Source organism: Cajanus cajan, chromosome 2, assembly GCF_000230855.2.
Source record: "Cajanus cajan strain Asha chromosome 2, NIPB_CcT2T_4, whole genome shotgun sequence".
Lineage (NCBI taxonomy): Eukaryota > Viridiplantae > Streptophyta > Magnoliopsida > Fabales > Fabaceae > Cajanus > Cajanus cajan.
This window is the reverse complement of record NC_138518.1, coordinates 12,504,094-12,576,182: the sequence shown is the minus strand read 5'-3', so window position 1 is coordinate 12,576,182 and position 72,089 is coordinate 12,504,094. Positions and strand designations below refer to the sequence as shown.

Below are 72,089 nucleotides of genomic sequence, written 5' to 3'. Positions count from 1 at the left end.
ATATTATAATATAATTAGATAAGATTTTAAATTATATTTTATTAATGGTTGATAATTAGAAAATAAAACAAGAATAAATATATTTTTTGAATTTTATATCTTAAATTTAAGATGAATAAATATATTAATTTAATTAATTAATAATTTATTTAAAATGTTAAATTTTAATTTGTAAAAATAATATTTTAAAAGAGAAGGGTTATAATAACACCAGTGTAATAATAAGAGTTATTTACAATGTTAAAATTTAATTTATAAAAATAATATTTTAAATGTGAATTTTATAAATTCAACCGTTAGATTGAAAGTTTTTTACTCTTAGCTCATATATACAAAATTTTATATTAATTCAAGATTATCTGATACTTCATTATTGTAAAACAAAATTGACGTAATATATACATTTCAAAATATACTAAAATATGAACTCTTTGATTACCTTCAAGTTGTTGTTCAATTTTAACAAAATTTGATATAAACATATAAAGTGATATGAACTTTCGATCTAACGGTTAGATTTACAAAATTCATATTTAATATAAAGTTATTGAGCGGTGTAATACTTAGTAAAAATTACACCGGTGTTATTATAGCCCTTATCATTTTAAAATATATAAATTATTATTTAAACTTTTAAATTTATAATAAATAATTTAAATTCTATCATAATATTAATTTTAAATATAAATAAGTAGATTGTTAATTATACAAGTAAGTATATATATATATATATATATAAAGATTAATTAAATATAATATAATTATTATTATTGGTAATATAATTGTTATATATATTTTTATATTTTTATAGCAGTCTGGACATACCAAAATGAAAGGGATTCAAAAATAATATAAGTATGAGATTGTATAGTTGAGAATGACTTAAATGAATTAATTTGTACTACTTATACTGATAATATGCATTAGCTTTTCTATAGCCCATTTCATCAGAACTCCACAGTTAAGCGTGCTTGAGTTGGAGTAGTACAAGGATGGGTGACCTTCTGGGAAGTTTCCTAGAAAATGTGCAGTAAGGACAAAACACGTTAAAAAGTGAAGTGTCATGAAATAGCATCCTTGAGAGGTCAAATATGAAGGTTGTTACATTAATAAATTTATTAAAATTAAAAATAAAATAAAAAATCGTAGGTAACGTTACCTACGGAATTTTCTGTAGGTAACATTACCTACAGAAAATTTCGTAGGTAACATTACCTACAGAAAATTATGTAGGTAACGTTACCTATGGAATTTTCCGTAGGTAACGTTACCTACGGAATATTTTCGTAGGTAACTTTACCTACGAGCTTATTACATATGGATTTTTTTTCGTAGGTAATCCGTAGGTAATTAACAGTTACCTACGGATTTTCAGCATTATTTACGGATTTCTTCCGTAGATAATGCTGATTTTTCTTGTAGTGTTAGGGCCAAATTGTGTAAATTGAGTTTGCACTCCCTGTTGTCATTGTTCTCCCTACTTTCCCTATTCTCCATATCTTTTTGCTTGCACATCTACATACTCTCCCTGTGATCACTATTCTTCGTGTTCATTGTATCCCTACACATTTCATCATCTTCAACATTCGAATCATTGCTAACAACCATCCTTCACCTTCCTTTGTCTTTTTGCTCAACCTTCTTGCACACATCATTATAAATATTTTAAATGTTTTTATTTTTCATTTATTTGGTGCAATGTGTGATGATTCACTATGACATTGCAAATGAATATTTAGTTGTTTAGAGTTTACTTTGTTGTTGCTCATTGTTGATGAATATAGTCATGCATGTTAAGTGGTCAACTAATTGTCTAAAGCAATTTTTCGGTTGATTTTGTCTAAAGTGGGGCCTAGTTTAGGTCTAATTTAGCTTCAATGTTAACTTTCTTTGATGACTAGTTTACTTTGTACATTATTTGATTATTAATTGAGAGGTATTTTATATTATATAAGGTTGTATTGAACTGCCTAGAAATTGTTGAGTCCAAACCCTTTATATTTTAATTATGACGACAAACCTTGTGAACAAATGTCATAAGCCCTCTAAGTATTTATGCTACTAATAACTTTCCTTAGTGCATTCAGAACATCAATTAAAGTAAACTCAAGATTGATTTAGAAAGACTCTTGAAAGGTGGCTCAAAATCAATATGGCATAAATATCAAAATGTAGCTTTAGAATGTAGAACTCAAAAGAACTCATAATGGATGTCTCAACTATGCAGTAAAGTCCATACGTGTGATATCTTGAGTTCTAAGAATTTATTTGAGGAGATCTTGGTGGCTATGAAAAGTCTAAAGAAGTATCTACATTCTTCATGAAGAAGTCAAGAGCTTATATAGGGTATATCATATGCAAAACTACAAAAGAAGTTGCATATGATGTTGATCTTGACTACAGAACACAGCTACTATATTTTGCAAATAACTTGAGTTGTAGATATTATCATGAGACAAACTTTGTGGCTATGGAAAGCTAGAACAATCATATGAAGAATTCGTGCACTGGAAAAGCCTAGATCATGGACAAATATGGAAATCAATATGAAAACATCATTTTGAGTTGTAACACAAACATAGTGTAGTATTTTTAGCATATCTGGACTTGTAAACATGTGTTTGAGCCAAACTTTGTTGCTATGGAAAGATGGAATAATTGTCTACAACTTTGATGAAGAAGTCAAGAGATAATAAGGTCTTTATCATGGACAAATTATGTCTGCAATATGGAAACGTTGATTTGTCCATAACAACATGATGTTGTTGTAATGTTTTGGGAATAACTTATGCTATAGAAGTCCAAATAGCATGAAACCAACTCCTAATGATTATCTACAAGTTTTATGAAGAAATCCTTGTGACAACTTTAAAGAAGATTTGATATCGATTAGGCATTGTTAATTAGCACAAGAGACAATTTTTGTCCTAAGCAAGAAAATGAGCACACAATGACTACTAGTCAAAGGATTTCAAAATGAACATTTTATGTTAAGGAAAATGCCTTGAAGACTCAGGAGTCTAGTTCTTTAAATCATTCATCAAAAAGTTTCAGTTAAAACTCAGCTTCTCAAAAGACTGGTACTAAAGACTTTGCTCAAAAGGTTTGAAGAGAAGGTTACTCAAAAGTTAACTACTTATGAAGAAAAAGCTAATAGCACAAAAAAAAGTAAAAGTAAAGTGACTTCATCATCTACTTAAAAAACAAGCAAGTCACAACAAATCTATTTTTAAATGGCTATAAAAGGAAGACAAAGGTCTCATTTTCTGTAAAAGTTTTTCCTAACCAAATATGAGTTGTAGAGGTGTAGGAAAGAAGTAAAAAAAAGTATACTATGTGGTTAAAAGATCTATCATAGCAAGTGGCTATGAGGTTGGGTTACTCAACTAGTTGTTGGGGGAGAATTCTCAGTAGGTGGTTGAGTGGAAATCACTAACAGTAGGTGGTTCTATAGTGAGGAACCTGTATCAGTAGGTTTCTAAAGTTTTAAATTGAACAACAATGGTTGTGTTAGTGGAAAATTTCACAAGATTGTTTGAGGACTGAATGTTGCCTACTTTGGGGTGAACCAATATAAAAATTTGGTGTGAAATCACTCTAACTCTATCTCCTTAATTACTACATTTACTTTATTACCTTAAATATATTATTGCATAATCTGATATCAAAACTAAAATTCTTAAAAGGTAGTATTATAAGAAAATTAAGTTTTTGAACACTTAGAAGGTTTACTTTCTGAAGGACAAATTTGCATAAAAAAACATATTTTATAAAGGAACTTGTTCATTTAATGTTATTGCGTTCACTATTATATTGCTGCATAATTTGTTTTGCAAATAAGCTTGGAAACCATTCTTAGAAAAATATTTTAAGTTCCAACACTCAGAAGATCTACCTTCTAAAACTATTTTCAAAAAATATACTCAACTCCATTACTTAGAAGATATACCTTCTGAGTAACATATTTTTATAAATAATTAATTTTTAAATAGCATAACAATTCAACCCCCTTTCTTGTATGCTAACATTCACTTCAAAAATTGTATTTTTATATAAAAAACTTGAAAATTTTTAAAAATTAACAAAATATTTAAAAATAAATAAAAAGAACTTCACTTTTTATGATAGGTGTGACCTTATCCATCGTAGAAAGTGCACATTCTATGATAAGTGGGACATTACCTAACAAAGATCACACTCGTTATAAAATATGGCACATTCTATGATAGGTAAGATCACACCATCATAAAATGTGTACTTTCTATAACAGGTTTGACCTATCATAAAAAGTGGGTGTCAATGTGATTAAAACATCATATTTAATACGAGCGTTGACCACCTATCATAGAAAATAGATTTTCTATACCGAGTGTTACCCATCATAGAATGTGTGAATATTTTATGTCATCAAAATCTATGACAGGTCCAAGACCAACATAGAATATCCAAACCACCGACATAAAAAGTCTTTGGCATAGTAGTGGTGATATCAAAAGTTCATAGGTTTCAATATATTTTTAGTCCTTGTAAAGTGAATGAATTTTGATTTTTGTCTTTGTAAAAAAAATCTTTGTTTTTTATTCTTTTAAAATTTGTAAAACATTTTTTTTGTTCCTTTAAAATAAAATAAAAAATTGGCTTTAGTCCTCCTATAATATATTTTCTTTTATTTTCGTCCTCTAAAATTTCAAGTAACTATTTTTTATCTCGAATAACCATTTTAAGGTGTATATATATAACACTTATTTTAAAGGTTTATAAAATAATTTAAAACTATCACATGGAGATAAAATATCACAAATAGTTATGGATTTCACTTTGGATGGTTACGTAACCTTCTAATGAAAACATAAGTAGTTAAAAGGGGTTTCATAGTAGTAGGGAATAAAACTTTAATTTTGAATTTTAGAGTGATAAAAAATATTATAGGAATCTAAATCAAAACATGAAAATTTTGTAGGGACTAAAAACATATTTAAGTCAAATTTATATAAAGACTAAAGAATATTAAAATTAAAATAATAAAAAGATTATAAAGACCAAAATTATAATATATATATATATATATATATATATATATATATATATATATATATACGTTGTGACATAGTGAGTAGATTTTAGAGTTTAGTTGACTCTAGGGAGAAGAGTATATAAGGGTTTCTCTGAGAAGGGAACTTCATAAGTTCATTCTCAAGAAAACCTAGAGAGAAGTTTTAGAGAGAAGTGTGACACCCTCCATCCCAACATACATATAGAAAAACTGTAAAACATATTCTTGGGTTAAATAAAATCTTTAGAATTAAAACAATAGTTCCATTAACATAAGAGTAGAGAATTCACATTCGTAAACTTAAATCATAGTCAAATGCAGAATTTATAGCAAAAAGAAGCATGAGTCTTTCTAAAACAAATACAATAATGAAATCCTAAACTAAGCCTAGTTATGCCCCGATGTCACATATCTTATCAGAGCATGCCCAACTGAAGCTTAAGCCTCATCACCAACATCCTCATGTTGATGATCACCTGCAACACAATTTAAACACATACAAAGAACAACAAGGGAGTGAGAAACATCTCACTCGGTTCCAGATGTAGAAATAATAGTTAGGTAACACACACACAAATCATACAAGCATAGTCATCACTACTCGTTAATCAGATGCAAGTTCAATTTTTACATATAATACATACACAGTCATTCATCATGTAAGGATGTCATGGACTCGACTCATAGATGCATGCATGTGGCGCCAGTCACATGTCTCATAATCATACATCATAACTTGTTACATCATTAGTGACCCTAAGGTACACCTTGTTAGCTTGTTACATCACTGGTGACCCTAAGGTACACCTTGTTAGCTTGTTACATCACTAGTAACCCTAAGGTACACGTTGTTAGCTTGTTACATCATTGGTGACCATAAGGTACACCTTGTTAGCTCATATATGCACATGATGCATGTCACACGTTCACGAACTCATGGACTCATCACTTCACTTGTCATGAAATTTCATGTCTTATCACATTTCACATTCTCATAGTCATAGTGTTCACATTAGCACATTCTCATTCACATCATGTCTCATGTCATTTGTTCGTATTTCACATAGTCATACTCATAATTGTTCCTCATAGGGTTTCGCACAAAAACCCACAGAGCACTCTAATTTATATCAAAACATATCTAATTTTGAAATCAAATACATATTTACACTCTACATCACACAAAGAATGCAATAGAGCATTCAGAAAGCAAAACAGAAAATATTCATATTTTGCCTGTTTCTCATAGATAGGGATGGCAATGGGGCCCCATGGGGGCAGGTAATAGTAAACCAACCCCTGCCCCACTGAATGAAAATTGGCTCCATACCCACCTTATATCCGCGCGGACATTCATTAAGCGGGTATCCATGAATTTCTTGAATACCCACGGATATCCATGGATATTTATAAATTTTTTAAGAAATTAAAAAAAGTTATATTACAAATAATTTTAAGTTTATATTTAATGTCATTGAAATATTAAAAATAAAAATTCAATGTTAATTTTGAACTTGTATTTAACGTTAATTTTGTTGAAATAATAATAGAAATGCAAGATAATCAATAACTTAAAATAAACCAATCTCACAAATAAGTTAATGTCTCATCACAAAGTCACAATAATTCAATCTCATAATTCCAAACGAAAGTAAACAACTTAAAATACATGAAGTTTATTGGTCCAATCAAAGCTAGAAAATTAATCAAATTACATCCAACATAATTCTATAACATGCTTAACACATGTTGGTAACTTTATCAACCTCACTTTTGTAAGAAAATAATATGAGAGAGTGTAGTTTTAGGGTTATGTGGTACAAGGATAATTAGGATATTTAAGAAATATTATTAAACGGGTACCCGCGGGTTACCCTGTTTATAAACGGGTAAAAAATTATTCGTCCCCATTATCCGCGGGTACCCAATTAGCCTATCCATTTATTATCCGTAGCGGATTTTACCCGTAAATACCCGCGGGTGCGAGTATTTTTGCCATCCCTACTCATAGGTAGGGATGGCAATGGGCCCCATGGGGGCGAGTAATAGTAAACTCGGCCCCGCCCCGCCGGATGAAAATTGGCCACATACCCACCCCATATCCGCGCGAGTATCCATTAAACGGGTATCCATGAGTTTCTTAAATACCCACGGATATCCATGGATATTTATAAATCTTTTAAGAAATTAAAAAAATTATTATAAATAATTTTAAGTTTATATTTAATGTCATTAAAATATTAAAAATAAAAATTCAGTGTTAATTTTAAACTTATATTTAACATTAATTTTGTTGAAATAATAATAAAAAAGAAAGATAATTAATAACTTAAAATAAATCAATTTCACAAGTAAGTTAAAGTCTCATCACAAAGCTACAATAATTCAATCTCATAATTCTAAACGAAAGTAAATAACTTAAAATACATAAATCTTATTGGTCCAATCAAAGCTAGAAAATTAATCAAATTACATCCAACATAATTATATAACATGCTTAACACATGTTGGTAACTTCATCAACCTCACTTTTGTAAGAAAATAAGATGAGAGAGTATAGTTTTAGGATTATGTGGTACAAGGATAATTAGGATATTTAAGAAATATTATTAAACGGGTACCCATGGGTATGTATATCATCATACCCGCCCCCGCCCCATTTATAAACGGGTAAAAAATTATCCGTCCCCATTATTTGCAGGTACCCAATTAGGCTATCCATTTATTATCCGTAGTGGATTTTACCCGCAAATACCCGCGGGTGTGGGTATTTTTGCCATCCATACTCATAGGATTCTCTCAGGAACCCATAGAGCACTCTAATTCACATCAAAACATATTTATTCTCAAAATTAATTAAATATTCACACATTACATCTAACATGGAACACAATAGAACAATCAGAAGATAAAACAGAAAACATTCATATTTTGCATGTTCCTAGAAGCATGCATCAGGCAAGAGATTGGGGTTAATCCTACTACCCAACAATTATTCTCACTCCCCCGAGCGAGGTTTCTCACTTCCCCTTACCCGGATAAGCAGAAGATGAAGCTAAAACAGGATCTTGCTAGTCTCCTCCTCTGGGTTCCCCTTGGTCTTCACAGAGTGTAGAAGAAAAAGAAGTCAGAAGTGAAAAGTGTGTTTTTGGTCGTGCCAAAGTGTGCTATTTATAGACTTGAGAGGTGGCCAGAACGACCCGTTTCAAATTCGGAATGGCCCGTTATGGACTCATTCATCATGTGTAAAATTCACATCTAGAACGGTCCGTTCTCAAACCAGAACGGCCCGTTCTGGGTTGATTTTAACTCACAACGGCCATATTTGGAACGACCCGTTCTAAAACCAGAACAGTCCATTCTCAACTAGGGTTATAAGCCATTTTAGTAGTTTGGAACGGCCCGTTCCAATTTGGGAACAGCCCGTTCTGGGCTACTAAATATCAAAAAAAATTCTAAAATACTTTAATATAATTTGTGAAAAATGGGGTGTTACAAGAAGGACTCTGGTCCGTGAGCTCCTTTCTCTCCCAAATTTCTCTGTTTGATTCCTCTTTTCTTCTAGATCACTAACTTCTTCTATCTTCTCTTGAATTACAGACTAGAAAGCTTGCTTTTGGAGGATTGAAGTCCGCGAGCCAAGCTCCGAAGGAATTTCTTTGCTTCTTCTCAATTCTTGGCTATTCTAAGCCAATCTTTAGGTGAGGGAAGCTAAAAAATTTTTTGTTTGGTTGCATGTGAGTTTAGAAACTCAATTGATGCATGAATGTTGAGAATCCATGGTTGGATTAGAGAAATTGCTCATTTTCGGGGTTTGGGAAAAATGGGGTTTTTGGTGATTTTGATGCATCGGGTGGGTGCATGTTGAATCTGAGGTTGTTTTTGAGTTGTATGAAGCCTATGGGCTATGTTTTATGGATTGCATGTGGCTGGATTTCCTGATTTTCAGGTTTTGGACAAAATTTTGGAAGTTTTCAGGCTATTGTATGAATTTACGCCAAGCGCATATTATTGGCGCCGGGCTTGTATTCATCAGAAGTAGATTCTGAATGAATTCACGCCGGGTGCGAGCTGGCTGCGCCAGGAGTGAGTGTGCTTTCATAATTTGACTTTATGGTCTTCATGAAAGTTGTAGCCTTGAATCTTAGCTTTCCAACACTACTAGAATTTTTTCTATTACCTAAGGATTTTCCTAGGAATTTTTCATTAAAATTTGTAGGAAATAAGTTTTTTGCGAATTTTTCTACAAATTTATTTTCGCAGCTAATACCTCCGTGGATAATTGTTTCTTGCCAATTTCAAAATTCGCAAAAAAAATTCTTATGATTTTTGCTATAAAAAAAATTTATAGAAAACTTTCTTGCAAAAAAAAATGGCAGCAAACTTTCTTGTGGAAAAAAAATTCTTAAAAAATTTGCAAAAAATATTCTACAAATTTTAAAATCCACAAAATTTTTGCAAGAAATTTTCCACGAAAATTAAAATTTGCAAGTAAATTTCTTGCAAAATTAAAATTTCCCAAGTAAATTTTCTGCAAAATTAAAATTTTGTAGGTAAATTTTCTGCAAAATTTCAAATTCGCAAGTAAATTTTCTAAGAAAAATCAGAGGTAATTTTTTATAATTCTTTTTAATATTATGATGCCCTGCAAGTTCACAATTCTTATAACTTTCACTATTAACCTCATTCTTTATATTTACTAAAAAGAATATACACTCTTTCCTTTTATCGTTATGTATGTACCCGTGTCAGTTAAAAATCAAATCAGCTCGCAAACAATATTATACTACTCTCTTTTTTTTGGTCAAAAAAATAAATATACTGCTCGTGTGCAGTTCATTTGAGTCGTTCATACTTCACTCAACTTAGGGTAGCCAGTGGCCACTTTTAGTACTTGAACTGTTTGCTTATAATTGAATAAGTCGGATGACTTGAGCCCTAAATCAGGGAGTGAAGCAAAAATCTGAAAAGTTAAACTTGGGTTCATTGAATAAACAAGCCAAGATTATGAGCTCCACCTTGGCTTCGAGTGTATTTTATTGAACAGTTCATCGACAAGTAACTTGCAAATGAATTTGAGTCACCTGAGCCTCAAAAAAAGGTTCCAACGACAAAAAAGAAAAGTGCGTGCAGGAACAAGTATTGCATTTGGCATGATTGACTCATCCAGAAGTTATTTAAAAAGAAAAGCATATATAAACTCAATACCCATATCATAGAATGTAAAACATCGATGATGTACTTGATAATGTGTGTCATCACATTATTAACCAAAACCAAGTAAAGAAACTAAACAATGACAAGAAATTTCTCAAATTTGGATGACCAAAACTTTCCTGAACTCTTTAAGTTTAAACCTATTATCATCATAATCAAAACTAAGCAAAAAAAAATTGAGCAATGACAATAACCTTCTCAAAGCAAGATGGCTGAAACTCTTCCAGTCTAATTCCAGTCCATGTTAGTTCCTGATTTATAAACATAAAAGGTCAAGATCTCATTTAACATCATTATAACAATGTCATCATAAAAAACCACTAAATTAAATAACACTCACAGTTGGAAAAAAAAAATACTAAAGATTTAATCTATTACATTCAAGACACAAATCAAATATGTTAGGACAAGAAACTAAATAGAATATGAGGTAATACACCTTTTTCAAATATCACCCTCCTCATCACTATCTTCATCATCATCATCATTGTCAACATTTCCATAGCTACGTTCCAGTGATGGAGGTGGATGAGAAGAAGAGCCAACAAATCCTAAATGTGTTATTAAAGCTACTAAATGTTTCCTTGTCTCATTCAACTCTTGTCTTATTTCTAGCTTTTGATATATATATATATATATATATATATATATATATATATATATTTAAATCCTGGTTATCTTCGGATCAAGAATTAAAGATTAATTTCTCGAAGTGCTAAAATCCATTTAAGAGATTAACTTTGTTTCACAATATGTTCTTTTATATATATATGGGTCAAAGGATTGAACTCCTAACTACATATAAGTGATAGATAATGTGCCAACTATAACATACCATATTAGTTGTGACTTTTCTTTTAAATGTTCTAGCACATGCAACCTGACTCCACAAGTTTGACTGTTTTGCTTTTCAAAAAAGAGCAATGATCATAAAATTCATATCTGAACTGATCAGGAATATAAACAATAATCAAGGTTATTTAATAAGTATTTACTGAAAATCAAAAACTCTTACACACTGATCAATCTATGTTAACAGTTTCATTTCATGTACAGTATTCTGAAGAACACAGATCTTAATTTTTTGGGAAGTCCAAAAGAATAATGTGCACAATGCATTTATGAACTTAGGATTGAATCCTGATCCTTACTTACGTTGTCGGGGGAAAATAGAGTCTGTATTACTTGTATAAGAAGCAAAAATAAAGAAGCACATGAATGAAGGCCAATGTTGCATATTCTATTTCTGCCTATGGGAAACATATGAATACTAAGGATAATATAACCTCTTGCAATAAATTTTCCTTCCCATCCATCACAAAATTTCCAAACACCCACTACCAAGAATTATGTCTGCTACATATGATAACATTTGGGTTACTATTAATTTTGGTGCCACAACACCAAACTGGAACAGGTTTGACCATTTAACAATTTTTTCTATTCTACCTTTGACCCTTTTGTTTCCCTTTTACTCAAAGATTTATTGCATGTTCCATTAATCATTAAAAGCCTCATACTATCATTAGTAAACTGCCAAATTCACTTTATTTCTTTATTTTCATTCTTCCCTTGTTTTGTCAAAATCTTTTAGAGAAACATAGACATGTGCTTGTGCTACTTCAATCAATTTAATCTTCAACACCTAAATTCCAACTCAGTAATTTTGTAAATTCTGTAAATAAATTTTTAGTTTAATTGATTTCTGTCATGCAAGCTGTTATGGCAAATGTCATGTTTTAAGTATCAGCTGCATCTTACCACAATTTGCCCTAAACTCCCAGAACTCATCTACACTGGCTTATGTGTACCAATGTTTGTTAGAAGATAATTCTTAGTTTTTTTACTAATAAAAAACAATGAAGTATAGCATCCTAAAAATAAAGAATATTCCTTCTGGGAATTAGCTGCATTTTAAAATATGGTCTGAGGTAGAAAAAAAATGAACGTGTGCATACATATTTTCATAAATGAAATCATCACCTGTACTAGTTTCTATGATTTCTCCGTCTATTGATTATATGTTCCTTATTCAAATTCACGTTCTGCTTTTAGTTGGGGGCTACCGTGGCATTAGATCAGGGTCGGCCCTACAAGAGTTTAGACCTTGAGGGGATTTATGGCAATGCTGAAAGATCTAAAATAATTAAAAACAACGAGCTAATGTTAGAGATAGTAGAAACCAAGGAGAAAAATAGTGATCATGATGAACAGAACATTGCAACAGAATAAGTAATAGAAATAGAAACATGTGCTGAAGAAGTGCAAGAAAACATTGAGAAGATAATTTTGGTAGATGAAGGACAAAAGAAAGGAAGTAGCCTAGTTTTGAAAGAAGAGAAGGAGCTAGTTAGCTAACTAGCTATAATTTTTGGTTCACGGGAGAAAAAAGTAAAAGATGGGCATAGAAAGTATGAACATGCATAAAATTCTAAATGCGTGTATTATATAATAATCTATATTCAGCAGAAGAAAACAAGGATGTAATTTTATAAAATTAATTTTCTAATGCTCTTGTAGTTTGCTTATGCTAGTTTCGATTAATTACCTGAATGAAAGTTGGAGGATCAGATGTGCTCTCCAAATAGTTAATGATATTTGCCACTACCTGATAAAGAAAAAAATCATACAATGTAGTGAGTCAAATAACAGGATATATATATCTATCTAAGCTAAGAAACAATATACATAGAGCAGTAAATAGTGTGAAAGTAATTTGAAGCCAATTGTCTTACAACTCTACGAAGAACAGGTTCTAAACATGAGCAAAGCTTTTGCAAACTATCCACCTTTAGAGCTTTCACAATTACACTGCAAAATATATGTCTATGAATTATAGGAAACTAACAAAAAAAATATAAATTATAAACATGTAGCATATTGTTTATGACCAATAAGAAATAAAGTCTCATTTCTTCTGCTCTCATTATATTAGCAACTGAAAAAAACACCATATTCCTAATCATCCCCTCCATTGCTTGGGAAACAACCATAATTACACCTAACAAGACCTTTTACCATAGAAACCTGAGCTCCTAAGTTACCTAGTTCTATGATTTTCCAATTTATTCCAATTCAGCTTCGAGGTGTTAAATGCGCTGCGAGGATTGGAAGAATAGGAAAATCGGTTGTGATTGATTATATAAAGTATAACCCCTAATATCCGTGATATTCCTATGTTGATAGCGATTATTGAAAATCAGAGAATAAGATCTTCTCTGATTATTGATTATTGAACAACTATGATAGGAAACCTAAATGCTGCACCTGACTCTTGCTTCTTACTCCTGGAAGTCGAATAAGAAATAATGAGGAGCTCGTACCTTCCCGCTTCTATAGTTATACTCCGTCCCTGTTAGGGTAGGGAGTGGTCGAATCGCAGCATTAGGAAAGTGTGAATTCAATGAGCTAGTGCAGTACACCCTAATCGGTGAAAGAGGTAACGAGAGAGAGAGGAAGTGCGAATATGAATCGAAGAGAGGGAAAGTGTGCGAAAGTGATGAAAAAGTGTGAATGAGCATATGCGTTCTAAAAATTCTAAAAATCTGAATCTAAACAGAGGTTGGTAAATTTAAATTAATATAAATTATACTTAATATATATTTAAAAAACTATTCTTTAATTAAAATTTTTATTATTAATTTATTAAAAAAATTTAATGAGCAGGAAAATTTGTAGGAAAAATTTCCTATGATTTTTCCTATAATTCATCAAAATATTATCTATTCATTATATTTGCAACAAAACAAAACTTGTCAGAAAAAAAAATTTACAATTTTTTAAAGAATTTTTTATCTGCAAAAAATACTATTTATATTAAATGTGGTTGCAATAAAATTTGTAGATATTTTTTGCAAATTTATTTTCGCAAAAATTTTGGCAAGAATCTCCTGCAATTTTTAATTTGTAAAAATTTTCACAAAAATTTCATATAATATTTAATTTGTAAAAAAAATCGCAAATATTTCGCGAACAATTATTTTCATAGGAAAATCCGCAAAAAAAAAAAAAGCATATTTCTAGTAGTGCAATAGCGTTGGAACCACCTAAAAAGGAGGTCTAGAACTCTAGATATGGTTGTTTTAGTGAACAGGGGCCAAGTTGTCAGCATTAGTTATAGTTGTTGTGATTTTTGTAAGTTTTGACAAAGTAGATGATGGAATTAGGACTCAGTGTCTTAATAAGAGTTGTAGAGAATCCCCTTATATTTCTCTTGAGATAGGTTTGGGCTTATTTGGACGAGTATAACTCTTTAGATGTTATTTTCTTTGACAGTTATCGAAGGGAGATACATGTTGTTTTGATGTGTTAAGTTATTATCATGTCGATTAAAAAGTTTTTTGATACTATAATGTATAGATGATTCATATATAGATGATATATGATGTATAGTGGTGAATGATTCATATGTATGCTTGGTAATGATATGTATGAATGTTTGAACATGATATGACATGTGTATATGTTCATATGAGGATGATATTGATCATGATGGTGGATAAACCATGTATGATGTATGATGCATTATTGCATGTGATGCCTTATGGCATGTGTCTAGCCTAGGACTTGAGGAAAGGGAAATATTTTCGAACTGGAAGAGCTCAAATAGAGTCTCTTGAGAGTGGTGCTTGGATAGGCCACTAACTATGAGAGTGGTGCTCATGTAGGCCACTGGTTTTGGGTGAGAGTGGTGCTCACGTAGGCCACTGGTTTTGGGTGAGAGTGGTGCTTAGGTAGGTCACTGGTTTGGGTGATTCTCCTCTAAGTCCTTAGCTAGTGTTGGAGTGGAGTATGAGGTCAAGGGCTATTCCCTTAACCAAGTGTCGCAACCCGAAAATTTCTTATCTCGTGACTAATGGTTTAGACATCCTTTTGAAAGTCTCATCGATTAAGAAATGCCCAGACACCAGACTAATCCTTAACTAATGTTTTTGAAAAATGAGTTCATGGAGTCGCCACCAATGTTTTACTCAAAACATTGGAAAAAGAAAAGGTTTTTAAAAATTCAATAATGGCCTTGATAACCAGAATTGGGTTCCGGGGTCGATTACGTGTAGGGAAGGTATTAAGCACCCCTACAACGCCCTTAATTAGTACCCTATGATGAAGTTAGCGTTATAAACAATAATAATATAAATATTAAATCCCTTTTTATTAATAACTATTTACATGCTTGAAATTTAAATTATACAATTGACCCTAAAATGTCTACATATGATTGCTTTTATTATAAACAATATTTATCAAAAATAAGAAATAAAAGAGAGAGAAGAAAATTAGCTAAAATACCTCTTGAAGGAGCTCTATTAATCTTCAAATATGGAGATTTAGGTGCTTTGTGGCAACCTTTCACACTACAATCCCTCACAAAATCTCAAGAAATACAAAAGAGAGAAAGAGAGAGAAAAAGAGAGAAATTTTGAGCCCCTAAGGAGTCTGGACGAAATTTTTTGAGTCTGGACGAAATTTTTTGAGCCTTGAGAAATGAGCCTAAGCTGTCTATTTATAGACTTCAGAAAGGGTCCAGAATGGCCCGTTCCAAAATCGGAATGGTCCGTTCTGGATCTGAACGTTGTGTGTTAATTTTGTGACTAGAACGGCCCGTTCTGAAACTGGAACGACCCGTTTCAGAGGTGAAATTAGCACACAATTGGCTAGACTGGAACGGCCGTTCCAAAAGGGAGTTTTTAGGCCTTTTTCTTAACTTCGAACGGCCCGTTCCAGTAAAGGTTTTAACCCACTTTTTATAAGCTTGGAACGACCTGTTCCAATCTTGGAATGGCCCGTTCCAATCTTGGAACGGCCCGTTCCAATTTAGGGTTTTTGGCCCTTTTAGAAACTTGGATCGGTCCGTTCCAAATTGGGAATGGCCCATTCCGATTTTGGAACAGGCCGTTCCAGTCTTCTAAAATCAGCTTGTTTGGGCTTTTGGGCCTTTTAAAGTCCTGTCTTATTGTTTGCATGCTTCGGGAGCTCCTTCCCCCCATAACAGAGGTCCATTTTCTTGTTTGTATGCTCCCGGACGAAATTGGGTGTCTACAGCTGCCCCTCTTTACTTGTCCTTTGGAATAGTAATGTGTTGCATTAGATGGATCTGCTTGGGATTCCAGATCATTTTGCAATTGTTATAGCTGTTGTCTTCCTTGGAAGGAATTGGAATGTGAAGGCTATTTGATGAATTTATTATAATTTTATTTGTTATTGTAAATTTATTCCCACTGTCAATATAAATATTGTAATAGAAGTGAAAGAAAGAAATATTGTGTAAAATAATACATTATTGTAAATATTTTAGAACGATATATCATGTATTAAATTCACAAAATATTATTTTTCTCTATCTTTATCTTCATTAAAAAAAATATTGTTAATGATATAATTGCGAAAATATTATATAAGAAAATATATAATTATTATTATATAAATCGAGCGGGAGCAAGTTAGGACTAGCTTGGAGTTGAGGTGACCGCTGCGAGTAGTGGAGTTTGGTCCTAGTGTCAAAGTTACCTTCTTAGGTAGCTATTGTTTGTGCTTGACTGACACTAGGGTGATGTTATTTTGGATGACTATACATATATGATGTTATATTTTGTATATAGAAATTCCGTTATTTTACTTATATATATATATGAGTGAGTGTGTGTGTGTTTGTATGTATGAGTTCTCTAATTTTAATATTTCTCTTAGTTCATTAGTAGTAGTGCGATCCCACTAAATATAGAGACCATGACGGGTTGTTACATAAGTAACTTAAAAATACATTTAAGTCATTAAATTAAAACAATAATAATAATAATAAATAAATAAATAAAGTAAAATGAGTTCCCATAGATTTTCTCGATTGACGAGAATGGATTTGAGTTTAAATATTTTAAACTCAATTTCTTCAAACCACCATCAAACCCACCCACCCCTCCAATGACGGGGTTACAAATAGGAAAAGTCAAACTAACTCCTTTGTCTTTGTCCAGCTTCAATGGCATGCTTAACGTTGATTGAGAGCAAAATGAATACATTGTTATTGTGTTCCTTATATTAAAAAGTGAAAGTCTGATTAAGAAAAAGAACAAACCACTATTTTACTCTTAAAAGTATATAATGTTATATTAGTCTCTAAAACTGTGAAAATTCTAAATAAGTCCCCAAGTACAATTCATCAAACACAATAGTTCAAAATTCAAATAATTTGTGACTAAAGTGATAGCATTAACATATACTAAAAGACTAAAATAATAATAAAGAATTAAATTTATAGACTTAAATGAAACAACTGAAAATTTCTATATAAAAAATAATAATTTCCGGATCTAATGTAAGAACACATTAAACTTACTTTCACATACCAAAATAGTGGCTTGGCTAGATATATGTGTGATGAGAGATTGAAGGAAAAAGAAAACAAATGGAATCTTCCCCAATCAATCTTTTCAAGAAGGAAATTACATTAGATATCCTCAAGAATTATTATAACATCTCAACTATTGTAATTTTAGGTAAATATTAACATGTTTACTCTCATACAGGCTTTTGGTCTGACTTTGAACCATTCACATTAGACCGTTAATAAATGAGTTTGCAAGTTAATTAATCTGAGCCTAAATAAAATATGAAGAAAAAAAACTAAAATTATAATTAGAATATAAAAACATTAACCATTAAAAAGTAGCAAATAATCTCAAGTCTAAAGTAAATAACCATCAAATATCAAATATAAGTCTTGTCATTAGTTACTTTTCTTTTAAATGTAATGTGGGTTAAAATTAATAACGTTTAACCTAACAGTTAAATGGGTCAACCCTATAGGCTGCATTTATGGCTCATGATATATACACCTCTTTTTTTCTTAATAAGTACACCTCCTTTTAAAAAAAATTATAAAATATTATAATTTTTTTAAAAAAATTTAATTTTACACTTTCAACTTTCAATTTGCTACTTTCTTCTTCTTATTAACACACTTTTTTTTTCTTTCAATTTTCACATATTAACAAAATAGGTGGGGTGAAACAAAAATAAGGGGGTGCATGTAAAAATTAAAAAAAAAAAAAAAGAGGAAAGATATGTAAAAAAAAAGTATTAAATTAAATGTTGTGGATGTAAAATTAAAAATTTTAAAAAAAAATTAAGAATATTTTAAAATTTTAATTATTTTTTTTTAAAAGGAGGTATACTTATAGAAAAAAGGAGGATTATATATCACGAACCTGCATTTATATATGGATTAGTTTTCTGTTCTCATCAAGCTCAGGCCCATAAAATTTGCACGTAAAACAAAAATCAATAGACCATAAGGTCTAGTCCCTTGTTTAGCAATTAATTCTTAATCCAAAATTGATTTGAATTGAAGTAATTTTAAGTAACTTTTGTATTAGATAAATAATTTTGTACTCAATTTTTCTGCAAAATTACTTTTAGAATATAAACTTTCAAATATAAATCACTTCCCTTCAAAAATCAATTTTAATCACATGCTGCAATTTTATTTAAAATCAATTTTGTAAACACTCACCAAATATACCGTATAGATATTTATTTTTCTTCATTTAGAATTGAGCCACAGCTAAAAGAAATAAAGAAATCCATCCAATTTCATCTATTTGTACTGTTAAGTTGATGATTAGACTTAACCTTTTATTATCAATGTTTTTAGAGTATTTTTTATGTAATAATTTTATTAATTTGTATACGTTTGACACATTGAGAAAATAAAAATAAATTTTGATTTAGACTTAACCTATTATTAATAGGATAATATAAAATTTTTTACACTCTTGACTAATAAAAATCATTATTAACATAACTTTTAAAATAAATTCGTAAAATTCAATAAACTTGACATAAATGATGGTTATTAATTGAATAACTGTGTGAAACTGATTTACACCGTTAGTATAAAAAAAATATTCTTGTTATTTTTATTAATTTAGACAGTTTTATTTTATCATTTTAAAAATAATTAAGAAAAATATACGTGTCCACTAGCAGCACAGCACATAGGATTTAGCATGCGCCACCTTTTTTAAATGTATGTTGTTGAACCTTTAATTAATTAATTGTGTTCGTGATATCTGACTCAGCTTTTGTTGGACTGAAGTTCAAGTCTCTTAACTATACCAAAAACATAATAAAGTCAACAATATGTGAGAATCATGATTTCTTGTTTCTTCTTTTGGGTTGTTAATTATTACCTTCCTTTTTCAAGTTTTTTTTTTTTAATTTGTAATCGAAAATTTTAACAAATATAATTTTTTTTATTAAAATTTTTATTTAATTTTTATTCATTTTTATCTTTTGTTATGATTAATGTGATTAAAATTTACATTAAAGTAAGGATATAGTTGATAAAATAATAATTAATATTATTTTAAAATTTTAAATAAAATTTTTAAAAAAATTTTTTTAAAAAAGACATTATAGAAGTAATGTTTGTTTGTCGCTTAAAATTTAAATAAAAAATAATTTATCAAAAAAATATTATAGAAGTAATGTTTGGTTGTCATGGTTTTCTTAAAAGCCAAGATATATTCGACCAAAAATTAATTCTTCATAGTATTAATATTTTTTTTATTCATTATTATTAAGTCAAAAGACAATTTTGACTTCCTCAAGTTTTAATGATAAAAAAAAAATTTCAAACAAAATGAATTATCTATAAGATATTCTGTATCAGACAAAGTGTGAATAATATATATCATTTGTAAGATTTAAAAAAATTCAAATGAATCATATAATTTATCTCATTATGCATTAATTGTAATCTTTTAAATGAGACTAATAATAAATTTTATTAAATAATTTATTTCTTAATGGATCGAACAAAAAAAAAGTCTTAGAACTCTCAAAGTATGTTAAAGAAAAAAAAAAGTCAAATTATTTGTCAAAAGCAAAAAAGCAAAATCCTAGAAATCACAGATAAAGAAGAAAAAGGCCTTTCAAAGAACTACTCTATGCTAACTTTAATTATTTTGCACCGATATTACTTCTATCATGCTCATTTTGAAAGGAAATGATGATAAGTAACCTACTATCAAATAAGAAATACATGTTTTACTGAAAGGCATTTAATGCTCGCATTAAATGAAGCAACAGTAATTTCTAGGATCAATAGTGAAGACAAACGAAATAACTCATGAAACAATATTGTGAGTTCAACTTAATTAAATTACCGCAATGATCATCTTCTTTGGAGCCACTATAAAAGGATCAAACCTTCAAACAAAAAAAATAAGAGACATATTGTATAGAGAAACACATTGAAATACACAAAACAGAAAACTACAAAGAAACACTTATTGTAAATTTTGTATATAATTCTTTGTAAAATACTTGTGCTTTCATTGTTGATTGCTTCACATCTAGAAGAGACAAAACGATATTGTAATCATCCATTACCTTTGTTGTAAGGGTTGAGTCTGGAGAGACTTATTTAGAAGAATACTTAATATTGAGTTTGGAGAGACATGTTTGGAAGAATACTTAGTATTGAATCTGAAAAGGCTTGTCTAAAATAATACTTGGTGTTGAATTTGGAAAGGTTTGTTTGAAATAATATTTTGCGTTGAGCTTTGAAAGGCTTGTTGTTCAAAGAATACTTGAATAGTTACTTGAAGGGGCAAGTTGAAGACTACTTAGGATTGAGTCAGAAGTGGCTTGGAAAAAAAATACTTGTAACTTTGTTGAAAGTTAGTGAAACTCAATTAGACTAGATTGAGAACTAGACGTAATCTCAATGGTTAAGACGAACTAGTATAAAAATCTCAATATTTCATCTGACTCTTCTTCAGCATTTCGTTTGATAAGTTATTTTTTTTTCACCACACAGATGTGTGAGTTTTTTATATATATTATTCAACTCTCCCCTTCTAGTAAGTGTCTTTTCTTCACAATTATCAAGTAATATCTCTTGTCAATCATGAGAACTAATATCTTTTAGAGGTTTAATAGATATCAAATAGTTAACTAATCCTAAATTTAGCTTTTCTAAAATGAAAAAACGGCACTCTCTAAAGAATAAAGTGCAATGCTAATCATTAATTAAAAAAACAAGGATTAATTTTATAATTATTTTAGATTTTATTTTGCTATAATTTTATTTTATCATAAATCTTAATTGATTTTATAATTAATAATTATTTAAACACTCCCTTCACTTTAAAAGAGCTAAATCCAAATGATCTTTTTCAACTTGAAGTATTGAGATTTGTCTAAAGAACTAGCTTCACGTATTTCTTTATACATATGATCACATTCTTAAGAGATAAATTTATTTGTCAACCATACCATTATATTGATTTTTTTTCTTCTCAGATTTCATTTTTGAAAACAATATGTTAGCATTGAAAAAAAATAAAACATTCAACTATTAAAATAAAATAAAATAATATACCAAAAGTACAAAATAAAAATATTAATGAATGAAATGTTTTAAAATTCACAATAATAATTTAAATTGTAAAGCAATAAAATAAATATAAAAAATAAATATTAAATTAAATTAAAACTATTAATTTTAACAAAAATATTTATGAAGGTAAATATTTTATGTCTTTCAAGCTAAAATTAGTCATGATCATAGTATTATTAGAGATGGCAAATAAATATGTACTCGTGGGTAATATCTAAACCTGTCCCGACTTTGACAAAAAATATCCAGTTTGATCAGGTATAGGTACAAGGTAAAATCCGAAATATTAAACCGAGAACGGGTATATACTTACCTACCTCATCCTCATCACCATCCCTGATTTAATAACCATCCCCAATTTAATTGTTTTAAATAACTGTCCCTAATTTGAACCACGGGGATGAAAAGGGATATCATGAAACTTATATCTGACCCGTCCCGTCCCATCTCACCTTAATAATATAAAATTTTTTCACACACAATAAAAATATAACATGAGTTCCCACTAAATAGATTATTGTCACAACATATAAATGCAAGATGATTAATCTACGTTAACTCTTCGAGTTTTATGAAAATAAATATTATACTATTATAAGAATTTTATAATATTATAGTCATAAATATCTAGAATAACATTAAAAATAATTTAAAAATTATTCTACTATTTTATTTGTATTTATATGTAAGTAAAAACTACTTCAATTTTTTTTTGGATTAAAATATAAAAAAAAATAATCAAATCAATTTTATTTAATGTTTTTAATTAAAAATACTTCTAAATAATAACTGGAAATATTATTATTATATGGGCGCTTAAGAATATTTTAGAAAATGTAAGGCCTGTTTTTGATGGGCAAGATTTGATAATTATCTTATTATCTTACTATAATTTAATCTAATATTTTTTTTATTTTAAGAAAGTAATTGGGTTAAAAAAACAACAACAGGAAATAAGTTTCACTCTTTTCTTTCCATACATATATAAATGTCATATATTATATTATATTATATTATATTATATTATATTATATTATATTATATTATATTATATTATATTATATTATATTATATTATATTATATTATATTATATTATTTATATTATATTATATTATATTATATTATATTATATTATATTATATTATATTATATTATATTATATTATATTATATTATATTATATTATATTATATTATATTATATTATATTATATTATATTATATTATATTATATTATATTATATTATATTGTATTGTATTGTATTGTATTGTATTGCATTGCATTGCATTGCATTATATTGTAATATTATTATTATTATAAAGTTAATGTTTCTTTTAAACTGCAATAACTTTGATCTTATCATTTGACTTTTGTTATAACTAACGTTCATTTATAAAATAATTTAAACTAAAATACATTTTTTGCTGTTGTGTTATTTTAATATAAAATTTTAGTTTTTTATTTTAAAATAAAAATATTTAGTCTCTTAATTTTGAAAATTACAGAATTTTAATTTGAAAAAAAAATTTAATATATATTAATTATTAAATTTTAATTTTAGGCATGTATCTATGTTATATGATATTTAGAGATAAAATTTAAAAACTTATAAATGAGATCTAATAATAAAATAAAGATCAGTTATCTATTGACATAAATAGTTTAATACTCATACACTATAAATCAATCAAAGATCACCATTGCAATAACTTTTATTTATTTATTACTAAAGTTAATAACTTTGACATAGAAAAGAATCAATAACTTATCATAAATAGTAATTTGTGTAGTAAAATATCACCTTTATTGTATGCGCATTACTTGTTTTTTCTCTAAAATAAATACAAATAAATAATTTGTATATATATATATTTTTTATCTTTAAACGCCATGTCACTTAAGTAGTACTTTTGATATAAAAATAAAAGTAATATTTCATCTATTCTTTATTATAAGAAAAAAAAATACATATCTTAAGAAAATTAATTATCTACATTATATTTTATAAATTTTATAATATTCTTCTTAAACTATCGTTATTATAAATGTTTAAAGAAATAATACAATTGAAATATCGTGTATTAAAGAAAAAATATTTTAGAGAAAGCATGATTACAAAAATAATTAAAAAAATTTATATTTAATAACCAAAAATGTGTGTGTTCTTTTCTTATAATAAAGAAAAGAGAGAGTAATAGATTACGTGTTAATATTAAAATTTAAATGTTAATAAATATCAAATTAATGATAAGATAAAATATATATTTAAAATTAAAAAACCAAATATTACTAACTTAAAATAAAAGACATATGTCATCATCAAACAACTGACATTGTTATTAAAGGCGATTCAGAGAAATCCTCACCATCCATTCACTGAATGCACATTCATTGCCATTGACAAATATAAATAGAGAAAGACCCTTTTCCATTCTCTACTCCCTAGTGGGGATTTGTACTGCTCTATAAAAAAGAGGGTCAAAATAATTTCTCTCAAATTACTTTCACAAGGTTTGTTTCTCTTCCATTTGGATTCAAACATGTCCTTTTCTCTCCCTTCCTTCTTCTTATGTCTTTCATTTTATTTTATATTTTTTCACTTAAAAAACCATTTAGATACAAATCTAAATTCTATTCAAATACAAGTTCAAAAATCTTTTTGAGAGCATATCTACAAGGAAATGTTTTGTTTTTATTAAATAAACTCTTAAAAATACTTCAAAACTTATATTCAAACAAAAATTTCTATTGGTAGAATTTTTTTAAGTAAAAAAAAAAAAACCAAAAACTGATAAACATGTATTCAAACAAACTCTTATCAGAAAATTATTAACCCAAGATAATTTTCATTCATGGGCAGAATCAATCAAGAAGGATTGAAGGGAAGGAGAAAGAAAGGATGGGTATTGGAGGGTTGATGGTGAGTCTGAAATCCAAGATAAAGGGTTTGAAGATGAAGAAGGCTGATTATGACAAGGTGGAGAAGAGTGAGAGCATGAGAATGGAGATTAGAAGCAAGAAGGCCAGAAAGCTCATTGAAGAGACCCTCAAAGTGGCTGATTTACCCAAGTCAAGAAGGACCAGAGCTTGTTCATTCTGATGCTTCTTTTGTTCTTAAAGTGTTTCTCTTCAATTTATTTTGTTTCATGCATCTTATGTTGTTTCAATGAGGTGTTTGTTATCCTTTGTTTTTGTGACATGTCTCTGTCTCTGTCTCTGTTTCTGTTTCTTTCCATCAACCACATCCACCAGAATCTGGAATTTGGATATCATGGGAAGAACATGTGTAAACTTTTCTCGGATAAAAATGGAAACAGATTAGAAGAAAAAATCTGGAAAAATAATTTATTTCTTTATAAATGATATATGTCTTGTATAAAAAATAATCTTATTCAATTAAAATAAAAGTCGGACCACAGTTGCATACGGACAATTTTTCTCATTTAAGTGCTACAAAATTGTTTTTATTAAATTTCAGACCGCTTGATTAGGCACGCGTCTTTTATCTTGGTATCATCTAGATATTCAAAAAATTTAATCAGTTTTTTTTTCTTTTTTATTTTAATTTAATAATAAAATATAAGAAATTCATGAAATCAGTTTTTATAAAAAATAAAGTGATAATTTCAATCACAACTTTATATTTAAGCTGATAATCCAACTCTAATCCCTTGTTAAAAAACACCAGAATTTAATTATATATACTAACTTTGATAAATATTTTCTGTACAGGTAGGAGGGACGGCCACCACCCATTCGGCCACCGAATGGCGGAATCAGGTAGCCGAATGCCAATCGGCCACCTGGATCGGCCTATCGTCACTTGCTACCTTTAATCAAGTAATTAGGGGATAATTAGTCAGGTAGGGTGTATTACCTAATACGGTAAGTATGTTGTGAGGCCCATGGGGTCCAAGGCCCATAAATGACAGTATAAATAGCTCAAGACAAAAGGTAACGTCACTGTTCATTAATTATCCTAGAGATTCGAGCTTGTCCTGAATTGAGCGTAGGAGTGCCTTTTGCAGGTACCAACCCCCTCTTCAGCGTATCGGATTATTGGGTTGGGAGTCTCGTTCGGCCTTCGGACTACTAGAAGACTTAGTGTGCCCTTCAGACAGGTACATTTGGCGCCCACCGTGGGGCCGAACCGAGACGATCTTAGAAGATTAATCGAACAAGACAATGGCGATAACAAGGAGGACGAACACGGTAGATCAGCAACACGAAGAAGAACATGTCGAGGTGGTGGATGAAACCAACCTTTCTGAAATCGTCCGTCTATTGAAACAAGAGATGGAGGCTATGAAACAACAGCGAGAAAAAGATGCTAGGGAGCTTTCGGCCTTGAAAGCTAAGAATGAGGCACTAAGGAATCAAGACACCTCATGGAAACCTACTCAGGTCACCAATACGCAAACTCAAGGGTCGCACCAGTCCCATACGATCCATACATCGGTCCCTCGTGCCTCGGAAGTAGCTCCTGAAAAGCACCCTTCGGCCTTACCCACTGTCGGTCGGCCCGCAGATTTGACAACTATCGGCTCACACCGACACCCTTTCACCCCCTCCATAATGCAGCTCTCTCTTTTGGACAATTGGAAATCTTTACCATTGATAAATATGATGGTACCACTGATCCTGATGAACATCTTGATGTTTTTCTTACGCAGGTAACCTTGAGTACTACGGATGATGCTGCATTGTGTCGCATTTTCCCCACATCCCTTAAGGGTAGGGCGTTGAGCTGGTTCACTCGGCTACCCCCTAACTCGATCGACTCATTCAATACTCTGTCATCTCAATTCACAGTTCAGTTTGCAACAAGCCGTCCTCATAGCTTGACATCTTTGTCGTTGGTTAGCCTTCGGCAAGATAAGAAAGAATCGCTTCGAACTTTCATGGATCGGTTCAACAAGGCAGCCTTGGAAATCCGAGATCTTAACCCGGCGGTAGCACTTCATCACCTGACGACGGCTTTAAAACCAGGGCCATTCGTCAATAGCCTATGCAAGAAGCCTCCTTCAGATATAAATGATCTGCGCAGGAGGGCGGATAAATATATGCAAATGGAGGAGTTGGCCGAATTTCGAAATCAGGCCCGGGCTGACCACTCGGCCAAGCCCGAGAAGCCAATCGAACAGACATACAGGGGGCGAGGCAAAGAAATAGCTCTTCGGGACCGACCCGTGCGAGGTCCCAAATACTCCAATTACACCCCTCTTAATGCAAGCCGGGCCGCGATACTGGAGCAAGCTTTGGCAGCAGAAGTGTTGGCGGTTCCAAAGAGAGCTTCCACTCCGCCACGCGCCGATACCAGCAAAACTTGCAGGTATCACAGAAATCGCGGACACTCAACTGAAGAGTGTGCCGCCTTAAAAGATAAAATTGAAGATTTGATCAAGCAAGGCAAGTTGCACAATTTTGTGGATCGGCCAGCTTCATATCGTTCCCGCTCCTCGTCCCAGTATCGACACAATGACCGGCATGCGCAGGATCGGTCTGATAGACCTCGGCGCGAGCGAAGTAGGTCGCAAGAAAAGAGAGATGATTCGGCACCTTCACGTCGGAGGGTCATAAACACAATCGCAGGTGGATTTGCGGGTGGCGGCTCGACATCTTCTGCCCGAAAGAGACACCTTAGAGCTATTCGTTCAGTCAATAATGTGGATAGGCAACCTCCCCGACGATTACCAACAATAACTTTCACTGATGCTGATTTTCAAGGCATCGATCATGAGCAAGATGATCCAATGGTGATTAGCGTGGAAATTCACAACTGTATAGTAAAGAAAACGCTGGTAGATCAAGGCAGTTCGGCAGATATTTTGTATTGGAATACCTTTAAATAATTGGGTATTTCCGAAAGAGAATTGGTCCCATATGACAATCCTTTGGTCGGTTTTGCAGGGGAGAGGGTGAACACCAAAGGGTATATTAAGCTTTTCACTCGTTTTTGTTTTGACGAACAGGAAAGCAGGGAAATTCAAATAAAATACATCGTGGTAGACGCTCACACATCTTACAACATTCTCTTGGGACGACCATCGTTGAATATGCTAGGCGCTGTTGTGTCAACTCCGCACCTAGCAATGAAGTTCCCTTCTGACAAGGGGAAAATCATCACCATCCACGCCGACCAAAAAGCTGCTCGGGAATGTTATTTTGCTAGCTTGCAAGTAGCTCCAATAGAAAGAAAATCAAAGTCCAAAAGGGTTCATGTTGTCAACTCTTCGGCATCAGTTGAAGAACCCGTTTGGGATCTTGACCCAAGAATGAATGATGAGGAACGTGTAGAGCCGGTAGAGTCAAAAAGAGAGCTACAGATCGGCTCAAATTCGGCTCAAGTTACATACATTGGTGCCGACACATCTGAAGAAGACTGTTCTATTTTGCGCCGGGCGATAATGAAAAACAAAGACCTTTTTGCATGGACACCTTCTGACATGCCCGGCATAGACCCCAATATCATGTGTCATAAGTTATCAATTTGTGCCAAAGCGAAACCGGTTGCCCAGCGTAAAAGGAAAATAGGAACCGAACGGAAGCAAGTAGTGGAATCAGAGGTGTCCAAGTTGCTAGCAGCAGGATTCATTCGAGAAGTTCACTACACCACTTGGCTAGCAAATGTGGTAATGGTGAAAAAGCCAAACAGAAAATGGAGAATGTGTACTGATTACACTAATCTCAATAAAGCATGTCCCAAGGATGCTTACCCACTCCCGAACATAGATCGGTTAGTTGACGGTGCCTCCGGCCACAAAATCCTCACCTTTCTCGATGCTTATTCGGGATACAATCAAATCCCCATGCATCCCCACGACGAAGAAAAAACAGCTTTCATAACTGATTCGGCCAATTATTGCTATCAGGTCATGCCCTTCGGGTTAAAAAATGCAGGTGCAACTTATCAGAGATTGATGAATAAAGTCTTCCGACACCAAATCGGTCGAAGCATGGAGGTGTATGTTGACGACATGGTTGTTAAATCCCACGACATTGCCCGCCATGTAGTTGATCTTGCTGAAGTATTCCAACAATTGCGCCGGTATGATATGCGTTTGAACCCTGAAAAGTGCGTGTTTGGGGTAACAAGTGGAAAACCCTAAACCCTAAACCCTAAACATGGCAATCGTCAACATGGTAAGTCCCAAGAACCTTAAGGAAGTCCAGAAGTTAGCAGGACGCCTTACTGCGCTATCAAGATTCATCCCCTGTTTGGCCGAAGTAGCCAAACCCATTGTAGGATTGTTGAAGAAGATCAAGAAGTTCGAATGGTCTGAGAATTGTGAGGAGGCTTTCAAGACTTTGAAGGAGCGCCTCGGCTCGCCACCCATTCTTTCCAAACCGGATCCCGCGATACCAATGATGGTTTATTTGTGCGTATCAAACGACGCAATCAGCGCCGTTCTGATTCAGGAAAAGGAGGAGCAACAACCTATCTACTTCGTCAGCCGAATGTTACAGGAGGCCGAGACCAAGTATCAGCTTCTGGAGAAGATGGCACTTGGGCTCATTCATACCGCTCGGCGCCTCAGGCAATATTTTCAGAGCCATCGTGTCATTATCCGAACCGATTGCCCGATAGCTAAGGTGTTGCGAAAGCCAGAACTAGCAGGACGGATGATGGCGTGGTCTGTTGAGCTATCAGAGTTTGATATCAGCTTTGAGCCACGAGGTCCGGTTAAGTCTCAATACTTGGCTGATTTTGTTAATGAATTGCAACCGAAATGTCGTTTCGAGAATGACGTGTGGACCATGCACGTGGATGGCTCGTCAAACAGTCAAGGCAGTGGTGCAGGCATAATTCTTGAGGGACCGACAGGAGTGACCCTGGAACAGTCTTTACGATTTGCGCTTAAAGTGTCGAATAACCAGGCCGAATACGAGGCACTATTGGCAGGATTGAGACTCGCACAAGAAATCGGGGCTACACGATTGATATGTTGGATCGACTCGAAAGTCGTGTCAGAACAAGTGAACGCCAATTTCCAGGTGAAAGATTCAGGCCTACTGAAATATTACCACTTGTTTCACAGAATGCGCAGCACTTTTGAGGATGTCCAAGTGAAACACACGCCGAGAGAACATAACGAGAGGGCCGATCAGTTAGCTCGGTTAGCAAGTAGTAATCGAAAACCCGGACAGCTACGAACCACACTTCACCTTGATCTCGCTACTCCAAGTGTAACACCGATCGAATGTATGACGATCGAAGAGCCTACACACACCTGGACAACGGAAATAATAGACTACCTGGAGCTTGGCAAGGAACCATCTGACCATGCGGCTGCCAAAAAACTCCGAACTCAAGCAGCCAGGTATTCGGTTGTTGGGGGACAGTTGTATCGCAGGGGTTTCTCGGTGCCTCTTTTGAAATGTATCGATACGGCACAGGCGGATTATGTCTTGAGAGACGTTCACGAGGGCATATGTGGATCTCATTCGGGAGGGAGGACGCTAGCTATGAAAGTGCTTAGAGCAGGTTTTTACTGGCCAACTCTCAAAAGCGATTGCATGCGGTTCGTCAAGCTTTGTCTTTCATGTCAAAAACATGGCAATCTTATCCATGCCTCGGCTGAAGAACTACACAACATAAGCTCGCCATGGCCGTTTGCAATATGGGGAATGGATATACTCGGACCATTCCCGATAGCTAAAGGCCAATGCAAGTTTTTATTGGTTGCTATGGATTATTTCACGAAATGGGTCGAGGCCGAACCACTCGCCAGCATCACAGCCGCTAATGTTCAGAAGTTCTTATGGAAGAACATCATTACTCGTTTCGGCATTCCACATGCTCTCATAACCGACAATGGTTTGCAATTCACCGACCAAAAACTCAATCGATTTATCCAAGATCTCGGCATTCAACACCGATTTTCATCGGTCGAACATCCGCAGTCCAATGGACAAGCCGAAGCAGCTAATAAGGTGATACTTACTGAATTAAAGAAGCGATTGGGGGACGCTAAGGGAGCTTGGGCCGAAGAATTGTTAGAAGTCCTGTGGGCCTATCGGTGCACGCCTCAGTCCACAACTCAAGAAACACCTTTTAGGCTAATATATGGCACCGATGCCATGATCCCTGTTGAAGTCGGGGAACCTTCCTTTCGGCGGCAACATTTTGATGAGACAACCAATGAAGTATCTCTCCGAGCCGAAGTCGATATGATTGACGAAGTACGAACCAAAGCTCAAATCATAGCCGAAGCTTGCAAGCAACGAATGGCTCGTAGATTCAATTCAAATCTCACCAAGAGAAGCTTCAAGGAGGGAGACTTAGTCTGGAGAGTCCTGGGACCAGCAAGACGTAATCCACGGGAAGGCAAGTTGGCAGCAAATTGGGATGGCCCGTTTCGGGTCCGACATAGCCTTGATAACGGCGCCTACAAACTTGAAGAGCTTTCTGGCAAGATCATCCCCAGAACATGGAATTCATCTCACTTGAAGACATACTACAGCTAATCGTTGTAATCTGATCATAATGTACTTCCAAGTTGCACTCTTTTCCTTGATCGGTTTTTTCTCCCCTTGTAAAAAAGTGAAAAGGGGTTTTGGCCGACAAGGTTTTTAACGAGGCACATATCAATAAAGTACACTTTATCTCATTGTTTGTTTTTGCCCTCTCGGAAATTCGCGCAAAAGGCTTCCCTCCCGAGTTAATCAACTCGGCCAAGGATGTGCCTCGGAAAATCACGTTAAAGGCTTCCCTCCCGAGTTGATCAACTCGGCTAAGGATGTGCCTCGGAAAATCACGTTAAAGGCTTCCCTCCCGAGTTGATCAACTCGGCTAAGGATGTGCCTCGGAAAATCACGTTAAAGGCTTCCCTCCCGAGTTGATCAACTCGGCCAAGGATGTGCCTTGGAAAATCACGTTAAAGGCTTCCCTCCCGAGTTGATCAACTCGGCTAAGGATGTGCCTCGAAAAATCACGTTAAAGGCTTCCCTCCCGAGTTAATCAACTCGGCCAAGGATGTGCCTCGAAAAATCACGTTAAAGGCTTCCCTCCCGAGTTGATCAACTCGGCCAAGGATGTGCCTCGGAAAATCACGCAAAAGGCTTCCCTCCCGAGTTGATCAACTCGGCCAAGGATGTGCCTCGGAAAATCACGCAATTCCGAGTGAATTCACTCGGTCTTGCTCAAGAAAGCAAGCAATTCCGAGTGAATCCACTCGGTCTTGCTCAAAAAAGCAAGCAATTCCGAGTGAATCCACTCGGTCTTGCTCAAAAAACCAAGCAATTCCGAGTAAATCCACTCGGTCTTGCTCAAGAAAGCAAGCAATTCCGAGTGAATCCACTCGGTCTTGCTCAAGAAAGCAAGCAATTCCGAGTGAATCCACTCGGTCTTGCTCAAAAAAGCAAGCAATTCTGAGTGAATCCACTCGGTCTTGCTCAAGAAAGCACGCAATTCCGAGTAAATCCACTCGGTCTTGCTCAAGAAAGCAAGCAATTCCGAGTGAATCCACTCGGTCTTGCTCAAAAAAGCAAGCAATTCTGAGTGAATCCACTCGGTCTTGCTCAAAAAAGCAAGCAATTCCGAGTGAATCCACTCGGTCTTGCTCAAGAAAGCAAGCAATTTCGAGTAAATCCACTCGGTCTTGCTCATGAAAGCAAGCAATTCCGGGTGAATCCACTCGGTCTTGCTCAAAAAAGTAAGCAATTCCGAGTGAATCCACTCGGTCTTGCTCAAAAAAGCATTTCCATAATTTGTTCGGAATAAGCTTGTATTAAAAATATTAGCATAAAAACGACAAGTGTTAAAGCGAGAAAGATTATACGAATCAACAATAGATCAAAACGGCACAATATGGTGCAACATGCAAAATATCATTTCATTTAAAATGGAGACTCTATCGGCCCCTTGATACAAAAAGGAAATCCTAAGACTAATTTTCAGGGTTGTTCACTGGATCATCCTGAGCAGAAGACACAATCTCCCCCTCTGGTTCGGGATTTGTCGTTTCCTCCTCCTCTTCACCAGATGACGCATTAGTATCTCCATGCTGGGGGGCATTTTCTGTCTCGGCATCATCTAGGCTCTCCCCTTCGGGTATTTCATCGAACGGCATTAATGACCCTTGATAGAAATCTTGAGTCATGTCGAACTCGAAGTCCTCAGGGAATTGGCCGAAATGCTTGGCTTGCCGAACGACATGTTTAAACCCAGCCTCGTGCTGAGCAACGATCTGCTCTTTCGCCTGTTCCTTCAAGCGATTATACTCTTCTTGCGCAGCCTCTAGACGACGACGCTCTTCGTTTGCCGCCTTTTGCAGATTCAGCCAAAGAGTGTCATTTTCACGCCGAACTAAGTCCAAATCGGCAGCTAGTGCACGATTTTTCGCAGTAATCTCGGCATTCGTGGCAATAGCTTCGGCCGAAGTCTTCTCGGCCTCCTCTAAACTTTGTTTCAGCTGTGTCACCTCGTCGACAGATTCCATGGCTAGGTGATGCGCCATGGCAATGGAGCGAGTTTGCACTTCGCAAAATAATCTCCACTTAGTTCTTGCATCCAGAGTAGCCAAGAACTCTTGCCCGAAGGGAGATATAGCATCAGGCCGAATCATCTCCTCGGCCGACACGTCGTCACTAAGAAATGCCCGAGACATAAACGGAGGGGGCACCACAATCACAGTCCGATTGGGCGACGCCTCGGGCACGGACTTGGCCTTTTTGGCCTGCTCTGGACGATCCTCGGGGCTCTTTCTTTTGTGGCTAGCCTTTTTCCCTTTGTCCTTCTTTTTCTTACATTCCGGAGGAGGAGGAAGTCGGTCATCGGTATCCTTTCGGGGGGTGCGAGCAGGGTCCGAGGTGCCTACACCTCCAGCTTGTCGGACTTGCTTTGCCCGAGCCGCAAGAAGTTTCCGGATGTTCAACTCATCGGCACCGCTGGTCACCATGATTCCTGCAAGAATAATGAGGTAAAAAATCAATAGGAATTAAACACATTCCAAATAGGATAGATAGCATACCTATCAGGTCATTCCACCAACGGGAAGATTCAACAAGATTAATCAAAGCCCTAGTCGGCAAGCGCCGAGGAAGGCAAAGTAATAACTTCAGGTCACTTCGCTCTTCGGCCGTCAGCATCTTCTTCGGCACCACGTCGTAGGGCCGAGGGGCACGAGTCCAGTACAACGGGAACAGACTCTTGTCATCCTCCCCAAAGAAAAAGCGTCGTCCATTCGGCCTGATGGTCACCCGGAAAAATCCCGCTTTAAAATTCTTATATGATGAGGTGAAACTATCCAACAGTTGTCGATCGCCCACTCGGCTCAAGGAGAGCCACTTCGCCAATATAGTTGGTCGGGACGAGTAGAAATACATAAAGAGCAGCGGAGAAGGCTTGATGTGGATACACTTACACAAATGCTTAAAGCCTTGCAATTGCGCCCAGCTATTCGGGTGCAATTGAGTAGGAGCAACATTCAGCACCTTCAACACCCCCATGGTAAACTCATCAAACGGCAGCTTTACCTTCAGGTCCCTAATGAGGCAGTCGTACATATAAAAGGACTCCATCTTTGCGCCACTTTGATCTAAACAAACGATGTCTGGGTTCGGGAAGGCATTATTTCTGCACGACCGAATTCCGATCGGATACGGCTCCTCCTTAGCGTCAAAATTTAAGCATTTTGTATAGTCCAGCAGGTTCGTGATCATAGTGGTGTCTCGGTAGCGCGAGTAGTAGGAAGTTACCTCCCCATTGACCCACTCGAAACCGGGCACATCAGAGGGACCGTATCGCTGCCGATTCAAGACACGCTTCATCTTTTCCTGAACCTCTCCACTAGTGCTAGTAGAGGTTTCCCCCGAAGAAGAAGCACCCTCATTCGATCCATCGGCATCAATCGGCAACCGAACGGTACTTGGATGACTTGACTCACTGGACGATGTCCCCTCGGATGACGACGACCGGGAGCTGTCGGCCGAAGAGCTCGTAGAAGTATTAACCATGATTATAAAGCTTACCAATTTCTTTGCAGAACAATTCCTAGTCGGATCGGCTTCGGAGATCCTCGGCTACCCCAATTCGGTTGAGAGCAATACGTGTGAGTGGCCCTACCACTCCCCTATTTATAGGCTCATCAAGTGGGCGGGAAAATTCAACTTTTGAATAAATGTAACCGTTTGATCCACACGATCCAACGGTTCACCTTACCAGAACCACTATCTCTATTTTACCCTTAATGAAAGCTTCATCTTTCTTCAAGGCTGGGGGGCAGTGTACAGGTAGGAGGGACGGCCACCACCCATTCGGCCACCGAATGGCGGAATCAGGTAGCCGAATGCCAATCGGCCACCTGGATCGGCCTATCGTCACTTGCTACCTTTAATCAAGTAATTAGGGGATAATTAGTCAGGTAGGGTGTATTACCTATTACGGTAAGTATGTTGTGGGGTCCATGGGGTCCAGGACCCATAAATGACAGTATAAATAACTCAAGACAAAAGGTAACGTCACTGTTCATTAATTATCCTAGAGATTCGAGCTTGTCCTGAATTGAGCGTTGGAGTGCCGTTTGCAGGTACCAACCCCCTCTTCAGCGTATCGAATTACTGGGTTGGGAGTCTCGTTCGGCCTTCGGACTACTAGAAGACTTAGTGTACCCTTCAGACAGGTACATTTTCTTTTTAATTTGACCATATAAGAACAGATTAAATTTTGATATAAAAAAGGGTCATAAATAAAAAATTTAAATTCAATAAAATTTTCTCTTTTATTTACTTATTGATATTTATTGCGTTTTTTTTTGTTACAAATTATTTTGTAAGTCTAGATTAAAATAAAACATTGACTATTTTTAATATTTCATTCAAATCCCAGGTAAAGTGGCAGTGAGATATATATATTATACAGGCATAATTAGATAATTTTTTCTATAACTATAGCTAAGAGTACAAGAAAATAAGATATAAAAAAATAAAATAAATATCACTCAAAATTAAAATTAACTTATATATAAATTATTTTTCATCTTCTTTTTAATTGTTGATCATTTGGTAAAAAAACTATGTATATTTTTTGCTTTTAAAGTTTAAGACAACGTTTTACGTCTTAATTAATTTTTAATTTATTTACACATTAATGACTAATATATATTTATTACGGATTAAAAATGAAATAGACCATAATTGAAAACTTCAAAATCATTTTAAGACAAATAGAAAAAATTTATTACCATCTTTGGTTTGTATTAAGTTAAAAGATGATTTTGAATCTATCAAATTTTAATGATAACAAATAAAATATATTATTTTTAAGCAAAGTCAAATATCTACAAAGATATACTATATATCAGACGAAATGTAAAAAATATATATCATCTGTAAGATAAAGAAAATCAGACAAAACATATTATTTGTCTCATTGCATTAAACGTATACTTCTAAATGAAACTAACATTAAATTTCATTAAATGTGTTATTCCTTGACAAATCAAACAAGAAAGATTTCTCGAAACTCTTGAAATCTATTAAAGAGAAAAAAGAAAATATTTGTTAGAAACAAAAAGTAAAATCTCGGATATCACAAAAAAGGCTCTATAAAAGATTGTTCTGCATTGACTTCAACTATTCTGCATTGACATAACTACTACCATGTTCAGTTTAAAAAAATAATGATAAGTAACTTGTTAGATCAAATAAGAGATACACGCATTGCTAAAAGGCATTTAATGCTCACATTAAATGCATTAACAGTAATCTCTAGGATCAGCAAAGAAGACAAATGAAGCAACTCATGAAATATATTGTAAGTTCAACTCAAAGTTATTGTAACCTCATCTTCTCTGAAGCATATTGTAAAATGTTGTACATATTTCTTTGTAAATTACTCATGCTTTCATTGTTGATTACATCAAATCTATAAGAAGTGAAACAATTCTGTAATCATTCACTACTTTGTTGTAAGGGTTGAGCCTGAAGACACTTGTGTGAAAGAATACTTAGTGTTTGAGCTTGTAAAGGCTTGGTTGAAATAATACTTAGTGTTTGAGTTTGGAGAGACTTGGTTAAAAGAATACTTAGTATTAAGCCTGATTGTTCAAAGAATACTTGGATAATTACTTGGAGAGGTAGGTTAAAGACTACTTAAGATTGAGCTAAAAGTGGCTAGGTAAAAAAAATACTTGTAACATTATGAAAATTAGTGGAACTTAATCTGATTGCATTGAGAACTAGACATAGTCTTAGTGATTAAAACGAACTAGTATAAAAATCTCTAATGCTTTATTTGACTCTTCTTCAATGCTTCGTTTGATAAGCTATTTTATTTTCACTGCATAAACGTTTGAATTTTTATATATACTATTCAACATCTCTTCTAGTGTGTCTTTTCTCCCCAATTTGTATATAACAATATCAAACTACCATTAGATAGGAAAAAAAAAAGGAATTTGTAGATGTTCACCCATATTTATAATTTATCTAAAATATGTTTTTGAAGGATGTTAACAACATTTTTTATGATACTGTTTTTATTATTGGTTAAAATTTATTAAAAAATTATAAATTTTAGTAGGTCTCATATTTTATTCTATCTCATTTAATGAGTATTTGATTTAGTGATAAACTCACAAAAATTTATGATTTTCAATAATTTTTTATCAATAACAAAAAAAATTGTTAAAAATAGTGTTGTCAACGTTATATGTTTTTTAATTTATGTATAAATTAACTTTAATAAAAAAAAAATTTGTTTAAATTTCAGTCTTATATATTTTTTATCCTGTGTATAAATTAATTTTAACTTGTACATAAAATTATTTCATTTATTTTTATTTTTCTTGAAAATATTTTTGAAAAAATTTATCCTTGCAAATTCATTTAAAAATGACTCTTCTCAAATATGTATACAATATGACTATAACATTAATTTATTTTTTACAATACCTTTCGAACTAAACCACCAAATCCTCATAAAGTAACAAATTCGTTACATGTAATGTTTAGAATAAATTTTACTTTTCATAGTTTTTCTTCTTATCTACTATAAATATTTTATGTAATAATTAAAGATTAATTTCTTTTGAACTTAAAGAAAATATCATTAAAAAAATTCTTAATGGAATGTTTATGTCTATAATATTATTATGTAAAAAAATATTATTTTTTCATACAGAGTTAAATAAGCAAAGTCTTATTATAATTTGATAAATTCAAAAAAAAAAAAATATATATATATATATATATATGTGAATTTTGATATAAAAGATAATATTTAATAAGTATATGTATAAAATTTTATAATATAAATTAATCAAATATAATGATTATAATTATTATAAAAGTCTAACAAATTTATCATGATTGATGATTTATGATTAGATGAAACTTTAAAACCAGTGCATATACTGTTTTTTCTATGGAAAAAAAAGTTATCAAAAATTTATTTCTTAATGAATTGCCAAATTATAAGATCATTGAAAATAGACAAAGAGTAACTAACAAATAAATAATTTATGAATAATAAATACATATTTACTTTCTCTTGCATTTATTATTATTTGTACATGTAGGGGCATTCGGCCACCTCTCTATCGGCCAATGAAGGGCAGAGTCAGGTGGCCGATCGCCAATCGGTCACCTGAATAAGTCCATCACTTAATCTATGCTTAAGGGATAATTACTTAATTAAGGTGTATTACCTAATATGGTAAGTACATCATATGGCCCATAAGGTCCAAGGCCCATAAATGTCAGTATAAATAGCTCAGGTCAAGAGGTAACGTCACTGTTCATTAATTATCCTAGAGATTCGAGCTTGTCCTGACTTGAGCGTTGGAGTGCCTTTTGCAGGTACCAACCCCCTCTTCGGCGTACCGGATTATTGGATCGGGAATCTCGTTCGGCCTTCCAACTACAAGAAGACTTGGTGTGCCCTTCAGACAGGTACATTTGGCGCCCACCGTGGGGCCGAACCGAGACGATCTTAGAAGATTAATCGAGCAAAACAATGGCGATAACAAGGAGGACAAACACGGTAGATCAACAACACGAAGAAGAACATGTCGAGGTGGTGGATGAAACCAACCTTTCTGAAACCGTCCGTCTATTGAAACAAGAGATGGAGGCTATGAAACAACAGCGAGAAAAAGACGCTAAGGAGCTTTCGGCCTTGAAAGCTGAGAATGAGGCACTAAGGAATCAAGATACCTCATGGAAACCTACTCAGGTCACCAATACGCAAACACAAGGGTCGCACCAGTCCCATACGATCCATACATCGGTCCCTCGTGCCTCGGCAGTAGCACCAGAAAAGCACCCCTCGGCCTTACCCACTGTCGGTCGGCCTGCAGATTTGACAACCATCGGCTCACACCGACACCCTTTCACCCCCTCCATAATGCAACTCTCTCTTCTGGACAATTGGAAATCTTTACCCATTGATAAATATGATGGTACCACTGATCCTGATGAACATCTTGATGTTTTTCTTACGCAGGTAACCCTGAGTACCACGGATGATGCTGCATTGTGTCGCATTTTCCCCACATCCCTTAAGGGTAGGGCGTTGAGCTGGTTCACTCGGCTACCCCCTAACTCGATCGACTCATTCAATACTTTGTCATCTCAATTCACAGTTCAGTTTGCAACCAGCCGTCCTCATAGCCTGACATCTTTGTCGTTGGTCAGCCTTCGGCAAGATAAGAAAGAATCACTGCGGACGTTCATGGATCGGTTCAACAAGGCAGCCTTGGAAATCCGAGATCTTAACCCGGCGGTAGCACTTCATCACCTGACGACGGCTTTAAAACCAGGGCCGTTCGTCAATAGCCTGTGCAAGAAACCTCCTTCTGATATGAATGATCTGCGCAGAAGAGCGGATAAATATATGCAAATGGAGGAGTTGGCCGAGTTTCGAAGTCAAGCTCGGGCTGACCAGTCGGCCAAACCTGAGAAGCCAATTGAACAGACATACAGGGGGCGAGGCAAAGAAATAGCTCTTCGGGACCGGCCCGTGCGAGGTCCCAAATACTCCAATTACACCCCTCTTAACGCAAGCCGGGCAGCGATACTGGAGCAGGCTTTGGCAGCAGAAGTGTTGGCGGTTCCAAAGAGAGCTTCCACTCCGCCACGCGCCGATACCAGCAAAACCTGCAGGTATCACCGAAATCGCGGACACTCAACAGAAGAGTGTGCTGCCTTAAAAGATAAAATTGAAGATTTGGTCAAGCAAGGCAAGTTGCACAATTTTGTGGATCGGCCAGCTTCATATCGTCCCCGCTCCTCGTCCCAGTATCAACGCAGCGATCGGCATGCGCAGGATCGGTCTGATAGACCTCGGCGCGAGCGGAGTAGGTCGCAAGAAAAGAGAGATGATCCGGCACCATCACGTCGGAGGGTCATAAACACAATCGCAGGTGGATTTGCGGGTGGCGGCTCAACATCTTCTGCCCGAAAGAGACACCTTAGAGCTATTCGTTCGGTCAATAATGTGGATAGGCAATCTCCCCGACGATTACCAACAATAACTTTCACTGATGCTGATTTTCAAGGCATCGATCCTGAGCAGGATGATCCAATGGTGATTAGCGTCGAAATCCACAACTGTATAGTAAAGAAAACGCTGGTGGATCAAGGCAGTTCGACAGATATTCTGTATTGGAATACCTTTAAGCAGTTGGGTATTTCTGAAAGAGAGTTGGTCCCATATGACGACCCTTTGGTCGGTTTTGCAGGGGAGAGGGTGAACACTAAAGGGTATATTAAGCTTTTCACTCGTTTTTGTGTTGACGAACAGGAAAGCAGGGAAATTCAGATAAAATACATCGTGGTAGACGCTCACACATCTTACAACATCCTCTTGGGACGACCATCGCTGAATATGCTAGGCGCTATCGTGTCAACTCCGCACCTAGCAATGAAGTTCCCTTCCGATAAAGGGAAAATCATCACCATCCACGCCGACCAAAAAGCTGCTCGGGAATGTTATTTTGCTAGCTTGCAAGTAACTCCCATCGAAAGAAAATCAAAGTCCAAAAGGGTTCATGTCGTCAATTCTTCGGCATCAGTTGAAGAACCAGTTTGGGATCTTGATCCAAGAATGAATGATGAAGAACGTGTAGAGCCGGTAGAATCAAAAAGAGAGCTACAGATCGGCTCAAATTCGGCACAAGTCACATACATCGGTGCCGACACATCCGAAGAAGACTGTTCTATCTTGCGCCGGGCGATAATGAAAAACAAAGATCTTTTTGCATGGACACCTTCCGACATGCCCGGCATAGACCCCAATATCATGTGTCATAAATTATCAATTTGTGCCGAAGCGAGACCGGTTGCCCAGCGTAAAAGGAAAATGGGAACCGAACGGAAGCAAGCAGTAGAGGCAGAGGTGTCCAAGTTACTAGCGGCAAGATTCATTCGGGAAGTTCACTACACCACTTGGTTAGCAAATGTGGTCATGGTGAAAAAGCCGAACGGAAAATGGAGAATGTGTACTGATTACACTAACCTCAATAAAGCATGTCCCAAGGATGCTTACCCACTCCCGAACATAGATCGGTTAGTTGACGGTGCCTCCGGACACAGAATCCTCACCTTTCTTGATGCTTATTCGGGATACAATCAAATCCCCATGCATCCCCGTGACGAAGAAAAAACGGCTTTCATAACTGATTCGGCCAATTATTGCTATCAGGTTATGCCCTTCGGGTTAAAAAATGCAGGTGCAACTTATCAGAGATTGATGAACAAAGTCTTCCGGCACCAAATCGGTCGAAGCATGGAGGTATATGTTGACGACATGGTTGTTAAATCCCACGACATGGCTCGCCATGTAGTTGATCTTGCTGAAGTATTTCAACAATTGCGCCGGTATGACATGCGTTTGAACCCTGAAAAGTGTGTGTTTGGGGTATCAAGTGGTAAATTCCTCGGTTTTATGTTGTCGGCAAGGGGTATAGAAGCCAACCCTGATAAATGCATGGCAATCGTCAACATGGTAAGTCCCAAAAACCTTAAGGAAGTCCAAAAGTTAGCAGGACGCCTTACTGCGCTATCAAGATTCATCCCCTGTTTGGCCGAAGCAGCCAAACCCATTGTAGGATTGTTGAAGAAGATCAAGAAGTTTGAATGGTCTGAGAATTGTGAGGAGGCTTTCAAGACTTTGAAGGAGCGTCTCGGCTCGCCACCTATTCTTTCCAAGCCCGATCCCGCGATACCAATGGTGGTGTATTTGTGCGTATCAAACGACGCAATCAGCGCCGTTTTAATTCAGGAAAAGGTGGAGCAACAACCTATCTACTTTGTCAGCCGTATGTTACAGGAGGCCGAGACCAGATATCAGCTTCTGGAGAAGATGGCGCTTGGGCTCATTCATACCGCTCGGCGCCTCAGACCATATTTTCAGAGCCATCGTGTCATTATCCGAACTGATTGCCCGATAGCCAAGGTGTTGCGAAAGCCAGAACTAGCAGGACGGATGATGGCATGGTCTGTTGAGCTATCAGAGTTTGATATCAGCTTTGAACCACGAGGTCCGGTCAAGTCTCAATACTTGGCTGATTTTGTTAATGAATTGCAACCGAAAGGCCGTTTCGAAGATGACGTGTGGACCATACACGTGGATGGCTGGTCAAACAGTCAAGGCAGTGGTGCAGGTATAATTCTGGAGGGACCGACAGGAGTAACCCTGGAACAGTCTCTACGATTCGCGTTTAAAGCGTCAAATAACCAGGCCGAATACGAGGCACTATTGGCAGGATTGAGACTCGCACAAGAAATCGGGGCTACACGATTGATATGTTGGACCGACTCGAAAGTCGTATCAGAACAAGTGAACAACAATTTCCAGGTGAAAGATTCAGGACTGCTAAAATATTACCACTTGTTTCACAGAATGCGCAACACTTTTGAGGATGTCCAAGTGAAACACACGCCGAGAGAACATAACGAAAGGGCCGATCAGTTAGCTCGGTTGGCAAGTAGTAATCGGAAGCCCGGTCAGCTACGAACCACGCTTCACCTTAATCTGGCCACTCCAAGTGTAACACCGATCGAATGTATGGCGAGCGAAGAGCCTACGCACACTTGGACATCGGAAATAATAGACTACCTGGAGCTCGGCAAAGAACCATCTGACCAGGCAGCTGCCAAAAAACTCCGAGCTCAGGCGGCCAGGTATTCGGTTGTTGGGGGACAGTTGTATCGCAGGGGTTTCTCGGTGCCTCTTTTGAAATGCATCAATACGGCACAGGCAGATTATGTCTTGAGAGAAGTCCACGAGGGCATATGTGGATCTCATTCGGGAGGGAGGACGCTAGCTATGAAAGTGCTTAGAGCAGGTTTTTACTGGCCAACCCTCAAAAGTGATTGCATGCAGTTCGTCAAGCGTTGTCTTTCATGCCAAAAACATGGCAATCTTATCCATGCTTCGGCCGAAGAATTACACAGCATAAGCTCGCCATGGCCGTTTGCAATATGGGGAATGGATATACTCGGACCATTCCCGATAGCTAAAGGCCAATGCAAGTTTTTATTGGTTGCCGTGGATTATTTCACGAAATGGGTCGAGGCCGAACCACTCGCCAGCATCACAGCCGCTAATGTTCAGAAATTCTTTTGGAAAAACATCATTACTCGCTTCGGCATTCCTCATGCTCTCATAACCGACAATGGCTTGCAATTCACAGACCAGAAACTCAATCGATTTGTCCAAGATCTTGGCATTCAACACAGATTTATATCGGTCGAACATCCGCAGTCCAATGGACAAGCCGAAGCAGCTAATAAGGTGATACTCACTGAATTAAAGAAACGATTGGGGGACGCTAAGGGAGCTTGGGCCGAAGAATTGTTAGAAGTCCTGTGGGCCTATCGGTGCACGCCTCAGTCCACAACTCGAGAAACACCTTTTAGGCTAACATATGGCACCGATGCCATGATCCCTGTTGAGGTCGGGGAACCTTCCTTTCGGCGGCAACATTTTGATGAGACAACCAATGAAGCATCGCTCCGAGCCGAAGTCGATATGATTGACGAAGTGCGAGCCAAAGCTCAGATCATAGCCGAAGCTTGCAAGCAACGAATGGCTCGCAGATTTAATTCCAATCTCACCAAGCGAAGCTTCAAGGAGGGAGACTTAGTCTGGAGAGTTCTAGGACCGGCAAGACGTAATCCACGGGAAGGCAAGTTGGCAGCAAATTGGGATGGCCCGTTTCGGATCCGACATAGCCTTGATAACGGTGCCTACAAACTTGAAGAGCTTTCTGGCAAGATCATCCCCAGAACATGGAATTCATCTCACTTGAAGACATACTACAGCTAATCGTTGTAATCTAATCATAATGTAATTCCAAGTTGCACTCTTTTCCTTGATCGGTCTTTTCTCCCCTTATAAAAAAGTGAAAAGGGGTTTTGGCCGACAAGGTTTTTAACGAGGCACACATCAATAAAGAACGCTTTATCTCATTGTTTGTTTCTGCCCTCTCGGAAATTCGCGCAAAAGGCTTCCCTCCCGAGTTGATCAACTCGGCCAAGGATGTGCCTCAATCACGCAAAAGGCTTCCCTCCCGAGTTGTTCAACTCGGCTAAGGATGTGCCTCAATCACGCAAAAGGCTTCCCTCCCGAGTTGTTCAACTCGGCTAAGGATGTGCCTTAAAAAATCCCGCAACAGGCTTCCCTCCCGAGTTGTTCAACTCGGCTAAGGATGTGCCTTAAAAAACCCCGCAACAGGCTTCCCTCCCGAGTTGTTCAACTCGGCTAAGGATGTGCCTTAAAAAATCTCGCAACAAGCAATTCCGAACGTACCCGTTCGGTTTTCCTCAAAAAGCAAGCAATTCCGAACGTACCCGTTCGGTTTTGCTCAAAAAGCAAGCAATTCCGAACGTACCCGTTCGGTTTTCCTCAAAAAGCAAGCAATTCCGAACGTACCCGTTCGGTTTTGCTCAAAAAGCAAGCAATTCCGAACGTACCCGTTCGGTTTTGCTCAAAAAGCAAGCAATTCCGAACGTACCCGTTCGGTTTTCCTCAAAAAGCAAGCAATTCCGAACGTACCCGTTCGGTTTTCCTCAAAAAGCAAGCAATTCCGAACGTACCCGTTCGGTTTTCCTCAAAAAGCAAGCAATTCCGAACGTACCCGTTCGGTTTTGCTCAAAAAGCAAGCAATTCCGAACGTACCCGTTCGGTTTTGCTCAAAAAGCAAGCAATTCCGAACGTACCCGTTCGGTTTTGCTCAAAAAGCAAGCAATTCCGAGTGAATCCGTTCGATTTTGCTCACAAAACAAGCAATTCCGAATGAACCCGTTCGGAATTGCTCAAAAAGCAAGCAATTCCGAACGTACCCGTTCGGAATTACTCAAAAAGCAAGCAGTACCGAATGAAACCGTTCGGTATTGCTAAAAAAAGAAATCAATTCCGAATGAACCCGTTCGGAATTACTCACAAAACAAGCAATTCCGAATGAACCCGTTCGGAATTGCTCAAAAAACAAGCAATTCCGAATGAACCCGTTCGGAATTACTCAAAAAGCAAGCAGTTCCGAATGAACCCGTTCGGCATTGCTCAAAAATCAAGCAATTCCGAATGAACCCGTTCGGAATTACTCAAAAATCAAGCAATTCCGAATGAACCCGTTCGGCATTGCTCAAAAAACAAACAATTCCGAAGGAATTCACCCGCTCTTTAAAGATAAGCAAATAAAGTTCACAAGTGTTATCGTAATTTGTGCAAGTTAAGTTTTACTAATGGTACAGCCTATCGGTATCTTAAAAATATTCATCGGATCGGTAAAATTAAACATCCAGGCAGTTTGTTCCAAGATGACATTTTCAAATCTGAAAATAAACCTTCATTTAAAAAGAAACACAAGTGGAGGCTCTATCGGCCCCCTTGCTACAAAATTATAGTTCTAATACTACTCATCGGGGTTGCTCGTTGGATCATCCTGAGCCGGGGCCTCCGTTTCCGCCTCGGGACGGGGATCGGCAACCTCTTCATTCTCATCAGATGAAGTATGAACATCTGTGGCTTGGGGGGCATTCAACGGCTCCTCGTCATCCGGATTCACCCCTTCGGGCATATCAGCAAACGACATGAGAGACCCTTGATAAAAATCTTGAGTCATGTCGAACTCAAAATCCTCCGGAAATTGGCCGAAGTGCTTGGCCTGCCGAATGGCATGCTTAAACCCAGCCTCATGTTGAGCAACAATCTTCTCTTTTGCTTGCTCTTTAAGATTGTCATAGGCAGCTTGAGTTTCCTCCATTCGGCGACGCTCCTCGTTAGCTGCTTTCTGGAGGTCCAGACGCAGAGTATCGATCGTGCGCCGAGAAACATCCAGTTCAGCCGCCAGTTCCCGGTTTTTAGCTAATATTTGTTCATTAGCCGCCAACGCCTCGGCCGAGATCTTCTCGGCCTCCTCCACACTTCGCTTCAAATGCTCCACCTCACCGACAGGCTCCATGGCAAGATGGTGCGCTAAAGCCAACGAGCGAGATTGTACCTCGCAGAAAAGCCTCCACTTGGTCTTCGTGTCCAGAGTGGCCAAAAACTCCTGCCCGAATGGAGACACCATATCAGGCCGAATCACTGTCTCGGCTGGAGCATCATCACTTAAAAAGGCTCGAGACATCAGCTGTGGCGGCACCACAATCACGGTTCGGTTTGGCGAGGCTGTAGTCGTTGATTTGGCCTTTTTAGCTTGGTCATGACGTTCCTCGGAGTTCTTTCTCTTTGAATGCTCCCGACCGGAATCTTTCCCTTTCTTTTCTTTCTTCTTCTTGCGTTCCGGAGGAGGAGGTAGTCGGTCATCATTTGATGGTCGAGGGGAGTGTGCAACGGAAGTTCCCACCCCCCCGGATTGCCGAACTTGTTTCACCCGGGCAGCAAGCAGATTACGAATGTTTAGCTCGTCCGCACCACTGGTAACCATGATTCCTGCAAAACGGATTATGTAAAATATCAATAGGAATTAAGTTTACAGGTTAATTCGGACAAATAACATACCTATCAAGTCATTCCACCAACGAGGGGATTCAACCAAGTTGATCAAAGACCTAGTCGGCAAACGCCGGGGTAGAAGAAGCAATAACTTAAGATCTGTTCGCTCTTCGGTTGTCAGCATTTTCTTCGGAACGACGTCATAAGGCCGAGGGGTACGCGTCCAGTACAACGGAAATAAAGGCTTTTCGTCCTTATCAAAGAAAAATCGTCTCCCATTCGGCCTGATGGTTACTCGGAAAAAATCCGGCCTTGAAATTTTTGTATGAAGAAGTGAAGCTATCCAATAATAAGCGATCACTCACTCGGCTCAGAGAGTGCCACTTCGCTAATATGGTAGGCCGAGACGAATAGAAATACAGAAAAAGCATTGGAGAAAGCTTAATACCGGCACACTTACACAAGTGTTTGAAACCTTGTAACTGTGCCCAACTGTTCGGATGCAACTGCGTCGGTGCAACATTCAATATCCTCAATACTCCCATGGTAAACTCGTCAAACGGCAGTTTTACTTTAAGATCCCGAAGAAGGCAGTCATACATGTAAAATGACTCCATTCTAGCACCGCTTTGATCAAGGCAAACCAGGTCGGGGTTCGGGGACGCATTGTTCCGACAAGACCGAATGCCAATTGGGTAGGGGTTCTCAGTAGCATCAAAGTTCAGACAGTTGGTGTAGTCCAATAGTCTCGTAATCATATCTGTATCTCGGTATCGGGAGTAGTAGGAAGTAACCTCCCCGTTTACCCATTCGTATCCAGCTAGTTCGGAGGGACCGTATCGCTGGCGATTCGATACTCGCTTTGGTTTTTTCTCAATCTCTTCACTCCCACTGGTAGATGCCTCTCCCGAAGCAGAACCACTCCGATTTGGCCTTTCGGCATTCACAGGAGACGACGACGATGCTTTGGAACTCGAATCACTGGACGACGACCCCCCGGATGACGACGACCGAGAGCTGTTTGCCGAAGAGGATAAAGAAGTAGTAACCATGACTACAGAAAACTTACCAATTTGCTCGGAATAACACAATCGTTTGTTGGATCGGCTTAGGAAATCTTTAGCTATCACAATTCGGCAGAGAGCAACGCGTGTGACTGGCCCTACCACACCACCTATTTATAAGCTCAAGAAGGCGGGAAAATTCGAAGTTTTAAATTATATGTAACCGTTAGATCCTTCAAATCCAACGGTTACGGTGTATATGTAACCGTTAGATCCAACGGTTACAGTGGTGCACCCGTTCACATTCCTACAACACTTGTCTTTTGCTACCCTCAAAGGAAGCCTCACCTTCCATTAAGGCTGGGGGGTAGTGTACAGGTAGGGGCATTCGGCCACCTCTCTATCGGCCAATGAAGGGCAGAGTCAGGTGGCCGATCGCCAATCGGTCACCTGAATAAGTCCATCACTTAATCTATGCTTAAGGGATAATTACTTAATTAAGGTGTATTACCTAATATGGTAAGTACATCATATGGCCCATAAGGTCCAAGGCCCATAAATGTCAGTATAAATAGCTCAGGTCAAGAGGTAACGTCACTGTTCATTAATTATCCTAGAGATTCGAGCTTGTCCTGACTTGAGCGTTGGAGTGCCTTTTGCAGGTACCAACCCCCTCTTCGGCGTACCGGATTATTGGATCGGGAATCTCGTTCGGCCTTCCAACTACAAGAAGACTTGGTGTGCCCTTCAGACAGGTACATTATTATTTTTAATATAAATAAAAAAAATTATGTTACATTTATTATATTTTTATTTTTGCTTAAGTATGTTTTTAAATCTTACAAATTTTGATTTTGGTTCTTTGTAATTTTTTATTTTATTTTTCATCCCTCAAAATTGAAATTATTGTTTTTAATTTCTATTTACTAAGTCATTATTTTTAACAAATTTTTATTTATTAAAATGTTAAGTGATTATCCTTGAGGTTATTCACAATAATTAGCATATTATGTCAATGTTTGACACCTCTAAATTTTTTGTATAAATCCTTAAAATAGATGTTATTTATCTACTTAAGATTATTGTTAAAAACTTAAAATAGTGATTTTAAAGGGATAAACATCAAAAAAAAAATATTTTACAGGATCAAAGTCAAAATCTATTCAATTCACATGGATTTAAAACAATGTTTACAAATTTTAGATGCATGAAGAATTAAAAAAAATCATTTATAAGAACCAAAATCAAAACTTATTTATTTAACAATAATTAAAAACATATCTAAGCCTTTTATTTTTATCTTTCTCTTTCTATCACAAAAATTAATTAATAAAAATGAAAAAAATAAGTTAAATTTTGATAATTATCATAATCTTAAATAAGTCTTTTAAATTTAAATTTTGTGTTTATTTCCGATCCCCACTAAATAAAAACGAGGTAAATAATTATTTTTTATCTATTAAATTTATAATAACTAATAAAATTTAAATATAAAATTTATGTATATTATTTTAAGTCCTTACCAAATATAATTTAATAATTTTTAGATAAATAATGCATGAGCTAACTGCACGTTTTTTCCCCCCGAAAATTTTAAGATGAAAAAAGTGATGATTATTTAGTAAACATTAAATAAAATTGGCCGGAAACCGAATCCAATGCATTTATGAAAAGAATAAAAGATAGTGCATTTATATGTAACGGCTATAGTAACTCATTTAATTTCATATCTTATCTATTAATAATAAGGGGGAAAATTATCTTTCTCTTATCTATTAATTAATAGTATAAACTTCTAAAATTCTCAATTCTCTTCTTTCCAAAATTTTTTTCAACAAAACTATATACATATGCAATTATATAAATATTTTTTATAAAAATAAAATAAACTAATACTAAAAATAATAAATTTATCCAAAAACATATAAAATCAATATTATTAACTATTATAACGTAGTAAGTTGATTCAAGGTTAAGTGGATGTTACAGAAAAGAGTATATAAGGCTTTCTCTGATAACAGAGCCTCATAAGCTCGTTCCCAAAGGAATTCTAAAGAGAAATTTTAGAGAGAAGGGCTCTGGATCTGTGAACTCTTTTCTCTCCCAAATTTCTCTATTTGATTCTTCTTCTCCTTTAGATCACTAATTTCTTCTTTCTTTTCTTGAAATTTAGGCTAGGAAGCTTGTTTGGGGGATTGAAGTCCACGGGTTGAGCTTCGGGGGAAATCTTCTTCTTCTTCATCTTCTTGGTTGTTCTGAGCCAATCTTCAAGGTGAGGAAAGCTAGAATGTAGGTTGATTGGTTGTATGTGAGTTTGGGAACTCGATTGGTGCATGAATTTTGAGAATCAATGGTTGAATGGAAGGACTTCTCATTTTCGAGGTTTTGGGAAAAAATGGGGTTTTGGTGATTTTGATGCATCGGATGGGTGCATGTTGAATCTGAGATTGTTTTTGAATAGTATGAAGTCTAGGTATTGCTTTCATGGATTTGCATGTGATTGGATCTCCTGATTTTCAGGTTTTGATGGAATTCTTGAAGTTTTCGGGGGCTACTATTTGAATTTGCATCGGGGCGCATGCTTTTGGAGTCGAGCGTGTATTCATCAGAGACAACCATTGCCTAATCACGTTGGGTGCAAGGTTAGTCGCGCCGGGCGCATTTTGAAATGAGAGTCTCTGGATGAGTCACGTCGGGTGTGAGGAGAACCACGTCGGGCGCGATATCAGATACTAGCCATGTATGGCATGTTACTGGTATGGCGTCGGGCTCAAGGTGGGTGCGTCAGGCATGGAGACTCTTGTGAGCCTCTTCCTACAAGGACGCCGAGCGTGATAATTCTACGCCGGGCGTGGGAGAGTCTTAAAGCTCTCGGGTTGGGTTCAGGCCGGGCGCGAACTGACTTGCTCCAGGTGTGAGCATGTTTGGTTTTATGATTGAAAAATGATGAATGTTGTAGTAGGATGAGACAACACAGTTGTGAGTTGAGAGTTGCGTGCTAAACCTTGTTGTATAGTTGTGTAGAGATGTTATATGTATGAGTTGACTTTGTTGTTCAAGTTGAAAGTTGATTGAGATGATGAGTTGAAATCTATGTTGACTGTGCTATGATGATGAGTGGTTGATCACTAGGACTAGAGGAGAAGTTTTTGAAGTTGTTCATCCCATTGTGCAGATTGAGATAGTTGTGGTGCTTTAAGAGCCCAATTTATTGAAAAACCCTCCTCAAGAAGTTGTCCTTTAGAGTGGATGTTGTGGTTTTCTCCTCTAGGACTTAGTTGGTCCCGTGTGTGGGCAAGGTGATGGAGGACGATCCTTAGAGCTTCATGTGGGACCTATCACTAGGTCCATGACTAGGAGATTGGAAGAGGATAGCGGAGCTAACACCCCTAGAGACATGCTTCCTTTGGCTAAGGAATATCAGTCTTTCTCCTAAACCTTGTTAGCATGGAATCTATTTTTATGCCTATTTTACCCTTGTCTTTAATTTTCATTTTTACGCTTCTATTTTGGGTATCTTAGACATGGGATTTATTTTACTTGTATTTACCATTTTATCCTTGTATTTTGGGGTGCCTTAGTCATAGAATTTATTTATACTTGTATTTCTCATTTTACCCTTGTATTATGGGATGCCTTAGATTATAAGATTTTATTTTATAGCTAGGGTATTTTATTAGGGTTAAAAAAAAAGGCCTAGACGTATTTTTTGGTAGCATTGGATTTGTTTTTGGAATTGGCAAGGCTTAGGCCCAAGTGGGGTGCAACTAGGATGCATGGTCTTATCATGCACCTAGATGTAGCTTAACCAAATCGAAAGATTCCATCCTTGGCCACCAAGTAGCATCTAGGGTTAATTTAGGTTTCATTTGAAGTGCATTTGGCTTGCATTTTTCGGGCAAGCATTCTCAAATGCAACCCTAAATGTTTCCTTCCCCTATAAATATCCTAGACCTTGCACCTTGTAAATACTTTGGAATATATGAATTTGAGTGAGCATTTTTGCCTCAAATTCTCTCCTTAGTCACCTAGGTCATCACGGGCTAGACCTCCCTTCTCCTCCCTTGAGTGAGTTTAGGGTTTATTGAGTGGCCTTCATCTCCACTTGGTGAAGTGAGCCAACCTAAAACCACCTAGACACCTTCCTCCTCCATTTTCTCATATTCACCCATCCTAAACACCATACGCCTATTCTCATTTTCCTCCACCCTTGAAGGAAAGTCCAGCCCCTAAAGCCATCATCATGGTCGTGGCAAGGAGTCTCTCTCCCACCTTGGACGTCTTGGTCTCTCCCACGGTGGAAGGAGCCCATCACAAGGTCAGGGAACACATGTATGAAGCGACCACGATATAGGGGCCAGGTCGAGCTATACCGATTACAAGTGATCATTTCAAGTAAAGTACAAAGTCGGAAACTTAGTTCCTAACCGAGTATCGGAGGGTTGTAGTATTTAGAGGATAGTCAGTAGGCTAATCCCATAGGTGGCTTAATTGAGCTAGCTGATGCCATGGTAGGCCTAAAACTAGTTGTCCTATCCTGACATAATACTATACTTCCTTGTTTAAGTGGCAAAGTTTGAGAAACCGTTATCATGTTGTGGAATTTTATCCAAAATTGTTGTTTACCTAGCAAACCCAAAAAGGTTTTGTGTTGTCGGTTTGGTATGACCTAGCCACAGACTGCTCACCCTGTGTTGTAGGAGATTTCCGAGTTGAAATGCGTGATGACGCATATAGGTTGATGTGTTGATACAATATTGATATGTGTTGAAATGTTGAAGTGTTGTTAAGATGTGTAACATATGTGTTGGTTGTTACTTGCGTACCATGTGGAATATGAATTATGTGTTGATGTGTTGCATACTTAATTATATGAGTTGTTTATTTTACCTAGCTTAACCTTACATGTTTCCATATGATTTGAACTGCGATGATCATACGTTGTATGGGAGCAGAGCAAGGATAGGTTGGAGAGTAGCACTGGAGCCACAAATGGTGCTTGGAGTTGGATTTTATTTTGTAGACTACCAGTTGTGGGTAGATACTTTTGTATAAATATTTGTATATAGTTGCTGGACAAGCAACATAGTTGTACATATTCATGAGATGTAGATGTGCTTATATTATATTACTGCTTCAATATATGTATATGCATAGTTAGTTGTGTGTTGCATAGTGTGACAGTCATGGCGAGTCGTTACAACACTATTACATTGTGTACATATTATATCAAATATAATTTTTCATATTAATTTTTATGTAATTGCATCATCTTTTAAAATGATATAAAATATAAAACAAATTATTTTACTAGATAAAATTAATTTATTATTGATAAAAAAATTTATAATATATATAAAAGAAATAACCCTCCAAAACTCTTTCTAATAATTCCCTTCTCTCCAATAATTCTCTTAAATATTTTTATATATAAATATTATTATAAAATAAACTGTTATATAAATAATATAAAAAGAACAGCTTCTACAGTATATTTTTTACTCCAAAATATTTATTTATATATAAATGTTATATAAGATAAGTTATACTGAATAATTATTAAAACTAAACAAATATCTGAAAATATAAAACCTAGCAAATGAGCCAAACAAATTAATAAAACATATTAATTAATAGCTACTAAATTTAAAATTCAAATAAAGTAATAGTAAGAATTAGTAATAACTACTACATCTAAGTTTCATTAATTAATAGTTATTGATACTGATAATATTAATTACTAATAATATTATATTTAAAATTTAAATAAAAATTTTGTCAAAAAATTTAAATAAAAATATATTATAAAAATTAATAAAATTACACTTCATGAAATATTATCTACAATGACATACAAAAGTATTATTATAGATATAATACATGTAAGTATAAATCAATTTGACATATAGCTCCACACAATTTTAATATTAATTTTGAATGAGATTTAATAACATATATTGTGTCTTTTTAACAATATATCAACATACATTGTATTTATAGTGTATATAAAAGTAATTTTTAGTGACAAGTATTATATTAATATAGAGTGTGTCTACAAAACAATTTTTTGGTACTATTTTATTAAGAAGATACTTAATATATTAACAAAGTATATTAATATATTGACAAAATTAATAGTCAAATAAATATATTATTTTTTATTATAAATTTTATAATCTAACAATGATTTTAGCATCTTCAAGTCCTTTATTTGACCAGACTCAATTATACGATATATATATATATATATATATATATATATATATATATATATATATATATATATATTATTTCTTCTAATACTATACAGTAGAAACTCTTTAAATTAATAATATCAGGATCGGAGAAACTTATTAATTTAGAGAGTTATTAATTTATCAATAAATTAATAATTATTAATTTAAAGAGTTTTTAAGTAATTATACTGTACATACCAAACAAAAAGGAAAATTAGTCTATGCCTCTTAGAATTATGTTGCAGCGAACCTTGGGACTCAACGTAAATTAGTAACTTTTGAAATACATATGCATTGAAAATCAATACGTAATGACTTTTGAAGTACATATGCATTGGAAATCAATAATGAATTTTGAAGTACAGTAAATGTAAACAAGAGGAACAAATGTGTTCAATGTATTCTTAAGCAAGTTTGGCATATATAAATTACATGAATGTGTTAGAGTATTCAAACCATATCTCACAAGATGGCTTCTCATCTAAAAGGTGTTGCAAAATCAACTATGTCAGGTCAAATACGTAAGGAGTTGTGTGAGTATAAGAGAGATAATCCTGCAAGCACACAAAAAGACTTGCAGAGATGGCTTGAGGGAAAATTTCATTTGAAAGTTAGTCAAGGAACAATATCAAACACACTTAAGCAGTCAGATGACTATCTCTCTGCTGAAATAGAAAAGGGAAGAGCAGAGATCAAAAGTCACAAACCAGCAAAATATCCTGACATGGAGAAGGTTGTTTATGAGTGATTTCTCCAGCATCAAGAACGTGTGAATATCACAGGAGAATTAATTTTGCAGAAGGCAAGAGATACAATGAAACTCGTGTACCCTCATGATGATTCAAATTTTAACTTCTCTATAGGATGGCTTGGGAAATTCAAGCACCGACATGGCATAAAGTCATTTCGTCGTTTTGGCGAGAGTGGGTCAGTTGATATACAAGACATGGAGCAGAAATTGGTATCGATTCGAGAGAAATGTGATCAATTCCCTATGAAAGATGTTTTCAATATGGATGAAACTGGGTTGTTTTATAGGCTACAAGCTGATCATTCACTGGCAACAAAACAACTTGAAGGAAGAAAACAAGATAAAGAAAGGCTGACGGTAGTTATTTGTTGCAATGAAGATGGCTCTGAAAAAATCCCTCTATGGATTATTGGGAAATATGCAAAGCCTTGTTGCTTCAAGAATGTCAACATGAATAGCTTGAATTGTTAGTATCGAGTTAATAAAAAAGCATGGATGACTAGTGTGCTTTTTGATGAATATGTTCGTTCATTTGACCAAATGATGCATGGTAGAAGAGTTGTACTTGTGGTGGATAATTGTCCAGCACATCCAAGAAATATTGAAGGGCTAAGAAGTGTTGATTTGTTCTTCTTACCACCCAACATGACATCAAAGATTCAACCTTGCGATGCTAGGATAATAAGAGCTTTCAAGATGAATTACCGTAGAAGGTTTTACCGCAAAATATTGGAAGGTTACGAGGTGGGACAATCTGATCCAGGGAAGATAAATGTCCTTGATGCTATCAATTTGGCAATCCCAGCTTAGACAATAGATGTTCGAAAAGAAACAATAGCGAATTGCTTCCGACACTGTAAAATTTGTTCAACTAGTGACGTTGCAAGAAATTTGGATGAATCCACTTTTGATGAAGAAACTCAAGACCTCGAGACTATGATCAATCAATGTGGCTATCATAATAAGATGGATATCGACAATCTAATGAACTACCTAGGTGAAAATGAAGCATGTTCGAAGGTTCAGAGTTTAGAAGATATTGAGGGTACTATCATTGAGAACAATGCAGAGGATGCAGCGAAGATGATACAGTGTCTTTGGAGCCTGTTACGCGAAAGGAAGCACTTATGGCAGCGAACACTCTTCACAACTTTATGATATAATACAAAAATACAACACCTAAGCTATTGGATACAATAAGAAAAGTTAGAGATGAGCTCCAAATAGACTTGAACTTTAAAGGAAAACAAACAACTATTGAATCATATTTCAATAGAGTGTAATATATTTTTTTTCAGTTTCTATGAATTATTAATTTATGATTTTCTTAGGACCGAAAATTATAAAAGGATCTCCCAAAAAATTATTATCTTATTATTTTATCGAGTTTTTCAATTTTTTACATTGGCCCAAGTCGGGACCGGAAAAATTTATTATTTTAGAGAGTTTATTAATTTACCAAGTATTAATTTAAAGAGTTTATACTGTATGTATATATTTTTATTTATAGAATATTCATATTCCTTCATTTTTGACTTTTATTTTATTTTATGATGGTTGCCTCTTTTGTCTTTTATCCATGTAAACAAAAGTAAGTATTCTTCTATTTTCAGACTACAACAATTCTAACAATTGTTTTATTGAGATGTTACTTTTTCATGTAAAAACTTTTGAATGTAGCATAAGAATAAGAAAAGTTATTTTTTTTATGTGATGATGGAATAATTAATTAAAATTATTTAAATGTTTATTTATTTAGTCTCCGCTATATATATCACTTGGTTCAACTTTAATCTATTGGAATGATTTTACCAAAACTTTATGTGGCACCTTCTACCCTGCATTACCATAACATAAATAATATTGAATTAAAATACCTCATAAATAAAATAACTCAAAATCTATTAAGGTATAAGGAGTCACATTAGTAACATAAACTAACTTAATGGAAATAACAATTTATAAAAGAATCAAAATCAAACTACTCAAATAACATGAATCAAATCCTAATTAGTCCTAACTAATCTCTGATGTCATGTATCCTATTAGAGCAAAACCCAACGTTAAGGACTAAGTCTCATCACCAACATCCTCAGGATCATGTTGATGATTACCAATAGAAACCACAAGAAAACAATACAAAAGAAAAGGAAGTGAAAAATATCCCACTCTATCTCATGGTGTAGGAATGCAAACCAAGTAGTCAAACGCAAACAATTCATACAATAAAATATAGCATACGCAAATACGCACTATCATCATACATGGTTCATTCATAGCATAATAAACAACAATAGATACATTATGATGCAATATGTAATGGACATGAACTACATGTTAACATGCATCTGACGCTGGTAAAAATATTACACTTGTGCATTGCTGCTAGCAATACACTAGAGTAATATAGGAGTACATGTTGAGTCACATCATCTACACACTCTCATTAGAAGGACATACTACTAGGGTCTGGTCGGGATAATTAAGCAATGCAAGATGCATTCTATGATCACGAAGACAAGGCTGGACTTCCAAATTGAGTTATTCCCATGGTTGATTCCCAAACTTTTACATAAGGAACCTTCCCTAACAGCGTATTCCACACATCATACCCTTACAAAAACATTTTTATGCATGTGATGCATGTCAAACAAACCCAATGCATTACATTCACGTGACTCCATACTTTCACGCATCACATGTTCCTGATGTCACTTTACTCAACATTCATATTTATACATTCATATATAGACATCAATTCATATCACATCAACACCATAGTACAAAATTATAGCATGGAATTTAACAAAAAAATAGTAGAGGATTCTGAGGTAGGACGATGCTCAATGGCACATGCCTCATGCTTGACGTGATACCTCTAGAGGACTACATTGATCTTTATCTTACAAGTAGACTTAAATGACAGACTTAGGTTTTGTAATCTTCATGAAAGTTGTAGGCCTATATGTTAGATTTCAAGTTCTGTTGGAATCACTTAAAAAAGAGGTCTAAAACTCGAGTTATGATTAAATTAATAAACAAAGATAAGGTTGTCAGATTTAGGTTGAAACATTGCAGTTTTGTATCTCTTAAAATTATTAGATGGAAAAATTAGTTATTAAGGTCAACATAGAAGTTGTAGAAAATTATCTTATCTTTCTAATAAAATTAATATCTATTTAATATCTCATGTGTAGCTCTAGATAAGGTGTTTGGACGACACGATGCCTTAGAAGATTATGTTATGAAGGCATAGTTTGTAAATGATGATAATGAATAGTTTTACCCTTTAGGCGTTTGATCTTATGAATGGTTTGAGGTACATATAATAATATTTATGAAAGAGAAATCATAAGAGATAATATTTGTGAATAAGTTATAATATGAGTTGATTATTAATGACTTGAGCTGTATCAAGTTAAAGTGTGTAAATGCATGTTTGAAATGTGAACATGTGACTCTTGAGTGAAACAATGTGTTGTGTGTTGGTTATCTTGTCCAAGAAATGATTCTCACACTAATTGATAGGTATGATTGAATATGAAATTGTGAAGATTTTAGAATTGAATGTTGTAAATGAAATGTGTATGACAAATCGTTAAAAATGGTAAATTATTTGAGTATGTACATTGATATCTTGATAAAGTGAATGAGGTTTTGCCTTATATATTGATAAGACTATTGTGACAAGTAAATTGACATGCATTTATGATGTGTATTGTTATAATATGATAATGCATTGTCCTATTTGACATGCATCATACACATAACTGAGATTTAGCCTTCAAGCGGTGGCCTTCAGGCAACAATTGATACTTCTGAGCCTTCAATCGATGGCCTTCAGGCAACAATTGAAAGTTATGAGCCTTCGGGCAACAATTCAAATTTGAGAACCTACGGGAGGTGACCTTTGGGAAATAGTTGAAAATTGTGAGCCTTCAGGCAGTGGCCTTTGGGCAATAGTTGACAATTGATTTTACTAGTGCCATATGTATATGCACTTTGAGGTCTGTGTCCAATGCATCATATGTATATTATACAAGTAAATTTATGTGATGACTTGTATTAGTTATATGATTTATGCATTACTAGTTGAATTGTATTTTGTTGTATCAATATATTTGTTAGTAGTCTATTATGATTTATATTTTTGTCTTTTTGCTTGTGTTTGGCTATCCGACAATATTCTATGTTATGAGTCAAAGTGACATGTTTTTCACTCCCCTTGTCTTGTGTTTGTCTCTATTGTATGTTCTTGCAAGTGATTTACATCATGAGGTTGATGATGTTGTTAGTGAGGCCTAGTCCTTGCAGTTGGATTTATGCTTCGATAGGATTTGACATCAGGGTTTAGCTAGGATTTTTTAAGTTATTTTTTTGGGAAATTATTATTTTATGGTATTAGATTTCATTTAGTTTCATTTTGTTAAAATGTGATACTCTTTATATTGAATATTTAGAATTAATTTTAATAGATTTTTCTATTTAGTTTTATTTATTCACATATTATAGTACATAAGGTAGAGGGTGTCACAAAAACCTCTCATATATGAACAAACATACATAGGATTGGAGGTTAGTTTCACTACCAAACATACAAACTCACACATAGAGTGAGGTTTCACAGTCTCCCTTACTTACATAAGCATTAGACATCAAGTACACAACTCTAGGATGATTCTCTTTTTGCTCTTGTTCTTTGAGTCTTGAAGCACGAACGCATGCATGAAAAATAAGAGAACATAAAAACTAATCAGAAACCCTTCTTTTTAACACCTTAACCTCCTTTTAATCTCATAGTTAATAGATTTAACTATAATTACAAATTATCTTCCCCTCAATTAATTTAAATAAATATTTAATTAAAACCTTTTAATAAAACACTTTATACTATATTGTAAAATATATTAAATAATTAAATAAATATTTGACTGTCCCTATTAATAAAATAAAAATATCAAAATTATTAATAAAATATTTATATTATATTTTATGAAAAATAGCATGTTACATTTTATATAATACGGATTATCAAAATAATCCATGCATCGCATGGGTACTTATCTAGTTAATCATAAAGGGAAAGATAATGTTCTTCCCTCCAAAATTCCATCTAAAAATTTTCTATATAAATGTTATATTTATAAAAAAAAATAAAAATAAACTAATAAACTAATACAAAAATTAGTTAATTTACAAAAAAAAAGTATAAAATTAATATTAATAACTACAATGTAACAACCTAGATTTTCTAAAAAAATATTAAAAGGATATTTTAATTAATTAAATATATTTTATAATTATATTAAAGATATTTTAAATAATTATGAGTGTTGCTATTAATTAAAGAAAGATTTGTAAAATATTCGATATTTTCTTTAATAGATATATAAATATATTTTATTTATTTTAACGTATTTTGATTAGATATTATAACTTTGGTTATTTTATAGATTTTATAGATAAATATTATAATTACAGTTGTTCAGATATAGCATATAAAATAATAAAAGATAATTATAATACATTATGTAATGAACATTGATTACATGTTATCATGCATGTGACGCTAGTAAAAATATTACATTTGTGCATTGTCACTAACAATTAACTAAAGTGGTCTACGAGTATATATGTCAAGTCACACTTTCTACGCACTCTCACTAGTAGAACATACTAGGAGTACATGCCTCAAACTTAGCACGAGTCCTCTAACGAACCATATTAGTCTCTATTTGAACTTCGCCCGGTGTGATCAAGCCTATGCCCAACAAAAACACCATCGAGAGCTACCTAGAGCATCCACGCCCAACTTGAGTCAACTCACACTTGGAGGAAAGTATCATAGGAAACCTTTGAAGCTTTTACGCCTAGTGAGGGTTATCCCACGTCTAACGTGAGAGACCTCGAAAGCAAAGTTTTCTTTCGACCTCGACGGCGTCCAAGATGTCCCAAATGGTGCCCAACGACGTATCAAAAACCACAAGTAATTAGAAGTAACAATTCAATTTACCAAAACACATAATTCAATCAGTAATTTATTTATAGTATTAATTTTTATAATGTTTAGGGTTTAGGATTTTAAGCCATGCACTCGTCTTTTCATTTGCAGGCAAAGCTATCTTATTGCAGGCAAAGTTGTCTTAATGCATCTCTTCAGTTCGGGAACGTGAAGATTCTCTTCTTCACTTTAAAAGAAGTTGAGGTTGAGGGGAAGAGCCATTGCTGAGGGAGAGCGATGAGAATGAAGAGCAAAGAAGGAAGAAGAAAAGAAAATAACAAAAGAGAAAAGAAAGAGAAGAAGAAAGAAGAAGGTAATTTATTTATAGTATTAATTTTTATAATGTTTATTTCATTTTTATTTATTTTTAGTATTAATTTTTATAATGTTTATGTTGTTAAACTTTTATGCATGTGAAAATAATTGTGTTGTTAATTAAAATGAAGAATTCATATTATTGTTTGTATGATTTTAATTATATAATAATGATTTAGTAATATAAGTGTAACGACCCAGCTGGTCACTACACACTACACCGTACACCTGAAACCGGACAGAAAGGAACAAGTGTATACATATAGTGTCTAGAATATACATATATACATGTCCAAGTCTGACTAGATTCAAAATGTACAAAAATACATCCAAAGCTACTACACCAAGTAGCTGAAACAACAAAACATCAACAAGGATCAGCTCCGCCTGTCAGCTGCAGACTCACCCCTAGCCACCAACCTATCCCTGCTCTGCTCCCATACATAGTATGATCATCGCAGTCCAAATCACATGGAAACAACAAAGGGTAAGCTAGTGAAAGGAAACAACATACCTATATAAATATGTGAATAGAAAACAGCTACAGTTATCAGCACATCAACCAGCTTAACAACATCAACTTAAAATACCACAACATTCGGCAATAACAGCAGACATCTCACATCATCAGCATACAACTCATCAGCCATACAGCATAACAGCAATAAAACACACAACGCGTCGTCACACATATAAGTTAGTATTGGTCGCTTGTAATCGGTATAGCTCGACCTGCCCCCTATACCGTGGTCGCTTTGTACACGTGTGCCTCGACCTTGCCCACACACGGGACCACTAAGACTTACAGGAGAACAGCAAGTTACCACTCCAAGGGTCAGCTTCCCAGGGAGGGTTTTCAACAAATTGGGCTCCAAGAGAACCACAGCCACTCAATCCACACAATGGGATGAGGAAATTTCGAAAACAACTCCTCTAGTCTTAGTGATCAACAACTCAGCCTTGCGGCCTACAACACCTCAGCCTTTCGGCCTACAACACCTCAGCCTTTCGGCCTACAACACCTTAGCCTTTCGGCCTACAACACCTCAGCCTTTCGGTCTACAACATCCAAAATCAACACACAGTACAACACAACATATCAAATTACAACAATATACAACTGATACAACTCAACATAATCAACTTACAACAGTACACAACTGATACAGCTCAACATATCAACTCACAACAGTACACAACTGATACAGCTCAACATAATCAACTTACAACAGTACACAACTGATACAACTCAACATATTCAACACATAATATGGCTCATCCACCTTATTTACAACTCATCTATCTCGTCAAATTACCCACCCAAACAACACCAATCAACCTAGCACCTAAAATAACTTTCAACTTGACCAAATCACTAAATGTGAAATGGCAACCTTCACAGAAAATAGCGCATCAGTATTTATACTACTCCTACCATGCTCATCCTTATCTCATATGAAAGATAAGAAGATTTCCTACAACTATCATGAAGACACCAAGTCCTAATTCCTTCCTCTACCTTGTTAAAAATTCTAAAAACCGCAACAGCTATAAGTAATGCTAGCAGCTTGACCCCTCTTCACTAAAACAGCCATATCTGGAGTTCTAAAACTCTTTTTTGGGTGATTCCAGTGCCATTGGAAAGCTAAGATCCAAGGCTACAACTTTCATGAAGACTACAAAGTCCAATTCTGAAAGCACAAAAGCGCTCAGCGCCTCCAAAGCGCTCAGCGCTTTACCTCCAGGGACTATCCTCTGGCTCTCTGCCTCAAAAGCGCTCAGCGCCTTAAAACGGCTCAGCCGTTTGGTTCCAGAAACTCTCCCCTGTCACGAAACTCCCAAAGGGCTCAGCCGTTCAAAACGGCTCAGCCGTTTGTGACAGCAAACAATCCCTCCTCCATTTATGAACAACAACCTGCAACAATCCAACAGCCCAAACACATGCAATCAACACTAAAACCCCTTCTTTTTCAACATGCAACCACGAATCATCAAAACCCCAAAATTTCGAAAACTCGAAAACGAAAATTTCATCAATCAACACTAAAACCCCTTCTTTTTCAACATGCAACCACGAATCATCAAAACCCCAAAATTTCGAAAACTCGAAAACGAAAATTTCATCAAAACAGCTCGTCAATCATCCAAAATCAAACAACTTAAGAGTTTTTCAACTCATTCTCAACCTAAACCAGCAAAACCTAGCTTCCCTTACCTCGGTACGAAGAATCTGAGCTCCGGGAAGAATAAGAAGCTTAAACGAAGAAGAGGGCTCAACGGAGAAGATAATGGAGAAGGAATTCATCTTCTGGCTAGCTCCACACGGCTTGCATTTGAGAGTTTGAATCTCTAGGAGTCCACAACTTCAGCTATAGAGAGGAATGAAGTTTGAGAGTGTAAGGGTAAAGAGAGAAAACCAAGTGAGGGAGATGAGAGAATGAAAGAAAGGCAGCGAATCTGATCACAACCTCTCCAACAACAAGAGTTTTCATCCCCGAAAATAGACTTACTTGGGAAAAGAAAAAGGGTACCGCTCCCTGCACTGTTGTTCCACTTCCCAAGTAGCCTCACCAGTAGCTGCATCCCACAACACCTTCACCAGAGCAATAATCTTGCTCCTCAACTCCTTTAGCTCTTGATCAACCACAGCTACCGGCAACTTCTCAAACGTCAAATTCTCCTTCACCCGCACATCATCCAGCTCCACCACCTGACCAGGGTCATGGACATACATCTTCAACTGGGACACGTGAAATACATCGTGTAGGTTTGAAAAAGACGGGGGCAAAGCCAACCGATAAGCAACCGGACCCACACGCTGTATGATCTGATAGGGACCAACAAACCTCGGTGTCAACTTCCTTGCCTTCAACGCTCTACCCACACCAGAAGTCAGGGTCATCTTCAGAAACACATGCTCCCCTTCAGCAAACTCCAAAGGCTTGCGCCTTTTATCAGCACAGGAATTCTGCCTACTCTGAGCAGTCTTCATCCTCTCCTAAATCAGCTTCACCTTCTCAGTAGTCTGTAGGATCAACTCCGGTCCCACAACCACTGACTCACCATCTTGATACCAGCACAGAGGAGTCCTACCTCTTCTGCCATACAGGGCTTCGAACGACACCATCCCAATACTAGCATGAAAGCTATTATTGTACGTGAACTCAACCAGCGGTAGGACCTCCTCCCAGCTCAAGACCAACAGCCTTCTCAGTTCCCAGCAAACCAAGAAGTTTCACCATCTCAACATCCTGCAACTGCTTCTGTTCAACCTGCCTCAAGGACTCACTAGTTATAGTAATCATCCCACAACTAATGTGATTCTGAGATAACTCCACACAGAGGTTCAGATCTCTGAACTCTTCTACCAGCTCCAGCTCCCTCACCCTCATACTAAATATGTGGATGGATTTCCTACTCAGCGCGTCCGCCACAACATTGGCCTTACCAGGATGATGCATCAACTGGAAGTCATAATCATTTAGAAACTCCATCCACCGCCTCTGTTTCATGTTCAACTCCTTATGATTAAACAAGTACTTCAGACTTTTGTGATTACTGAAGACACTGAACCGAGCACCATACAAATAATGCCTCCAGATCTTCAAGGCAAACACAACCACTGCCAACTCCAAGTCATGAGTGGGATAATTCCTTTCATGATTCTTCAGTTGCCTTGAAGCATATGCCACCACTCTCCTGTAATAAGATAATGCATAATTGGGCAAGACACTATAAAATAGCCTTATTTCAATTTTATGCAAAATATTTTTTATTTTTTTATATAATTATAAATTTATATTAAATTGTAAGGTATGACTTATATAAAACTAGTTCATTTCATATAAGTTCGCATGAAAATAGTTGTATAAATTAAATTAATTAAATTCAATTTTTCTCGTTCGATCTAAAAAGGATCGATTATTATGTATCGATTGAATCAATGACTATTCACGATTCCATATAATTGAATCAATTACATACTGGACCCAAGCTAAATGAATGTTATGGTAAAACTTCGTTTAAAACAATGTGGTAAAAAGCAACGTGCGATTTTTTTACCAAGTTCCATATTAATAAGATTAGTTAAAATCAGTTATATTTTTCTTGCGACACGATAATCTTTTGCTTTTAATTATAAGATTAAATTATTTTTACTTTTCTAATAATTGTTAGCTATAACTTAATATTAAAAATTTTGATGATTAATATTTAATTTAATAATATCCATTTTCATTGAAGTTAGCTATTTTCAAATTTCATTCTCTTGTAATAATTAATTATAAATCTGATTAGCAAATGTCTTTAAGAAAACTTATTAAAGAACTAAATAAAAATTATTAAAATTTGTAATAAAAAGACATAATCAGTAATAAACATGATGCAGCTTATAAAGAAATTACCTTACAATTTCTTAGAAGTTATTCAGACACGAGCTAACATATCAAAGGTTATACTTTTCTTTATTAAAAAAAGAGAAAAACAAGGGTTAAAATTCTTGAATATAAAGGAACATATATATATATAATTATAGGTTGAGCAGAGTAATTGCAGTGGATAGCGTAGTCAGTGAGTGGCAGAATAAAGTAGCACGATGCTGATATGGCAATTGGCTGCACGTGAAAGTATAGACATGGGGTTGACGAAAGAGGACAAAGGAGGACAAAGCATGAAATGAATTGTTTGCATATGAAAATGAAACATCAAAGTGGGCACAAAGATACTTCTGAACCTAAAACGACTTTGCACCATTGTTTCCTTCAAAAACCAAGTCCACATTCGTACACTCCCCCACATCTTATTAACACCTTAAATTGTCCAACACAACAAATCTTCAGATTGATCCTTATATTTGGAGGATTTGTAATCAATCTTCTAAAATATGTCGTGCTAAAAAAACTTATTCTTCAAATATTAACTTACTTTTTATAATTATAATATTGATACGAATATAATGTTTAATAGATGATAAACACAAATAAAAATAAATATTAACTAATTTGATACATGTGTTTAGGTTTCTTTAATTTATTCTAATAGATTTTATAAAAATGTGCTATAATTATTTTTTTATACATAGTTAATATAAGCATTTTTATACTATTACTAATTATTAAAAATCATCTGATATATGACTTTATAAATAATTATTATAAAAGCTAATAATCTTGTCACATATAATAAAATATGCTGTGAAAATCATGTAAGAAAACCCTTAGAATACGTGTTTATTTAAATTAATTTCTTAAAACAAATAACTTATTTCATTAATTTTCACATTGTGTAATAAAAAATTATTAACTAAATTTATGTTTAACTAGCATATGAAATACACTTATAATTAAAAGAAAATTTTGGTAAGTACGAATTAATTGCACCAATATATTTATAAAAACTTGCTTGATTTTCGTCATATTTTCTTTTTATTTTTCCTTCATTTTTTAGTTTAATGTCTATCCAAATAATGCAAACAGTTGGTTTTGTCACAAACATGTTTGATAGGATTATAACTATATATCTAGATCCCTCAATTAAAATTTTGAATTGAATTCAAATCTTATTAGTAAAATTGTCATACTAGAGGTGACCAACTATAGTTCAATGATAACAAATTACTCATATATATATATATATATATATATATATATATATATATATATATATATATATATATATATATATATATATATATATATAATTAACCTAGTATTTCAAAACTTATAATCAATAGTTAATTTATGTTTATAAGATATCGATATATATTTTACACATTCTTATTAGAGTATTCATAATTTTCATTTTTTATATATAAGTTGTTTTTTAAATTTGACAAATGATTTATATTTGTGAAGGTGATTTTTAACTATTAATTGTTTTAAAAAATTGAAATAAAGATAAAAATAAAATATAAAAAATGGTTTTTCGAAATATTTAAAATGTTCTCATCAAACAACTATATATATATGTTGACATTGAAAGATAACTCTAAAAGGCTTTTATATAAACTTTTTTTAATACATTATCAAAGTTTAAGTGAGTTAGATATTGAAAACTCAACAAAGTCAAAAATGTTTTAAAGGTCTATAAAAGCCTACAAAGTTACTTAACTATTGTCAAATTAGTCTTATGTAACTAGTGAGAATGTTTAAAACACTTCTTTACAATGTTAAATTAAAGGATAAAATTACTCATAAAGGGTCAAGACATGTTAACCCTAGCATGTGCATTCTAGAACCTCAAGGCACACGAAGAAGGCAAAGCCAAAAATCGAGGATATCACCCTAGATTGTGCCCTCTCCTTCTGTTCCTTTCTTGTAGGCCCACACCACATAAAGAGCCAAAAGGCTACAAAAACGATGCACATTGAAAGCAAAACAATCAACAATTAATCCGACATAAAAGGGAACATCAGAAAGAATATTCAGAACGGTAATCTATCATAAAAATGAAGCATTGATACGAGGGAGATAAAAAAGGTGACACAGGAAAAAATAACTAAAAAGATGAATTGTTGTGACAAAAATTTGTGATTATGGGACTCAAGATATTTTTTTATTATTATTTTTTTATAAAATATCATTTCAATATTACAGGGGAGCCATGGAATGGAAACACATTAATGTTGTTTTCGGAGAGTGGGGACCAGCGACCCAGCCAGCCAGTAGGTTCATGAAACCTTAGAAAATTCTGGTTGAATTATGATACAAAAGTTCGACGAACAACACTTGATACAATGAATCTTTTGAATTCAATACGTTCAAAATATTTATATCGGAGTGATGCTATCGTTCCAAATCAGAGTTCTGAATTAGTGTTCCAAATTCAATCATTTATATTTGAAAAATATTTTTAATTTTATTATTTTAATATTTGGCTAAAATTTTGGGAGGATGTATCATTTTATATTGCTCCGAATTCATCATGCTTAAGTGATGACTGATGGGCGTCTAACTCAATCCATCAACAGATACAACAAATGATTAGACATTCTCCTACGTTCATAAGTCATGAAAATAATTTATGTAGTGAGATATCAGTATCTGATTCTCATGCAAAAATGTATCATGTCAACAGTAAAGACAGTATTAAGCCAGTGAATGGAAAGAAACTCATGGCAAGGGAAAAAAAAAATAATGTACTTAAATGAAACGGGATAATGTAACAAGAAAGTTATTCATACCGTATTTTATTATAACCCATCTTAATCCCTCAGAAAGATTTGACCCAAATTATGTACAATTATTTAACATCTTAAATTATCAATCAAGTTGCATTACCAATTGACATGGTTTAAATAAAAGCATTTTGAGGACACATTTGATACATATTTTATTTGGTAGAGAAAGATAATTGATAGGTATGAAGATTATTGGACGATAAACAAGACAATAAATATGTATGTTTGTGTTTCTTTCATGGTCATGCACACATGCAATTGGACATAATTATTAAAATCTAAAATATGAGAATGTGAGTTGAAGTCGATAAATTAACTTGTCAATCACTTAATTTTGGTAAGTTAAATTCAACAAATCAATCAATCAATTCATCTAATCTGTATTACCAAACTCATTAATATCTAATCTGTATTACCAAACTCATTAATATGACAGATTTAACTCGAATCCACTTTCTTTAAAAGTTTTTCAAAAGGAAAATGATTTAGATTCCGAAAACGTGTGCCGAATTAATTCCAAATCATTAAAATAATAATTTAAATTATAAAATATTAAATTAAATAATTATTTTATAATAAATTTATTAAAAAATATTAATATTTTAAAGTTTCAAATGAATATTTCGAACAACCATTTCGAATGCTGTAGCATAACTCTTTTTAAAAATAAATTTATAATAAATTTATGTTAGACCAATATTTTTATTTATAGTTTAATTTTTTTAAAATAAAAATATATTATTTTAGTCACATTTTTTAATAATACATTTTGATGTATAAATATTTTAATAATATATATATATATATATATTACTTTATTCCGTTTCATGAAAAATATAACACTTCTAGTTAATTTTACAAATAATAATAAATATAAGTTAAAATGATAATATATATTAAAATATTTTAATTGAGATTTTCTTAAAAGAATTAGATAAATAAAAAATATATCAACTTGTCAATCTATTATTTTTAACCCACTAACTTATTAAATAAGTCAACTTACAAATTCATTACTGTGATAAGTGTGATTTGCATTTTTCAATCCATTTTATTTGATGGACTAACTTAGTGTCTCACTTTTTTGATAGATCAATTTGTCTAATTCTATTTTAAATGAATTGACCCACTTTATCATCTTATAGAATTCTAGAGTGAAACTCAATTAAACACTTTCAACTCATCACGCTAAATCTAAGGATTGGATTACTCCGAAATGAACACTAAAACAAAATCAAATCAAATTTAATTAAAAAATGTTTAAAAAAGCTATGATAATTAACTTAGCAATCCAATCATAGTTAACATTTTCATAGTTTTATTGTTGAGAATTAAGTCATTTAAAAATGCAACGAGTAGAGTTTGGATTTAGATTTGCAGCATATCACAATGGATTTCATCAGGTGACATGGTTGGGACTCGAAAGAGTTGCACTGAATAAAAAGATGCACACTAATATGAGTGGTTACTACGATAAACATTCCTAAGTTCCTTGCAGGGAGTGCAAGTCCATGGCCGTAGAGGAGGGTCCATGCAATAGGAATGGATCTTTCGAAACCGGCAAACATCACAACTCTCAAGGAGATCCTCTGGTTCTCGACCACGGCAAACTACACAGGCGCCTACCTGTGAGAACTGCATAAGCAAAAGACAAACCACAAAGCGACACAAATCATGTTAAAATGTGTATAAACTTCCAATCAAAATATGGACAACGATGAATTATTCGAACATGTTATCAAAAGTACAAAGTTTTAAGACAATATATGAAGCAAACCAATCTAATATAGATGCCCTACCACAGCAACATGCCAACAGTTCTTTGCAGAATTATTTATTAAATTTGGACACGATCTGCATAATAGAAGATACTAAGACACTTTTTCTTTTATTGTAAGCTTTCGAAAAAGTGATTTTTTTATAAACTCAAAATTGAACAGTAACTCTTGCTCTCAGTATTTTCCTTCTCTATGGAAAGAAGTACAGTGCAGCCAGCCATTAATGACGGGAACATTTAGGGAAGTTATCATAATGTAAATTCACAAAATAAAAGCAACCTATTGTGTCATTTCAATTCAGATATCCTTTTTCCTGGGCTCTTATTGGTGCATTATCGGCACATTCAACCATGCTAATCAACCATTAAATTTTAATAGTTATAAGCTAATGCATCATGGGAATTATATATAGTCTGGCTAATATAGGACAATTCGCAAAAATATTTTATGACTGAAATCCTACATTACCAAATCATAGATAAGGCTGCCAGTGATGATTTTGGTTTATTATACAAACAAGAACCCTTAACAATCTAGGCAAATCTATTAAAATGATCTAAATGTTGGGGGCCCAAAAAAGGCAACACATAAGCGTTCCTAATAAAACAGAAGTCGCCAGCTCACGTGTTATTATCTTTTTTGGCCGGATAAAGATTTCTTTGACTTCCACCGTATGGTTGTAGCACAACCAATTAAACTGCTAGATATATACAAACCTTCCAAGTTAAGAAAGAGCATGAGAGCCATTAAATTCCTCTAGATCACCCTATAACAGGCTTTCACTGAATAGCATGCACTCAATATTTTTAAAGTTTGAACCGTCTGAAATATAAACGAACCAAAACCGTTATTATATAATAATCTACCAACCACTTATTCTACATTAAACCAATATGCTTCACAGTCTGCCCTGTGTCAATCTCTGGCCAATTCTTTCTTCTTATTCTCTCTCTCATATAGAGAAGGATATGTTTATTTCAAGAATAAATTTCCTTACTTATTCCGTTCAATAACTCATATTTTACATCAAATTTCAATGATAAAATCGTTGAATTTAAAATTTTTAATACATAGATTAAATTTATAAATTTTTAAAAAATTTAAAGATCATTAGATACTTTATTTCATTATTTTAAATTAACGGATAAGCATAAAAATATTTTATACGTTGATTTTAATTAATGAAACAAAATATCAAGTAGTTTTCAAATTTTTTAAAATTTTACAAATTTAATCTATATATTAAGAATTTAAAATTTAACGATTGAAACATTGAAATTTAATATAAAACATGAGTTATCGAACGGAATAAATTTAGATTAACTTAGTCTTGAAGTAAAGAGATCTCTCTTCTCTTTCTCTCTCTATCTATATATATATATATAGAAGAAGGATTGGTTCACTTCATTTCATAAATTCAAATTGATAGATAATCATTAATCATAAATGGATCCCTCCTTTTATATATATATTAAATAGTGTCTAATAGTTTTAAGCACAAATTCCCACAATAAATTACTCCAAAGTATATGCACCTTTATCCCCACAATTAAAAAGATTCAAAAAGAGAAAGATTGTTTCTAGGATTTTTACCCATAACCTTTAGGTCACAACGTAACACAATCTTACCATTGAGTAAAGCCTCATCCTCTATTTGATTTCCACTAATATGAAAATAACACCTTGTATAGTACAACTAATATAGTTTAATGAATAAGCATACCTCAAACATATTAACTTGTAATTCTTGATCCATGGGGATAAAAATATCCGAGGTTGAATTGTCACATGGGATTGTCTGGGAGTACACTTTTTGATCAGCAGTGGCTGCATGCTCAACTTTCTTAATCATCACAAAACTTGCCTTGCACAAAGGGCAGGTTGATGTTTTTCCCATTTTAGTCTGTAAATATTGAAAAGCAATTATGAGAATGAAAGAAATATACGAATGACATTAGTGCTAATGAGCTATTCAGGACAAACAAGGTAGAGGCAATCCATACAAATCTTTAAATACGACCTTTTGGAAACATCATCAGTAAGACCAGACAAAATTCATAAATATTTACACAAGGTTTGCATCAAGAAAAAAAGGCACAACAAAATCAATTAGGCCGAGCCTCAAATTCCCAATGAGAAATCAGAAACCAAATTAAAATTGGTTGAATGAAAGCTAAATTACATTGTCTTGGATAGGAATTAGGATTGAAAAAATAGAGGGCAACTTTGATATCTATTCAAAAGAAAACGGCCTGCTGAAGAGAAGG

The 72,089-nt window shown here is 34.6% G+C and overlaps 2 protein-coding genes and 1 pseudogene across 3 annotated transcripts in view; 2 read left to right on the top strand and 1 right to left on the bottom strand.

Annotated features, from left to right (window-relative positions):
• The first annotated feature begins 25,859 nt into the window (after window positions 1-25,859).
• Window positions 25,860-28,783, top strand: LOC145954721 (uncharacterized). Its single transcript, XM_083069412.1, has 3 exons — window positions 25,860-26,078; window positions 26,348-27,475; window positions 27,647-28,783. Exons 1-3 carry the CDS (start codon window positions 25,860-25,862, stop codon window positions 28,781-28,783), a joined length of 2,484 nt encoding a protein of 827 aa, XP_082925538.1.
• A 25,371-nt stretch (window positions 28,784-54,154) lies between these two features.
• Window positions 54,155-55,834, top strand: LOC109791273 (CENP-B homolog protein 2-like; annotated as a pseudogene).
• Window positions 55,835-69,261: 13,427 nt separating this feature from the next.
• LOC109789797 (zinc finger (C3HC4-type RING finger) family protein / BRCT domain-containing protein) overlaps window positions 69,262-72,089 on the bottom strand; it is a 6,153-nt gene continuing 3,325 nt past the window's right edge. For both annotated transcript variants that reach the window (XM_020348830.3, XM_020348831.3), the window contains exons 6-7: window positions 71,546-71,725; window positions 69,262-69,679 (exon numbers count right to left, since the gene is read on the bottom strand). In XM_020348830.3, coding sequence (XP_020204419.2) covers window positions 69,497-69,679; window positions 71,546-71,725 — 363 coding nt within the window. In that variant the 3' untranslated portion in view covers window positions 69,262-69,496. The remainder of the gene's footprint in view (window positions 69,680-71,545; window positions 71,726-72,089) is intronic.

Bases quoted from the DNA above. Each gene is read 5' to 3' on its own strand.
- LOC145954721 (XM_083069412.1), top strand. From the start codon at position 25,860: ATGGCGATAACAAGGAGGACGAACACGGTAGATCAGCAACACGAAGAA. The intron at 26,079-26,347 runs GTCACCAATACG...TTTCTTACGCAG, and splicing joins CCTCATGGAAACCTACTCAG to GTAACCTTGAGTACTACGGA. The intron at 27,476-27,646 runs GTAGATCAAGGC...TTTGACGAACAG, and splicing joins GTATAGTAAAGAAAACGCTG to GAAAGCAGGGAAATTCAAAT.